This window comes from Rattus norvegicus, chromosome Y, assembly GCF_021556685.1.
Source record: "Rattus norvegicus strain SHRSP/BbbUtx chromosome Y, alternate assembly SHRSP_T2T, whole genome shotgun sequence".
Taxonomy (NCBI): domain Eukaryota; kingdom Metazoa; phylum Chordata; class Mammalia; order Rodentia; family Muridae; genus Rattus; species Rattus norvegicus.
The window spans coordinates 1,060,320-1,131,885 of NC_141555.1; the positions used below are offsets into that span (position 1 = coordinate 1,060,320).

The window sequence follows — 71,566 nt, forward strand, 5'->3', positions numbered from 1 at the left end:
ATTATTTGCTGGGTTGTAGAAGAAAGATCCCACAGTACAGGCAAGTGACTTAAGAGCTTTAACGTTCAAAGCATGTTCTATGTTGCGTTCGCCTGCCACTCTCTATTACCAGCCTGTATTGTAAGCATTTCCCAGCAGATTTTGCTGTGGTTTCATTCTTCCAGGGGGCGCAATGATCATTTCTGTGAGGCGCTACATAGTCTCAGAAAACTGAGGCTCCCAGCACCGCATTAAAGCTCTGCCCTCCTCTTGAATATTCATTTCTGCAGGCTCAGTACGTCATAAATGATTCATGAGGAACGTGGATCAAGCTCCTCCCTTCCGTTTCCGGCCGGGCCAGCGCCATCTTGTTCCTCGTGTGAGGACGCGGACGCGCCTTTTGTGGAAGGAGTTTCTGAAAAAACTGGTCAGGGACCTGAAGGTGGAGGCTGCATCATTCTGCGACCAGGTCTTCGAGGAAGAGAAAGTACAAAGAGAGCGACAGGGAGCGCAAACAGGCACCAGCATTGGTAACAATCTGGGGCTCTGTGGTGGGGGCCTCGGGAGCCGTTGGGCCGTGACGCCAGGGCTTGTTGGTAGGGGCGGCCTGGCAGGGACAGTACAGTGAAGGGATTCCTATCAGGTTAAGGAACTCCGTTTAATGCCCTTATCCTAGATTCAGGGGCAACAGGCAGGTAGGCAGAATGGGGTCCGGAGAGGTGGGGGTGGCGGTGGGGGTGGGGGTGGCGGTGGGGGTGGCGGTGGGGGTGGCGGTGGGGGGTGGCGGTGGGGGTGGGGGTGGGGGAATCGACATGCTTGGGGATCTCCAGTCTTGGGTCAACCTCTCTAACCGCAGCCATCCCTCCTTTTCCTCGTTTTTTATAAAGCGTTTTCCTCGATTTTTAATACGTCAGCAACATAGGTTCCTCTAAAATCATTTTGGTGTGTGGAAGGGGATTGTGAGTTGGTTATCATGGCATATAGGCAATAAGATATGGGGTGTTATTAATTTGTGCAGTTAATATAATTAAGATAAAAGTAGACGAAAAGGACAAATTGCTGTCTTGTTTCTTTGTTGTTTGGGGATTTGTTTTGTTTTTGTTGTTTTTATTTGGTTTTATTTTGTTTGGTTATCATTTTTCATTTTCCTAGAGAAAGACACTGGGATTTAGGACATAAAGTTAGGAGTGATTCACCTAGGCTTGACATCTTTGTCATGGATTTGCCTGTTCCTCTGGTCCAGCACAGACATAATGTTTTACATGAGATCTGTCTTGTGAGATGGATTTCACGTCAGAGTAGTAGTGCCCACATACCACCCTGAAAAGACTTCTTAGAGCCAGTCTGTAGACATTTTGTGTGAGTGTACTTAGACTTGTCTGCCTTTGTGGTATAGTCTCCACCTTCCATAATCCCTTGACTCTCTCAGCAGATTAACTTTAGTTATGTGAAGAACTTCCCAAAGGACTAGACTGGAATTTTTGGAGGGTATAGTCCATCTGCTGTCACTCTCCCAGTCTGATTTGTCAGGGCCTCTGTAATTCTTATCCTTTCACTGGCCCTTCCTTCCCTACCTCTCTGGCAGCATATAATGTGGGATTCTGTTTTATTGTTTAGAGACACCCAGTTTTGGTTTGGTATCTTATCAGTGTCTGCTCACTGATTCTTTTGGATGTAAAGTGTTAAACTTCTGATATACCCTTTGTAGCATCCTTGCAGGCTTTACAGCAAGTAAACCATCAGGATGAGCTATGAATGAAACTGGGATCAGCCTGATGTTGGAACTGGTGCTTGGGCCAAGATTTCGGAGCCTGTCCTTGTCCTTGAGCTCACAGAGCACAATTTTGGAGATACGCGTTCTAATAATAATAATTCAGTCCCAAGTACACAACAAATTTAAGACACTGAGATTCTTTACAAAGTACACCCTGACTTTTTTTTTTCCACAAGGATGGGACTTATTGATTAGAATAGTGCCAGAGATCTAGGGCCATTGACCTGGCCCTGAGGTAGCATAGGAACCACTGAGGCTGTTGATAAGTACAGTCACATCACTCATAAGAATGGCTTTTATGGCCTAGAAGCAATGTGCAGGATTTAGAGAGAAAGGTTCTGGAATGGGTAAAACAATTTCTGGGTTACGGGTGGCTCATCAGCAAAATGTCACCATGGTGTAAACTACACCTATTCCTAGCATTCCAGGAGGAAGACAGGTAAACATCTCTTTCCTTTGAAGGATGCCTGTATGCTTGTTTAACTTTCCTGGTTTCTCTAGTGCTTATCTCTGTGCACAAACACTTTTTGCCCTCTACACTGACTATGAAGAGCTACATTAGTTTGACTTATGTCAGATATACAGATTCAGTGCTTTTTCTCTCACAGAAGGGTAGCGAGGCACGCTCGCACGCACGCAGACAAAACTTTTGTGAAGAGAATGTTTCTGCCACAGGGCGTCAGCTGTGATGTTCCCTATTTTTTTCAGATGTCCAGCTCGGTCCTGTCCAAGAAACGCAGAGTGTCCGGACCTGACTCTAAGGTGGATTCTAGTTGGTCTTCTACCCATTCTGTGATGTTTGGCGTACCCCCAGGGCCAAACAGCGTGAGTATGGCTTTTGTCAAGATGGAAACTCTCAGTGGAGGTGGTGAAGTACCTCTTGTTTCTCCAAATGTCTAAGTCTCATTACTGTTTTATCTCCCCTGGAACTCTGTGCTCATCTTTAGGGAATGTCAAAAAACAAGGAAATGGATATAGATGAAAGCCTTTACTCCCGCCAGCTGTGAGTGGTACCCAGGATGGGAGGTGGAGATTGGGAAGAAGTACCTAGTGGGGCAGACCCTAACCTAGAGTTCTTTGCTGACAGGTATGTACTAGGTCATGAGGCAATGAAACATCTCCAGACGTCCAGTGTACTGATATCAGGCCTGCAGGGTCTGGGTGTGGAAATTGCCAAGAATATCATCCTTGGTGGGGTCAAGGCTGTCACTCTCCATGACCAGGGCACTGCCCAGTGGGCTGATCTGTCTTCCCAGGTATCTCTCTTTGGCTTCCCTTTGCCTAGGCTCCAGCATGGGCACTGCTTATGTTGCAGTCTTATCTTCCTATCCCATTCTTACAGTTCTACCTGCATGAGGAAGATATTGGCAAAAATCGAGCTGAGGTATCCCAACCACGCCTTGCTGAACTCAACAGTTATGTTCCTGTGCACACTTACACTGGACCTCTAGTTGACGACTTCCTTAGTGGTTTTCAGGTATCCTGGTACTAGTATATCCCCATTCTTGCTGCCTTATTCTTTCAGCTTTGTTGTCATTTAGGCTGGCACCTTCTGACAGGTTTAGTTTTGGAAAATTAGGAGATGTAGGTGGCCCCAGAGGGGCAGATTCTTCTCAAAAGGGTGTTGTGTTTATAGTGAGATCTGGAGCCCAGCACCTGCATGTATAATTCTCAGACTGTCGTATGAGCAGGTGTGATGAGAGCAAACCCAGGTTGACTGGGTAATTGTTGTTGAATATAACCTGGCTGTAGGTAGCCAAGCTGTCTTATTTTCACCAGATAAATGAACTTAGCTGGTATCAGACCTTGTTTGTCCAGCAGTGCTATTATTCTTGCTGTAGTTGGTAGTGTTTTTTAAAGCTGTTCTCTGACCCTTATTATGTCTGATACCCATTGAGACTCACTCGAGTGTCCATGTGACAAAAGGCTGAGCCAGCAGATCCTGGAGATTGGATTCTTCCCCCTTCTCCTTCACCTCTGTCAGCTTTTTTATTCTCTCGCTCCACCCTAAACCTGAGCCTGTTGGTCTTTACAGGTGGTGGTTCTTACCAACACTCCTTTGGAATATCAGCTGCAGGTGGGTGAATTCTGCCATAGCCATGGAATCAAGCTGGTAGTAGCAGACACTCGGGGCCTAGTTGGGTGAGTGCTTACTTGCTTCTTTCTTCTCTAACTTCTACCAAACATAGGCCAAGAGTCTCCCAAGCCTTCATGTCCTCCCCCACCAACCAGATTTGAAATGATTTTTCATTTTTTCCTGTGTGTTTTGAGCATGACCTGATCTGCTCGTACCTTGAGTGTCAGAAGGTCCTGTACTTGGTCCAAATCACCACGCCCATTGCCTCCTTCCTTAGACAACTCTTCTGTGACTTTGGAGAGGAAATGATTCTCACTGATGCAAATGGAGAACAGCCACTCAGTGCTATGGTTTCAATGATCACTAAGGTAAGGAGACTAGCCCCTTAGGTCCTCCTGCAAAGAAAGGCAGTTACTTTTTTTTTTTCCTTTCCTTTTCCTTTTCTCTCACCCTCCTTTTTCCACCCTCTCTCCTCTCCTTCCTTTCTCACCTATTTTTGTCTTGAGAATTCCTCTCCCTTTCTTTTCCCATTCCCTCTCATTTTTTTTTAAAGATTTATTTATTTATTATATATAAGTACACTGTAGCTGTCTTCAGATACACCAGAAGAGGGCATCAGATCTCTTTACAGATGGTTGTGAGCCACCATGTGGTTGCTGGGAATTGAACTCATGACCTCTGGAAGAGCAGTCGGGTGCTCTTAACTGCTGAGCCATCTCTCCAGCCCTCCCTCTCATTTTTTTATTCTTTTCCCGTTCCCCTTCTCCTTCCTTCCCCTGTCCTCACCTAACAATTGAACTTGGGATCTACCACTAAATAGGTGAGTAGCCTGTCACTGAGGTAAATTAAAACTCCTTAGTGGCTGTCAGCCTGCCCTTGACTGAAAATCCTGGGTGGTTTTTCACTTGTTTGTTCTTGGGTGATTTTAAGGCTAGGGTGAACCTTCTGCCTCAGTTTCCACAGTGGTGGGACTATAAGCATGCCACACTGTACGTACATAGCTTAACTCTCAATCTTTTTCTTTTTCTTTTTCCTTTTCTCCCTAACCAGGAGAATCCAGGGATTGTCACCTGCTTGGAGGAAACCCGGCATGGATTTGAAAGTGGTGACTTTGTCTCTTTCACAGAAGTTCAAGGCATGAGTGAACTGAATGGCATTGGTCCTATGGAGATCAAAGTTCTGGGTATGGCAAGCCTGGGGAAGGAGGGTGAGAAGTGGTGGCAGAGGACAAAGGGAAGGTTGGCCCTGTGATGTGGGCTTGTCTCAGAAGCTAAGAGGTCACTCTAGAACTTTCCCAGCAGACTGAGCTGATCTCAAACCCAGAGTCCTCTTGCCTGAGTGCTGATTCCTGAGTGCTGGCATTAAAGCCACATGCCGGGATAAAACACTGCCTAACTTGTGTTTCCCACCTCCACTGTGGGAGAGTGACACAGGACTGATTCTTGCTTATTGGTCAAGACAGCCCACTTATTCCTTGGTTTCTTATTCCCTTTTGACTTTCCCCCTTTTTGGTTTATTTTAGACAATTAAATCTTCTCTTTTAAGCTATAAAAAGTCTTAAGAGACTAGGTCCTTTCTAGTGTGTGTGATTACTAAGCTAGGTTCTGGTAGACTAATGGCTGGAAAGTTGTGATCTCATCACAACTGTAATGAGATCTCATGCCCTCGCATGGTCTGTCTGAAGACAACTACAGTGTACTTATATAGAATAAGTAAATAAATTTTGTAGTTTTTTTCTTTTTAAAGAAAAAAAAAAAGGAAAATTGGGTGTCACTGTGGATGATGTCGTTCACCTGTAGCCTGGCACTCAGGAGGTGGTGGATGCAGGAGTATTAGAAGTTCAAGCCCAGTTCAAGAGCAAGAGGCCAGCCTGGGCCATTTGAATCCCTGTCTCCGAATGAACAAGCACATGGAAAAGAATTGCTTTGTCTTGAACAAGTACAGGGTTTTTGGTTTTTTTTTTTTTTTTCTTCTCTTTAGTCACTAGATGTTAGTAAAGTACTGGACATTAATATAGCAAATCAGTCGGTAAAGTTCTTGCTGTGGTCTCACAAGTGCTTGAGTTTCAGCCCCAGAAACTGTGTAAGAAGAATTAGGTCCTATGGCTTGTATCTTTACAGAGCTTGTGCGTAGCGCCTGGGAGATGGAGACAAGTAGATTTCTTTTTGTCTTGTTTTAAATTTATTCTATTTTTGCATGTGTGTATATATGTTTTTGGGGTATGTCTGAGACATACAGACACTTGTGAGTGGCCCAGAGAGCAGGAAGCACTCACTCTCAGCCTCTGAATCAGATCATAGACAGAGGAGACATCTGTTCCCTCCCCCTTCTTGTTTTTCTGCATTGAAACAAAAGCCAGATGTGTCAGTTCCCCAGCACCCTGGAGTCTGAAGCTGTATGAGTGAGATTGTGGCCATTCTGTTTGGTATGGGTAGCCCTCAGCTAGCTTTGAACTCTGAATCGCCCTGAGTTGCTGGGGTGATAGTTGTGTACTCCCATGCCTTTGATGGATGTGTATCGCTTTGCTGATGGATGTGTATCGCTTTGCTTTTTTTGCTTGCTTGTGTGCTTGCTCACTTGTCCCTATCTGAGTAGAGTTTGCAGTTTTTAAAAACCTGGTGTGTCTTAAGACTTGGACTATGAGTTTTTTGTACTTGACGTTCAGAGGGTGGCAAGGGCACGATTGGACTGGAAGTGTTCTCCATCTTGTTGATCTTTCAGGTCCCTATTCCTTTAGTATCTGTGATACCTCCAGCTTCTCTGAGTACACCCGTGGAGGCATTGTCAGTCAAGTGAAAGTATCTCAGAAGATCAGTTTTGTGAGTTGGTGGTGGGGGGCTGTGAATGGAAGGACTCCTGCTTTTGAGATTCATACGTTGTTCATATCTGGTTTTGATGCTTCGTTATCCACAGAAATCCCTAGTTGCCTCGCTGGCAGAGCCAGAGTTTGTGATAACAGATTTTGCTAAGTGCTGTCGCCCTGCTCAGCTCCACATTGGCTTCCAGGCCCTGCATCAGTTCTGTACTCAGCACAGCAGGCCTCCTCGGCCCCATAATGAGGTAAATGAGTGGGAAGCCAGCCCGGGACCTCTGGTATGTCTGTTTCTTGTACCTGTTCTTCCTGCAGTAGGACCTGATAGACTGTTATCTTGGTTCGTTTTGACCAACCAGGAGGATGCTGCAGAAATGGTGACCTTAGCACAGGCTGTGAATGCTCAATCTTTGCCAGCAGTCCAGCAGGATTGCCTAGATATAGACCTCATCCGGAAGTTGGCCTATGTAGCAGCTGGGGATCTGGCACCCATGAGTGCTTTCATTGGTGGTTTGGCTGCCCAGGAGGTCATGAAGGTCAGCAGTAGTGGGAAAGGGTGGTGGACTGCTGTGTGCTTCTGGTTCCCTCACTGCCTTTTAGTCCCTGTCACTTCCAGTTTGGCTGCTGACAACACTCTTTCTCCAGGCTTGTTCTGGAAAGTTTATGCCTATTAGGCAGTGGCTGTACTTTGATGCCCTCGAATGTCTCCCGGAGCACAGAGTGGCCTTCATGGAAGATAAGTGCCTGCCGGTAGGTCTGTGGGAACACTAGGGACGTTTGGGAACATCTTGAAGGAAGTGTCTCTAACCTGTCTGTACTCATTCACGTAAATCCAGCGCCAGAACCGTTACGATGGGCAAGTGGCGGTATTTGGATCAGACCTACAAGAGAAGCTTGGCAAGCAGAAGTACTTCCTGGTGATTGACACTAGCAATAGGCTCTGCCCACTCTTTATAAGATCTCTTCCCTAATCCTTTGGGGAGGGATCTTTTGGTTTTCATGTCCTGATCACATCACCTATTCTGTTTTGTGGTTGGTTGAGGAAAGGCTTTGTGTATCTCTCTCTCTCTTTTTTTTTTTCTTCCCCTCTGCCTCAGTCACCCATAGGAATATCTGTCATCCCTTTGAATTGAATGTTTGTTACTACACAATCTTGTGTTCTGTTGGTGTTTTCTTTTGGGAGTAAGGAATTGTGGGTTAGCATATGCCATCACTATTCCCTCTGATCAGAGGGTTTACCAAACTTCCAGGTAGGTGCAGGTGCCATTGGTTGTGAGCTGCTCAAGAACTTTGCCATGATTGGCCTTGGCTGTGGAGAGGGTGGAGAAATCACAGTTACAGACATGGACACCATTGAGAAGTCAAACCTGAACAGACAGTTTCTCTTTCGCCCCTGGGATGTCACAGTGAGTAGGATGGCTTCTGTTTGATTGCAATCTAAATGGCTTAGATGTTTTTGCTTTCCTCTCCTCTTCTTTATTTCCCTCCTATTTTTCAGGCATTCAGATGTAAGGTCAGTAGACATAATTACCTGTCACGTTTTTTCATTTGCCTTGTTCTCCCTCCCCACCTAAGCTCGAATGCTTGTGCATTGCAGATGTGACATTGTAAGATGGGTAATAGAGTCATTACTGGGTATTCCCTATAGGTCAGTGTTACCTTGATTGACTCGCTGATAATCCATCTTTGCTTTGCTTTGCTTTGTTTTTACCCTAAGCATCCTAGCCTCTAGATTTACAAGGTAACGAAAGAAATGTTCCTGTTCCTCTCTAAGATTGGGAAGATTGGAGCAAGTGAGAATCTTCCTGAGTGCATTTTGGTATCCTCCTGTAACACTGAGTCTGCCAGACTCAGTAATAACTTAAATGGTATTAAATACTGTTTATCTTTCCTCACCCAGATTGCTCTAACAGTGGAAAGGACAAATTTCTTCCATACTTTTAGAAAGACAGGTCAGGGAAGCTGGGATGCTGTTTTCCCGTATAACTAGGATGTGATGGCCAAAAACATAGAAGGGGAGGAGGGGGAGAGGGAAATGGAAGAAGAGGAGGTGGGGGGGGAGGAGGAGGAGGAAAGAAAGAAAGAAAGCTACGTACTATATGTGTTCTAGTACTACTAGTACACTAGTATTCCACTAGTTCATGCATGTACTATGTATGTATATATGCATATGTATATATGCATATGTGAGAGGTGTGTGTGTGTATCCCCATGTGTGTATACGTGTGTACATACATACGTTCATACATACAAAAGTACATACATATGGACACAGCTGTTGTAAGAGAGTATGTAACCTAAAACATTTATAAAATGTGAGTATGGTATGAGTCCTCAGGGATGTTCTGTACTGGAAGTATTTTTCAAGATAAATAACTTATGCTTATCTCGTATGACATACTGTGGTAAGTGGACTAGTGCTTTTAAATATTCTGCTTAAAAATCTAACATGGGAAATTGTGGTGCTTATGACCTATACCCCCAAAAGCTGTTGGGAGACTGTTCTTCAGCATCTTTGCCTATGTTGTACTAAGTGGTATATGGTTAAATGAAGGAATGAGGAACAAAGAGGCAGCAATTGGGAATGCCAGGAGAGTGCTGGTTTTCACTGCTTATGAAGACTTTGTCCTAAGGGAATTGACGTAGAAGGGTAAAACAAGGTATGTGAGCAAACAGTTGACCATGCAAAAGTAGTAGAAGCCTGAGGAAAGATAAGACATTGGGGCTACAGAGAGAGGGGCTAAGAACAGAGGAGGCTACAACCCCTTTTATACCACAAGTGAAAGTAGAAACCGAGGAGGTTATTGAGAAGTGGAACATGACTCAGTCTGTCTGTGGTTTTATTTGGGTTACTCTAGATGTCATTAATTGAAAAGAGAGTAGCTGTCGGGTCATTCTGTTTTAGTACTCACAGTATCCTGTGGGGCCAGATTTTGTTTATAATCCTTAAAGCAAAAAGACAACAGAATTTTATGAATAATGTAAATGTAGCTGTCATAAAAGAGCAGTCTGTGGTCCGTAATCTCTTTTATAATATCTGTTGTTGGTAGCCAGGTGGTTTTGACATCGGATACATTTTGAGGTACCTCTCTGGAGTTTCGTTGCATCGGTGTGTGGGAAACAGCTCTATTTTTCATATTCCCATCTAGAAATTAAAGTCTGAGACTGCTGCTGCAGCAGTACGTGACATAAATCCACACATCAGGGTGTGCAGCCACCAGAATCGAGTAGGCCCTGAGACAGAACACGTCTATGATGATGACTTCTTCCAAAACCTGGATGGTGTGGCCAATGCTCTAGACAATGTGGATGCTCGTAAGTTTGGAGTTGAGTGAGGAGGGCAAGGGCAGGGTAGTGTGTATGGATGAGGTTCTTGTGTTCCTGTCTTGTCTTGGGTTTTGGAGACAGGGTTTCTCTGTAGCCTTGGCTGTCCTGGAACCAATTCGGAAGACCAAGCTGACCCGTGTTCCTGTTTTATCTAAGCATGCCTACTACTCATCTGCCATTTCTTCCCATCTCCCTGAAGGATTATACATGGACCGCCGTTGTGTTTACTATCGTAAGCCTCTGCTGGAATCCGGCACATTGGGCACCAAGGGCAACGTGCAAGTGGTTGTTCCCTTCTTGACAGAATCTTACAGCTCTAGCCAGGACCCACCTGAGAAATCCATCCCCATCTGCACACTGAAGAACTTCCCCAATGCCATTGAGCATACCCTGCAGGTGATCAACCTTGGGAGGAATTGGAGGTGGAAGGGTTAGGTCATCAAGCCTTTGCCAGTCTCATGCTACAGATTCTAAGTTTCCTGCTCTCGTCTTTATACCACTATCCAGAGTACCTGCTATTGGGTCCCTTCTTTCACAAAGAACTTTGACCTTTGGGTACACCTTGTGTGTGCTGTCACAAGTCTCTGAGATCATATGTGTATCAACCCACATGTGTATCTATCAGATATGTGTGGTTTCTTTGGAGTCATCCACTTCTGGTGACAGCACTCATAAAATTGTATAAGTTCAAACCAAGCAAAGTCCCAACACAAAGACGGGGAGGTCCGCACAATGTTCCAGCTCAGAATGTATCAAACGTGCTCAGAAAAGGGAAAACCATTGTCTACAATGGAATGTTACCGTATCTAGCAACCACATTTCAGGGTGGATGCCATGCCTAGAAGTACGTGGCCAGATGGACTTCAGGTTTTTTGTTTCTGTTTTTGTTTTTGTTTTGCGCACTTCTTTCTGTTTTGGTATTTCTTGTCTTGCTGCTGGGTTTTTATTTATTTCTTTTGGGTTTTACTTTTCCTCGGGAGATGGCACACGGGTTAAGCAGCTAGGGAGTTGAGGAGGTCCTGGGAGGGTCTGGCAGAAAGAAAAAACATCCAAACTCTAGTGTATGAAAGATACCTTAAGTAGAGTAATTAACGTTAACCTTTTAATTTGGAAAGACTTAAAGAGAACATCACGGGACATGTGCCTGAACAGTGAGGATGGTCTGTAAATGATGCTTTTTGCTGCACAAATCGGCTAATGTTGTTTCTGCTGACTTTCTAAATTAACCTGTAATAGTGAGTGCGTTTTTGGTTTGTTAAACTCTTACCCAAAGTGAGTTAGACGGCTGGTTTTTAAGTGCGGCTTCTGTCTGTGTAGTCAAGTACATAATCTTGTGTACCCTCTGGCTGGAGAAATTGAATGCTGCACTGGAAACTAAAACCAGAGCCTAGTCCTGCTTATGTTCTTCCAGTCCAACAGTGCCTGGGGCAGGGGGGTTGTTTGGTTTCTGTTTGCTCGTAGGCTCATAGTGTCAGTACATCGAGGCCATGCTAAGCAGTTGGAGATAAGGAAGGACTAGACTGGAGAGTTCCAACCACATTACCTTGCCCTGTTTCTTGTTCAAGGTTATAAAATGGTTCTCTGTGTCTGTGCAGCAGACAGAGAAGTGCAAAAGGTTTTACAGTGTTCAGTAGCTTTGTAGGAGCCATGTCTGGTCCTCAGATTCCTTATCTGCAAAATGAGCATTGAAGTGAGATTTTGTAAAGCACTTAAGCACTGGATATGGGCTGCTCATATACTTTGGTAAAGTTCTTAGCTGTGGGTTTGTAGTTGACACCATTCTCAATCTTGTGGTATGAATGTACTCATTCACTAACAGTGATGAGTGTAAATGCTAGCTATATCAGAGACTTAAACAGGGATGTTTATTCTTCTGCAACAGGTCATAAAAGCAGGTTAGTATGTGTGAGAGTGAAAATTTAGAAGCTGTATGTCTAGTGTCTGTATAGATGCCCCAGACCATTTCAGCAGTGACCTCCTAGTTCTCAGAAACCGGGTTGAAAACAAATAAACAAACAAACAAAAGACCAAGAAACAAAGGAGGAGTTCCTATTGAGACCTGGGTGACTTCTTCCTCTCTGTGTCTCTTTGTTATAAACCAGACACCTCACACCCATATTGCCATTCAGTTTCTCACAAGATACATAATTGGCTGCCAAGTACAACCACTGGTCTGGAACACGTGGGTGCCCTCATTGTCCAGGTTGAATGTGGTCTTTACCCAGAACAAGCATTACTAATATGTACAGAGACCTGTTTTGTTGACATGCATTTGTTTGCTCTGTCTGTAGTGGGCTCGGGATGAGTTTGAAGGACTGTTCAAGCAGTCAGCCGAAAATGTTAACCAATACCTCATGTAAGTAACAGACAAACCAAACAGCAGACAGACGCCAACCAACAAAGGCATCCTTGTCTGCTCTCCTCAGGCACATCCTTGGTGGATGAGTTGGGTAATGGGAAATGGTCCGGGTTGACTTTTTCCATAGAGAAAGAAGGCTTGTCTAGAAACTTTACTTCTAGGCCTCTGAAGTAATCCAGGTCTTTGCATTGGATAGGGACCCCAAGTTCATGGAGCGGACACTGCAGCTAGCTGGCACCCAGCCTTTGGAAGTACTGGAGGCTATACAGTGCAGCCTGGTCCTGCAGAGGCCACAGACTTGGGCCGACTGTGTGACTTGGGCCTACCAGCACTGGCACACCCAGTATTCTCACAACATCCAGCAGTTGCTGCACAACTTCCCTCCAGACCAGGTATTATATACTCAGTGGGTATATTTGGCCCAAACACATTTCCAGGAAATGGGATGCTTACTGTCCTCTGTCTGGACCTGGCTTCTTCCAGGTAGCCTAAGTGCCACAAGCACCCCACGGCAAGGATTAGGCTAGTTCTCCGTGTAAGCATTTGCGTTTTCCTCCTCCTGCCCACCAAGCAAGGGGCTTAGTTTCCTTTCCAGCTGCACTTGTGGGCTGAGTCATATCTGAGTTCCCTCGGAGGGTTGCAGTTTTAAGTGAGAAATATGATAGTTAAATATACAGCGGTCTATGGGTTCATGGGTCTATGGGTCTGTGGCTGTGTTTGACAGTGGGGTCATGTCAAGCCTAATGATGTCTTGGCAAGCCATATCTGTGAAGTAGGTATGATAATGGCTTGTGGGCCATTATTTAGAAAGGAGTAATTTGCATTTCTTAGTATTGCATTGGTTTAGCCTAAGCCTCATACAAATTGGTAAGTTGAACTTGCTGTGTGTTTTTGGCTCATCATGGGTCCAAGAATGGTGAACTTAGGCTTCTTAGTCTGAGACTTGCCTGAGAGTGCTTCTCCTTCAGTCCTCTTCATACCTTTGCATTCTTCTAGCTTACAAGCTCTGGGGTACTTTTTTGGTCAGGACCTAAACGCTGTCCACATCCACTCACCTTTGACACAAACAATGTAAGTGTCCTTGGGATCTCCCAGGTGGTTGGGTGGGGGTGGTGGAGTCTCTACTCTTACCCTGTGGTTGTTAAGCTAACTTTTCTTTGCCATACCTTTCTTTCAGCCCCTACATCTGGATTATGTTATGGCTGCTGCCAACCTGTTTGCTCAGACATACGGACTAGAAGGGTCCCAGGACTGTGCTGCTGTGACCACACTCCTGCAGTCTCTGCCAGCCCCCAAGTTTGCTCCCAAGTCTGGCATCAGGATCCATGTTTCTGAACAGGAGCTGCAGAGTACCAGTGCCACAGTCGGTGAGAATGCTTCACCATTAGTTCAGGGATCATCTGTTTGTCTTCTGTCCCTCTCAGCCTTCCCTCTGGTATTTGCCACTGGCCATGATTTTCTTCTGAGATTTACCTAGTCTGTGCTTAGAGGTGGATGGGTGGAAAAACAAAGTTCTCTATCATTTCTCTGCAATACAGGCTTATGGAAATGGTTCATTCCCTTCCTGGTGTAATTAACTTTACAGAATTCTCCTGCTTGTTTCTTCTTGATCTATTTTCATGCAAAAAGAACCTGAGTGCTCCCTGTCCTGTGGGCATCTTGATACTTTTGCTACAGGTCACCTCTATTTTGCCACCCATGTATCTACCTCTGTGTTTCTGTCCTCTCTGTATCTGCTTAAAGCACACCTCGCTTTCTGCACTCCTGTGTCCCGCTCTGTTTCCTCTTCTGATCTCTGTGCAGAATCTCTTCTCTTGTAAGGTTTCCCAAGTTGATAGGGTTCCTCGATTTCCCTTCCAGAGTAGTTGTCTCCTCATGATATTTGTCTCTCCCCTGTACCATTGCTTGCCATTTCTTCCCATTAACTAATTTCTATCTTTCTGTGAACTTAATCTGAATCACTTTTCCCCAGCTCTGTCTTCATCTTCTAAAACTAAACCCCTATGCCCATTGAACAACTTCTCCCACCCTCTACCATCCCCGAAAACCTTTTTGTTTCAATCTTTTTGACCACTAGCTATATCATATTAGTGGAACCACAGAGAAACGAAATCATACCAGATTTTTCTTCCTGTGTCCTTTCCATTCTATCTAGTGTAATGGCTGTACATTAATATGCTCCTGCGATTTTCTCCCCCTTTTTACAGTCTATTAACTTATTGATGGGTAATTGAGTTCATCATCTTTCATCTTGTATGCATGTGCTGCTTCTTTGTGTGAGGTGTTCATTTTTGTTACTCATGACCTCCAGGTCTTCATGTGTTTGTATTCCTCATCCCTGCGTCCCTGTACTCTTTGGGCAGGGAAGTGTTTTCTCTCTTCGCCTTTCCTTCCCTTACACCTTCCAGGATGCCTCTCTTTTTCAATTCTTCCACATAAACACCACCCTCCTCCCAGTCCTGATTTCACCCTGGGCAGTGCAGTGGGCTCACTTTGCTTTCTGCAGATGACAGCCACCTAGAGGAACTCAAGACTTCACTACCTACTCCAGACAAGATGCTTGGATTCAAGATGCATCCCATTGATTTCGAGAAGGTATTTGATGCGGGGTAGCTGGGATGGTTTGGATGGTGGGCACAGATGCCTAGCAGTAGACTTTTGTCAAGATTGTGGACCTACAGAGGTCTCCTGTTTAAAAGAGAAGTTTCTTTGATGAAGAGTGAGAGCTACATCTGTGGGTATATGTGAGTTGAAACATAGAATGCAGTTAGGAACTAGGCTGGCTTAGTAAAGTGGTCCGAAGAGCTTCTTCAAGATCCATTGGTTCACTAGTCCTGGGACAACGGTCAGTCAGTATTCAGTATGTCCAGTGGATACATCTGCAACACAAGTGCACCTAAGAAATGGGAAGAGAAGGTAGAAAAAAATGTAAAAGCAAGGGGATTTAAAAAAAGAAGAAAAAACCCAAAAAACTGGTATCTCCTAGAAATGACAGAAAGAAGACGTGAACAAAGACAACACCAGAAGAATATTTTTACTATTTATTTTTCAACTTAAGTGTACTTTGAGCATATTCTTCTACTTCCCCAAGTCCTTCTAGATCCTCTTTCCCTCTCTACCTACCAAACTTTTAAGTTCTTTCTCAGAACCAAACAAAACTTAGTACAACAACAAGACTTCCCAAAGCCCAGAAAACAAAATGTCACCCAAAGAGAGGACAACAGCAAAACCCACCAACTTCTTTTTCTTGGTTATTTTACTTATTTACATTTCAAATGTCCCCCTTTCTGGTTTCCCCACCTATTCCCCGCACCCCAATTTTATCCCTGTTTCCCATGCCTCCACGAGGGTGCTCCCCCGCCCATCTACCCACCCTAGCATCATCCCCCTACACGTGGGGTATTGAGCCTCCTCTCCCACTGATGTCACCTAAGGCCATCCTCTACATATGCAGCTGGAGCCATGAGTCCCCCTCATGTGTACTCTTTGGTGGGTGGTTTAGTCCCTCGAAGCTCTGTGTGTGTGTGTGGGGGGGGGGGGCGTTGATTAGTTGGTAGTGGTGTTTTTCCTATGGATTTGCAGATCCCTTCAGCTCCTTCAGTCAGTCCTTCCTCTGACTCCTCCATTGGGGTTGCCATGCTCAGTCCAATGTTTGGCTGAGAGCATCTATGTCTGTATTGGTCAGGCACTGGGAGAGACTATCATGACACCGCTGTACCAGGCTCCTGTCAGCAAGCGCTTCTTGGCATCAGTATTAGTGTCTAGGTTTGGTGTCTGCAGTTGGGATGGATCCCTAGGTGGGGCAGTGTGTGGATGGCCTTTCCCTCAGTCTCTGCTCCACTCTTGTGACAGGAACCATTCTTGGTTAAAATTTTTGAGATGGGTAGGTGAGCCCATCCTTCAACCTATCCACTGGATATGGTCTCTATAGGTTCTATCTCTCCTTTGTTGGGTATTGCGCCTAATGTCATCTCTCCTGGGTCCTGGGAAAACCCCTTGTTTCCCTGTCATCTGGGACTTTCTAGTGGTTATCCCCAATTTCCCACCCCCTGCTGCTACACTCCTCCCTTCACTTGCCTGCCATTTCAGCAGGACTCCTTTCCTCACACCACCCTGACCACAATAGACCTGTGCTCTGTCCGGGCTCAAAAGCAGCTTTCCTACTTTAGCTAGGTAGCTGGGGCTTTGCTGTGTCAAGTAGTGAGTGACCTCTCCCAACCTCTCTCTTTCCAGATAATTCAGATAATTTGATTTTTTTCCCCTCCCCTACATCTTTTGTACAGGCTTCCACTTCCCTGCTGTGGACCAGAGTAGTCAAATAAGTCTGAGTGTTAAAGAGCTTTAGGGAGGTAGCTACCTCATACAAGGTATGTCACCTTGTTCAAGCTATTTTTTGCTTTGTCTTCTACAAAAGCCCTAATTGGAGCTTGGGTCCTCTGTCCAGAGACTATTTGCTGTTGGTTACAAATGTTTTTAAGTCAGTGTTTTATGTTGCCGAGGGTGACTTGAACTTGAGGTCATTCTGTCTCTACCTCCTGCATGCTGAGATTACAAGCATGCAGTACTGTGACTCCTGTGGGCTTCATAAGATGATTGATAGATTTATTTTTAGAGGGAGATTTGGTGAGCAGCACCATCAGTTTTCCAGGTAGGTCATGGTAATGGGATTAGATTTGCCTTGGTGACATTGCCCAAGCTGCTAGTGCAGCCTGTGGTGCCGTGTTACCTGTCATTGCTGATCGTCATCAGGAGCTTCTTGGGCAAACCCTTTAACAAAAGCATCATCCACACAAAAAAAGCAGTCTATCTCATTACGTATTGACCAACTGCTCCAAATTGTAGAGGTTAGTCCTGGTTCTTCCCCCCCCCCCCCCAGTCCCATGCTCCCTTAAATAAGGCTCAGACAGACTCAACATATATTTGCAGATACTTTGACCATATAGCTAGGCTCTTCTCTGACTAGACTGTAAGTTTTTATAATCCATTTGCTTTGATCTACGTTCTGCCACAGGGCTGGTTACCTGTATTCAGGTTCCATGTGTCTATTTTGTAACATCTTCCCAGGATGAATCTCCTGTGCCTGGCTCTACCTCAGAATTCTTTCTGCCTCCAGGATGGCCCACCTTCTATTCTACCCTTTCCTACATAGGCCATTGGGTTTTTAATTGACAGGTATATCCTGCTTCACTTTTTGAGTTCATAGGAGCTTTGCCCAGTTGTTTTTAGAGGGCCTTGTTCTCCTGGTGTCCTCCATTCCTTCTGGTGCTCTCCACTCATATGCTTACACTCATGCACACTCGCTGTCTGTCTGTCTGTCTCTGTCTCTCTGTCTCTGTGTGTGTGTCTGTGTGTGTGCAGCTGCACATGTGAGCTCAAACTTTAAAGTTTCTACTTTATTAGGTTTCTGCAAACCCCTCACATCACCATAATTTTAAGTGCCTCTCCCCTTATTCTCTCTTATTCCCTGCACTAGCCCAGTCTAGAGGACCTACATCCCTAGCCCAAGTGGGATGAAGCCCACTTGATCATGGTGGATGATCTTTTTGAAATGTTCTTGGATTATGTTTGCAAGTACTTCGCTGAGTATTTTTGCATCTGTGTTCTAAGGGAAATTGGTCTGCAATTCTCTGTTTTTTCAGTCTTTATGTGGTTTGATTATCAGGGTAAGCTGTGTTCTCAAGGAGTACTGCTCTGTTTCCATTTTGTAGAGTGATTTTAAGAGTATTAGCATTAACTTTTTTGAAAGTGGTAAAATTCTGTGCTAAGATTATCTGGCTCTGGATCTTATTTGGCTGGGAGACTTTTAAAGACTTTTTAGAATTGAATTTTCATTCAGTTGTAGAAAGTGTTGTATTTCACAAGTTTGTGTCTGGACGCATTTTTTTCATTCAGTAGAAGATTGTTCAGTTTCCTTGATTTGTAAGAGTTCTATTGTTTGTGTTGTTGATCTCCATGGTGATCAGAAAGGATGCAGGGTGTTATTTCAGTCTTCTTGTATGTGTTAAGACTTTGTGTCTGAGCACATGGTCAATAATTTTAAGGAAGTTCCATGGGGTCTTAGAAGAAGGCATGTTCCTTTGTGTTTGGGTGAAATGTTCTGTAAATACCTGTTAACTTCCATTGGTTGCACCATATCTCTGTTTAGTTTTTGTATGGATGACTTGTCCATTGGTGAGATTGGGGTATTGAAGACTCCCACAATGAGTGTGTGAGGGTCAGTATATGATTTACAAACTTGGGTGCCCTGGTGTTTGGGGCATAGAAGTTTAGACTTGAAATGTCCTCTTGTGTGAATTTCTTTTGATGAGTACATACTGTCCTTTCCTATCTCTTTTGATTAGTTTTAGTTTGAGACTTATTTGTTAAGTATTAAAATGGCCACACGAGCTTGTTCCTTGGGCATATATTTTTTTTCTGTCTTTTTATGCTGAGCCGATTGGTGTCTATCCTTTAGTGTTGAACTGTACTTCTTACATGAAGCCAAAACATAAGATTGTATTTCCCCGTCCATTCTGTTAGTGTTTGCCTTTTATGTGAGGGTTTGAGACTGTTGATTTTGATAGATACCAATGGTCAGTGACTGTTGATACATGTAACTTTGTTGTTGTTGGTGAAGTAAGTACGTCAGAGGGATGTGTATGTGTGTGTCCACGTCCATCTGTCTGTCCGTCCGTCTGTCCATTCATGCCCCTCCCTTCTTTTGATGTGCTAGTCTGGGATTATATAGTTCCTGTGTTGTCTTTGGTGTAACTAACCTACTTAGGTTGAAGTTTTCTTTCTAGCCCCTTTTTACAGCTGAGTTTGTAAACAGATACTGCTTAAATGTGGGTGGGTTTCTTCCTTCCTCCCTTCCTTCCTCCCTTCCTTCCTCCCTTCCTTCCTTCCTTCCTTCCTTTCTTTCTTTCTTTCTTTCTTTCTTTCTTTCTTTCTTTCTTTCTTTCGGAATGTCTTATTTTCTTCATCTACAGTGATCAAAAGTTTTGCTGGGTGTGGTGTTCTGACCATCGTCTAGAACATCATCTCACCAGGCTTTTAAGGCTTTGAAGGTCTCTCTCTAGGTCAGGTTTAATTCTAATAGGTCTGTCTGCCTTTATTTGTTACTTGGTCCTTTTCCCTTTAATCTTCTTTCATTGTTGTGTATGTTTAGTGTTTTGATTATTACATGGCAAGAGGTCTTTCTTTTATGATCCAAATCTACTTGGTGCTCTGTATGCTTCTTTATACCTTGATAGGCATTTATTTCTTTAGGGCAGGGAGTTTTTCTTCTATGATTTTGTCGAAAATCCTTCCTGGGTCTTGATACTTGGGGATTCTCCTTTTTTCTTGATCCCCATTTTTCTTAGGTTTGGTCTTTTCATGGTGCCTCAGATTTTCTCTGATGGATGGCTTCATTTTTTCCATGGTATCTTCAACACCTGAGAATCTCTTCCATCTCCTGAATTCTGATGGTGAAGCTTGCCTCCGTAGTTCCTGTCCAAGTTCCTATGCTTTTCACTTCCAGTTTCCCCCAGTTTGAGTTTTCGTTTTTGAATCCGTTTTCACTTTCAGGTGGTGTTCTCATAGATTACTCTAGGAGATTTACTGATTTCCTCTTTAAGGACCTTTATCAAATCCACAAAAGCTGTTTTTATGTTTAAGCCTTTTTACTTGTGCCTCAGATATGTTGGTCCTGAGGAGTGTGGGGTCCAGATAGGTGTGGGGACTGGGTTTTCCAGGTGTAAAATGTGTTTCTTAGTATTGGGACCTGAGACTTGGGAACGGGAATGGGCTTGGGGTTATGACAGGGCTTTACGAGAGAGGGAAAGTAGGATGTTTGACCAGGAGCTGATGAATCATTGCCATGGTTATAGGGTCAGAGAGTTAGGAGAGACCATGGCAGAAGGTCTACCAAAGAGCTGGGGATGAGACTGGATCTTGAACTTGGAGGAATTGAGGCAGAAGTGATGGCATGCAGTTAGCTTCTGTGCTTCTGGTTTTCCGGGGAAGACTTGCTGAAATTGGGGAATGGAACAAAGCAATTAGGAGAGTTAGGAGGGGAAGATCTGTGGGATCTTTAGAGATAAGTGGGCTGGGTAGCGGCCACAGATAGTCTGCCCAAAGAGCTAGAGATGAGACTTGTAGGTTTGATTTGAAGGAACTGAGAGGGAGATGAAGATCTGGTTAAAGTTAGCCTACCTGCTTTCTGTACCAGAGCGGCCTGTAGTTTCCTAGAGAGGGCCTCGTGTAGTTCAGATCTGGGACAAAGCAAGGAATGTGTGGATGGAGGGAAGGAGGGAAAGATCTGCAGGGACCACTAGAAATGAGCGGAAAGACTGCTATAGCTATTCTTCTGCAGAGTTGGGGATGATATGGGGGGTGGGCAGGATTAGACTTGGAGGATCAGAAGGAGAAGTGAAGGTCTACAGTTGGCCTACCTGCTTCACTAAGTGGCCTATGAATTTGCAGAGAGTCCCCTTAGGGCACTTACTATGGAGGAAAGTGGGAGGGGTATTATTGGAAACCATACCCTCCCCCCCGACCCCTCATACACAGAGAACTCCAGGCAACTAAGGAAGTCTGAGGGCAGGAAAAATGTCTTCTGATGGTTTATTCATTACCAAGATGTTATCCCTGAAATCGTGGCATAAAAGTAGTGCTCACAGACTGAGTAGGTTCTGTTTTGCTGTTATATTTAAATATAAGCAAGACAGGGCCATGGCTTTTTAAAGAGAAAACAGGGAAAAGTACAGTAGTTGGGAGGGATTTGAACGAGGGAATTGTATAATTATATTTGACTTCAACAAAAGCGACAAAATCAAAGACACCTGTACTACAGTATCCATTTACATCATGTGGTTATTAGAATTAACAGTACATAGTTGGGAGAGACAGTGGTATCCTGAGTAGACATTCACTCTCTTAAAGGATGATGACAGCAACTTTCACATGGATTTCATTGTGGCAGCATCCAACCTCCGGGCAGAAAACTATGACATTCCCCCTGCAGACCGGCATAAGGTAATGGGAGTCTGTGATGTACCAGTGACCCTTGCCCGAGCTGATTTTTCTTCATTTGGGCCTTCTGTGGTCCCCCACTTCCTCCTAAACAGTAATCCCTGGTGCCCACTGTCTGTCTTACAGAGCAAACTGATTGCAGGGAAGATCATCCCAGCTATTGCAACCACTACATCAGCTGTAGTTGGCCTCGTGTGTCTGGAGCTGTATAAGGTGGTTCAGGGTCACCAACAACTGGATTCTTTTAAAAACAGTTTTATCAACTTGGCTCTGCCTTTCTTCAGCTTCTCTGCACCTCTAGCTCCAGGGTATCACCAGGTATGGGACCTACAAGCATAGGAAATATTGATATTACCATTCAGGAAATCTGAGTACACCAGTATACACAAACACACACGCACGCACACACACGCTCTCTCTTTCTCTTTCTCTCTGTGCGTGTGTGTGCGTGTGTGTGTGTGTGTGTGTGTGTGTGTGTGTGTGTGTGTGTGTGTGTTAGTGTTGGGATGGGGAATGGGGACTTCACAGCGGATAAGGGGTCATTTCCCTGAGATATAATTTGAATACCTCTGTTCATCCATCAAACACATGGACAACATAAACTGTAGTGCGGGCCAGGTATTGCTAGAGTGTGAGATTCTGTCTCAAGAAAGCAGAAAATCAGCCAGAAGGGTGCTGACAAAACATTTCATGGAGAGCTACAGGGGATGTTAAATGAGAGAAGGAGAAAGTAGGGTCTTAGTGGTGTGTGTCCTTTTCCTTACAAAGATTCAAGCTGCCTAATCATGGTTAGGTAATGCCACAAGTGTATTTTTGACAATAGAGCTGCAGTTGTAACAATGTTAAGAACACTCTTATCTCTTATCTTTGTCCTCTAGTACTATGATAAAAAGTGGACATTGTGGGATCGTTTTGATGTGCAGGGACTGCAACCTAGTGGTGAAGAGATGACCCTCAAGCAGTTTCTAGACTACTTTAAGGTAGGGCTCCTTCTGTGAACTCCCCCTTCGTGGGGACTTGTATATTTGATTTAGTACAGTCACCACTGCTATCTCTTCTAACCTCTGCAGACAGAGCACAAGCTGGAAATCACCATGCTGTCCCAGGGTGTGTCCATGCTCTATTCCTTCTTTATGCCAGCCACCAAACTCCAGGAACGGTTGGATCAGCCGTGAGTTAGCCTCCGGGCTGGTGGGAGTGGAAACCTTGTATGGGATTCTCAACCACCCAGGGTGCCCCTCATGGTTCCCCATTCTTTTTCTGCAATCTGCTACCACCTTTCCTTCTGTGTTTGTTTTCTTCTTTCTTAAGTCTCGTGTTCCTTGATTTCAGGATGACAGAGATTGTGAGCCGTGTGTCAAAGCGGAAACTGGGCCAGCACGTGAAGTCCCTTGTGTTTGAGCTGTGCTGCAACAATGAGAGTGGAGACGACATTGAAGTTCCTTATGTACGATACATCATCGGCTGATCTCTTACTGACTCCATTCTTTCAGTTCTGTCAGTTTGTACCAAAACCTTTCTAGTTGTGATAAAACCTGATTTCAGACTTCCTTGTTCCTAAGACCTTTGTTTAGTGCTGTTTTTATTTACAATGCTTAGAACTGAAATTCGTAATAATACATTTTCAGCCAGTAAGTAGTGTGTCTTCCTCTCCTTTTAAGGGCGGGTGTGCTGATGTCCCTAGGAAGAAATGGGAGTCCTTATACTAACCTGCAACTCTTTTTTTTTTTTTTCTTTTTCTTTTTTTCGGAGCTGGGGACCGAACCCAGGGCCTTGCGTATGCTAGGCAAGCGCTCTACCACTGAGCTAAATCCCCAACCCCTAACCTGCAGCTGTTAAAAGGTGACATTCAGAGTCCAGCGGCACAGAAGCAGCATGGACATTTATCCAGTATTCAGATAGAGTACTGAAGATGAAACTTAAGCTGTTCTCATTCCTCTTGCTATTTCTGCTTAGGGAGAAATGAAGCCTGTGGCAGCAAGGCCATAATGAGGCGGTCAGCCCTTGCCTAAAATTAATACCCTTTCTTTTCTCTTGCCACATACCAGTCCTAGTGATGATCAGGTGAAGCAGAGACTCATAGTCTGGCTAGGCTGGGCTGGGATCCTGTGTCTTACTTTATCTTGTTTCCTGATTGTTTTTTCCCTGCCAGTTGCTCATCTGAGATAAGAGGATAAAAAGTTGTTGTTAGAAATAAGGGCCTTAAAATTAGTTGCCGCTTAACTTGTGTCTTATTGAATATGGCGGTTTTGCGTAGGCTTTCATGTAATCTGTCTCCTTTACTTTGGGCAGCTCTTTTGGGTCACGTGTATTTGACTTCGAAATGTCTCCTGTATTTGCATGTGCACACATTTCCCTGATTTTGGGGAGTTGGGGGCTGTGCTTCCATTGAACTTTTATTCACTTAATTTTGGTCTCCTTTGTTTCTAGCTCCTTGTTCTATATTATGGATTTTTTTTTAAATTGAGTTCATGTTCATTTCATATGTATGAAGTATGTACATGAATGACCCAATACCTCTCTTCGTTTCTACAGACCTCTGTATCATTCTTACACACATGGCTTCGTTTCTTTTTATCCAGTTGTCTGTTTTAGTTAACATTCCAAATGCCCCCTGCTCCCTGCTCCCCACCCTGCCTTCCTCCTCCCAGAGTTCTTCGCCACATGCCCCTTCCTTTTGCTTGAGAGGGTGCTACCTCACCTACCCACACACACCTCACCACCAGCCTCCCGCTCCCCTGGGGCATCAAGTTTGTATAGGGTTAAGCACATCCTCTCCCACTGAGGCCAGACAAGGCAGTCTGCTGCTACATATGAGCCCCTGTATGCTCCTTGATGGTGGGTTAGTCTCTGGGAGCCGTGAGGGATCCAGGGCCTTCCTACAGGGTTGGGAACCCTTCAGTTCATTTAGTCTTTTTCCTAATTCTTCCATAGGGGCCCCTGACCTCAATCCAATGGTAGGCTGTAAGTATCTGTATCTGTTTCAGTCAGCACCTTAGAGCCTCTCAGAGGACACCGCTGCTAGACTCCTGTGTTCAAGCACGGCAGAACATGAGTAATAAGTGTCAGGGTTTTGTACCTGCCCATAGGATGGATCCCAAGTTGGGCCCAGTCACTGGAAGTCCTATCCTTTAGTCTCTTCTCCCTTTCTGTCCCTGCATTTCCTTTAGAAATGTTTAGGAACAATTCTGGGTCAAAAAATTTGAAGGTGGGTGGGTGACCCCAGGCCTCAGCTGGGGGCCATGTCTGTGCTGGATGTGGTTTCTTCAGGTTCCATCTCTCTACTGTTGGGCATTTTGGCTAAAATTATTCCCATCCAGTCCTGGGAACCTCTCACCTCTCTGGGGGTTCCCCCTGCCCCCACCCCACACTGCTTCATATTGCCATTCTCCTGGCCCTCTGGCCTCTTCCCTTGTCTCCCGCCATACTTCATTCTGCCCCGCTCCCCGCCCCCTTTCCTTCCCCTCTCCTGTCCAAACTCACTCTTGCCTCTGGTGATTATTTTGTTTCACGATCTAAGTGGGTTTGAAATAACCACACTTGGGCCTGCCTTCTTGTTAAGCTTCCCACAGTCTGTGAGTTGTATCTTGGGTATTCTGAACTTTTTGGCTAATTCCCACTTACAGTGAGTACATACAAGGCATGTCCTTTTGGTTCTGGGTTTCCTGACTTAGGATATTTTCTAGTTTGAATGTGCAAATGAACCACTTTTTCTGTATCTAGGTTGTTTCCAGCTATTGGGTATTATCGATAAGACTGCTATAAATATGGTGGATGGAGCACATGTCCTTGAGATATGGTGGAGCATCTTGGGTATATGCCCAGGAGAGGTATAGCTGGGTCCTCCGGTAGTTCAATGTCCAATTTTCTGAGGAACCTCCAGACTGATTTCCAGAATGGTTGTACCAGTCTGCAATCCCACCAACAATGGAGGAGTTAAGGATGTTGAGCATTTCTTTAGGTGCTTCTCAGCCACTCAATATTCCTCAGCTGAAAATTCTCTTACATGGATTCTTAAATGCTCTCTAAGCATGATCATGTCCCAAAGTTGTAGGAATGCTTGTTTATTTTTTCTGTGTGGGTATCCCCAGCCCATCTTCAGTCTGACAGTTCTTTTCTTTCTGGTTGATTTAGTTTAGCGATGATGCTTACCCCTGTGTTTGACCTCTTCACTTTTCCTGTTCTGAGGTTTCTGTTGTTCCACAGGAGCTTAATGTTTCTGGGATAATTTTCTCAACTGTTTTCATCAAGATTTTTTTTATACTGATGTTTATTACTTTGATGAGTCCTCTTGTGTTCATTGATAATTTTAGAAACTAACTTGAATTCTTTGGCTTTTCAACCATTGTCTAATTTGACTGATGAAGTGTTTTAGACATCTTGTACAGTAGGCTCAAAATGAGACCAATTTTCCCCATTGCAACATGTTGTGAAGGGGAAAGCAAAATAATAGGGAAAAAAGGCTAGAAAGAGGGTTGAGTTCGTGAAATGTTTGCATGCTTCATCAAGTGAAGAAAGTTCAGCTCCCCAGCACTCACAGAAATACCTGTCACCTAATCCCAGCATCTGGAAGTTGCACATTAGGGAATCCTTGGAGCAAGTCGACTAGCTAGATAGGCTCAATCTGCCAGACCCCATGGGACACTCGGCCCCATGTTTGAAAGTAAATAACAAACGAGGAAGATACCAGCTGACAGACTCTTGGGAGTTTCCCTCCTAGCACCTTCTGTAGGACTCGTTTTGTATATACATATTGTTTAAATGTAGTCATAGCAGTTGAATGTCTTATTTTCTCTACAAGTTATGATTGAACGTTTTGCCAGGTATGTAGTAGGCTGGACTGGCAATCCATGGTCTCTTACAATCTGTAGAACAGATTCTGTGTAGACTCTTCTGGGTTTCAGGTCTCCATTGAGAATTCAGGAATAATTCTGATAGGTCTGCCTTTATTTCTTACTTGGTGTTCTTCCCTTGCAGATTTAATCAGTTTTTCTTTGATCTGTATGTTTAGTCCTTTGGTTATTATGTGCTGCAGGAACTTTGCTTTCTGGTCCAAATTATGTAGTGTTGTGTATGCTCCTTGTACTATTACAAGCATCTCCTTCTTTAGCTTCAAAGTTTTTCTTCTGTGCTTTTGTTGAAAACATTTTGTGGGCCTTTGAGTAAGGCATCTTAGTTGGGAGTTTTCATAGTGCCCCAGTTGTCTGTCCATGGTTGTTTTGTGAGAGGAAATTTTTACATTTAATGTTTTGTTTTGAAAGATGTATCCATTTTTCTGTCATATTTTTAAGGTCAGAGATTCTTTCCTCCATCTCCTGTATTTTCTTGGTAAAGCTTGCCTCTGTAGTTCTTGTTCCAGCTCCAAATTTTTCACTTCCAGGATTCCCGAGGTTTGGGATTGATTTATTGATTCTGTTTCCACTTTCAAGTCTAGAATGGATTTGTTCATTTCTTCCAACTGTCTGTGTCTTGCTAGATTTCCTTAATACGTTTATTTAATTCCACACATTCTTTGTGTTTCCCAGATTTACTTACGGGCTTTATTAATTTACCCTTTAAGGAGCTTCTTTTTCATACGCTTTATCTCTCTTGAACTATTTGGGGCCTACTGTGGTAGGATATCTGGCTGTAGGGATAGATGCATTTCCCTGCTATTATTCTGTTCTGACCCTGGGATTGAAGGATCTGGGTTTAGAAAGTGATTACAGATCTTGCTGCTGATTTCTAGTTTGTCTTTTTTGGGTACCTAGCTGCTTTGTTCCTTGGTTTCTGTTTCCTCTCTGGATTGTAGACAGTGTGAAACTTGAGGATCGTGGCCTTGGAAGTACCAAGTAAATTGGTTTCTGCGTACTGGGACCGTCCATTAAGGAATGCTCATAGGCTAGGGACACTTCATCGCCTGGGTAAACCGCTCATGCCTACTAAGTGCTAAGGAAGTAGAATCACTGAATGTAAATTAAGTCCTGGTCCTGTGTTTTTCTCTGGCCACAGCTTGCCAGTCCTCCAGATACAAGCACCTGGAGTTGTCCTTCTCCCACTAGGGGGTATCTCAGGACTCCCTGCTGCCTGTAGACACCTACAGTGATATGAATGAATCACCTAGGACCTGGCCATGGTTGCTTCTTGCTTGCTGCCTGTTCTATGGACAGCCTCTGCTTTCTATAATTTTGCTCACAGGACCACCCCAAAAGAATATGCTATGGCTTTCTTCTGTCTTTTCTCAAGGATAGGAGAGGAACCCTTTGCACCTCGCACCAGGCTACTAAGGCAAAGACACCATTTCCACGATTGGCATCATGCCATATTATATTGTACACTAAACTGCAGGCCTGCTCCACCTGTACTTCCCTCCTCTGGGTAACAGCTCATGCCTACAAAATGCTAAGGTTTAGAGTAGAGTCACTGAATGGCATTCCAATCCTAGTTCTGTATCTTTTCTCCAGCCACATCTTGCCAGTACCCAGATCCAAGCGTCTGGCTTAATAGATCCAGTCTCTTGGGAACTTTTGGTTCTCTGGCATTCTCAACTACTTTCCAATAATATGTCTCTATGCTGGGAATAGGAGCGGGGACCTTTGCATCTCCCACCAGTTTACCAAGACCAACTTATTTACTGTATTGCCAGTATCAGAACACATCACATAGGATAAGGGAAATGACGGGGGCATCACCACCCACACTGAAGCTTGAACCCTGAGGTAAAGAGCACTGTTCTGATGCTGTTGTTGACCTGGACAGTCCCAGCTGGCCACTGGCAGGTCTGCCTCAAGGGCCTCAAGAGCAAAGTGGACAAACGCAGGGGAGGAGAACACAACATGCCCAGCCAAAGAACCCTTCATCAGGGACACTCCTGTCTCAACCATTTGTTCCTGCAGATGCAATGGAGAAGGCCAGGCCACGGGAAATGATCCAGCCTTCCCAGGGAAATCCACAAACAACATGAAAAATAAAACCAGTAGCTACCCTCCCTGACTCCTCCTCACTCTTATACCTGATTCACAGGGTGTCCATACCTAAGCCGCTGCCACAGTGGGTGCACCCATATATACTATGTGAAGACAGTGAACAACACACTCTTCTGGGGGCTATTAGGGACCTTGTGTCTTTGTAAGCTGGACTTTAACTAGCTTGTTTCTCTGAGAATCCCCTGTATCTTAAGCCTTTGGAGCTCCTGTCTTCTATCCTTGCTAACTGCCTTGCTGCATGGTGGGTAGTCAAGGAACATTTGCAAGAGGCACTGGGAAGCATCTTTCAGTATGTTCCCTTGGAACCTTTTCTTAGCACAAAACAGAAGTGGTGAGGTCAAATACCACATTCAAATAAAAAGCTTCTCTAGGAGAAGGAAGTTCATGTCTGCTGTGCACACCCACAGGTAAGTGGAAAAAGATCCACATACACTCACACTCGAGTGCACATTCACAAGAACACACAGCAGACAACTCAGACACATAGGCAGTCTCCAAGTACATTAACATAAGCACCTAGGGTCTGTAGCCACCTAACTACCCAGCAAACTTGTCAACAACTGTTACACACCAACATTTCCACATACAGGTTCCTTGCTGCTGTTGTAGATAACCTTCTAACTAAAGTTTGTAAGTTCACACTCAAATGGTAAGATACAAGTGGGGGTTGGAAAGAAAGTCTGCCAGGAGAGCCAGGTGCTTTTATCTGCTGAAATGTAGATAGGAGAATATGCAGTAAATATTCATGTAAAAGCCAAGGCTGCCCCAGTGCTAAGCAAGCAGCAGAAGGACACAAGTATGCTGCCCATGGATTATAAGGGCCACAGACTGGAATGGAGGCAGGGAACCTGCAGTAAGACCATGAAACCCTGGAATCCTGCTAGGCCACCACGGGTTTAGATCAGGTGCTGGAGAGAAAGGCACATTAAGAGGGTTTCTATACCATGTCTGATGGCTAGATCTTTGAGGTCCCCCACAAATTCTGAGTGAAAGCAGGGTGCTACTCTGCATCTGTGCCGGGATTGCAGAAGGGTTTTTAAGCTCAGTGTTTCAAAATGGTCCCTGAACTACAGGAAGCCAACTCTTCCTTGAATGAGCTTGCACAGAAGAAAGACCCTGGTCCACACTGGTAAGAAAAGCCTCTGGTTTCACAGACGCTCAGGGAAGTGTTGTCTGGAAGACCCTGTGCTCCTCAGAGTTTTAAGCAAAAACCGAGCGTCCGTCACTGATAGAACACAGTGTGCTGAATGGAAATCCATTGCCATGGAAGACTGTCAGGAGCCTGAAGTGGAGGGTCGGACCCGGCAACAGAGTTGACTTCTGACCTGGTTGTCATATTCTGAGCATTGCCCACCATTCCTGAAGGCAACCATGCTTGGAGCTGAAGCCGTTGGCTTGGAGGCACATCAGCAACAGGTGGCAACACTTGGGCGATTTGAAGCAGCCCTAGGAAAGTGGCCTTACTGCTGCTGCTGGAAGTCCAGAGCTGGCAGAGGTGGACACCATAGTGCAGGCAGAACAGACGGGGATGAGGCCAGAGACAAAGTTCAGGAAGGTCTGTGGGAATGGGCAGGGAATGGTCCAGCAAAACACCATTTCCCTGTGGAGGAACTGGAGCTGCTGTAGTCCCTAATAGGCTCAGTCAATGCCCAAGCAGGAACTGGAGCTGCTGCAGTCCCTAATAGGTTCAGTCAATGCCCAAGCCAACAGGATCCAGGAGAGCCTCAAGAGATATGTAGCTCAGAACAGGTCCCACCTGGAAAGCAGGCAGGCTGTGATTGAGGGCATCCAAGGCTTCTGAGTCACGCATTATCTTTAGTGATGATCACACTTCGGGGGGGTGAGCAAATATGGAAGAAGATATTGGTAGGGCATCAGTGAAAATAGAAGGTCACTGTATGGTTGCTCTATGCTGTGGAAGGAGTGAGACCAGTTAACTTGACATGAACAGCAGTTTTACTGCATCCTTGTCTGGCCTTGGATATGGTAGAAATGCCTGAAGCAATGGTCTTTCTGTGCATTTTTGTGTCTCTGTCTGTCTGTCAGGTATGTTTTTATGCTTTACATTCCCACAGCATATGCAGCTACTTCTCAGAATAACAGTCCCTGCCCCGAGGGGACTATAGAGACCCTTGGGAGATTGAGGTAGAAGAGTTTCATATTGATGCCATCCATGTAGGTGTGGAATGGAGGTCATTGACATCAACTTGAGTAGCTACTCTCGGGTAAGCACTTCCCATCAACACAATCTCTCACTATCTCCCAGATGGTGTTCTGACCTGGTCCTCACGTTAGACAGAGAAAGCCTAGATGTGTTCAGTGAGTGGGATTCCCTGTTAATACTGAAGTTGGAGTGTCCCAAAGACACAAGTGTCCACAGGACCCTGTTGTACTTTTTACGCGAGTGACAGTTTTGCTCTCTGACCACGGGCCATCTAGCTTTAGACATGGGTAGATGTCAAGGGGCAACCACCAAGTCACAAGATACCCTCCTGTGTCTAGACAAAGTGGTCCTGAGTTCCTGTCAGGCAACAGAAGAGAGTTCTTGAGGAAGAGGGAGTGCCATACATACTTCCAGGGACTCTGACAGCGTTGGGGCTGATACTGCTTTCTTCTGGTTGCAGGGTCACCGTTTTACAGTCAGCAGGACTCCATGACAAAAAGTAGATGAGGAACCAGGCCAATATCTTAGTTATGCTCAGTGAGCAAGATGAAGACTTGCTGAGGTACATGTTGAAAGACCATTGCTTCCCAGGGAATGGTGTCTGAACTCAGCAGTGGGGAGTGTTAATGAAAAGTACTCTTTGAGCTCCTGTGGGGGACGGGGTAGTGTTGCCTCCCTTCAAGCAGGCCCCTCTGTGTTGGCTCTGGTAGACACAGTTTCCTCTTAATTGTGCCGTGCTCTGACAGGTGGGGGAGGTAAACAGGGCCAGGAGGCTGAGCAGGTTCACCTTTCTCCTTGGCATCAACCCTTCCTTCCACAAGAGAGTGATGATAGTTAAGGAGTCACAGGCTCAGCCTCTCTGGTAATAGGCCTGTCCATAAACAGACAGACACAGGCCATCCATGTTGGTACTTCTTCAGAAGGAAGGAGAGAGAGTGTTGTACCCAGACCTCATACACTCTCTTTATCACATCTCCGATGACATGATGAGTCCTGGTCCAGCACTCTGTAGCTGTTTACTATCCCTGGCCCTGTTTCATATAGCTACTGGTAGGAAACTTGGAGCCTGAGTTTTCCAGGAGTGCATGTGTGCTCACAACTGAGCAGGAGGTAAGAGGCTGGTCATGCTGGAGTATTGCTGGCCCCACTACTCCCAAAATAAGTTTCTGTGACCTCGAAATTCCTTACCAGTGTAAGGGACCCCCATCCAGAAGCTAGAGACATTTGCCTCAGGTCACTGCAGAAGACATCTGTCTGGATCTCCAGAAGTACTTCTCTCTCTGACAGAGAAGGCTGGAGGGAGAACACATGCAATCCTGGCTGAGCTGCCTGGTATATGAGAGTTCACAGAGCTGCTGACCTATCTGGATTTGACCACATTGTCCAGAAGATAAGCAGTGTGTACAAGGGATGGTAGGGGGACTCTTAGCACAGGCAGAGACACTTCACAGAGTGCCAGACAAACCATCTCTTAGTTCAGTGGACGGTAGATGGCCTACCAGAGGAGCCAATGTCGGTAAGTAGAGTAATGTGGGGAGGCAGAAGATGCAGACCTCCAGGTCAGGGAAAAGCCATTTGCTAGAGGTCCCTCCTGTGAGGCAATAGGACAGGTATTTCTCAACATCCACAGCCAAGCCTATGTCTCTCCCAGTTTGCTTCGAGGACCTACCACATATGTCTGCTTTGCCCAAGAAGGACCTACCACATATGTGTGCTTGGCCCAAGAAGGACCTACCACATATGTCTGCTTGGCCCAAGAAGGACCTACCACATATGTCTGCTTGGCCCAAGAAGGACCTACCACATATGTGTGCTTGGCCCAAGAAGGACCTACCACATATGTGTGCTTGGCCCAAGAAGGACCTACCACATATGTCTGCTTGGCCCAAGAAGGCACAGAAAGTTTTGTCAGCTCTTGGGCAGGAAGGTTTTGTCGGGTGTTCGGGAAATGCTGAGGCAAAGTCCTTTCAGGCAGAGAGTCTGAATGCCAGCTCAATTCAAGTAAGAGTAAAGGAAACACTGTGAGTAATGCCCAGCCAGCCTTCCTCAATTGTGTGCTGGCATTTCATATTCTGTGTATATTCATGCCGGATAGGTCTTGGCCAGACCTTGAAGAAGTAGACCTTGAAGTAGGAAGGGGCCACATCTTCTTGAGAATCAGCAAGGGAAGATCTGGAGAAGCCCCCATGATCCTCAGACTCATCAATCCCTGCTCTGCAGCTGCTGTGTCAATATAAGTCAAGGTGGAGGGGCACCAGACACCCTCGTGAGGCCTAGCAGTTTTCCTGTGTTGTGGACACAATAACAGGAAAAGCTGATACTTGTGGAGAAAGTCAGTTTGAGGGCACTGATGGGATGGAAGCTGGGGAGTTCCATAACCGTGCTGACAATGAAGCTGCACCTTTCCTAACACTGCGGGGATGGGCTTTCTGGGTTACTCTCAGAAACCCAGACTTTACTCTTGAATCCTGTGTCTGAGTCAGTGTGTCTAGTGAGGTCACATCCCAACATTGAGAACTGCACTGGAGGGTGGCACAGGGAATTCTGTCAAGGCCAACATTCTGTGATTTCCCACATGAGGCAGGAGCAATTAGTGTGTCCTCCAGGACTCTGAAGCAGGAGTTAAAGTGCCCCAAATGCCTTGTCTGGTAGCCTGTTATTGCCTGGTTGCTCTTGATGGAGGCATTGATGATCTGTGTGCTGTCTTCCTAAGAGAGTGCATGTAACCTATTAGGAGGAGGAAATACCTTTCTCTCTGACTTCCTCACTCAGCTCCAGAAAGGACCCCTGTCCATTCTGCCAAGCCACTGCCCTTGGCTTTGGCTCTCCATCCACTGGCAAAGGCATGTTTTGGCATCTTGCCACTTTGTATCCTCAAGTACAGCCCTTCTCTACCCCTATTTCCTCACGTGGATAACACCTCATGACTACCAGTTGCTGAGGGAGTAGTGTCACTGAATGGCATGTCAGTCCCAGTCCTGTCTCATTTCTCCAAGCACATGCTGCCAGCCATCCAGATCATAGCATCCAGAGTCCCTTTTCTCCCATCAAGGGCATCAGAGGACTCCCTACCTGAGACTGCCTTCTAACTTTCCTAGCAGAGACCTAAGGTAATGTGTACAGGCTGCACTTGGCCATGGATTCTTTTTGCCTGCTATTTATTCCATGGATAGCCTCTGCCTTTATAATTCTCCTCATGGGACTACCCCAAAACAATATGATAATGGCTTAGAGAACCAGGTCCTTGAGTACTTTTGTTCTTCCAGCCTTCTCCAGGTGCTTTCCAATAATGTTTCTTTGTCAGGGTTAGGAGAGGGGCCCTGTCTATTTCCCCCAAGTTTACCAAGTCAAATGTAGTTATCTATTGCTTGTGTCAAACCCATCACACAGGGCAAGAGCACTGGGGGTCCTATCATCATCCACAGTCTAGCTTGAAACCTGAGTAGAATGGCCCTACTCCGACCCTGTCTTGTTGACCTGTGTGGTCCTTGGGGTCAGTGACAGGTCTGACATAGAATGTCCCTCAAGGACCAAAACTGTTTCAATTCTTCAGAACAAAGAGGACAAACAAGGGCTGGGGAAGCCAATACAACAACCAAAGGACCTCAAGTGTTTGAGACACTCTATCCTGCATTGACATTCCTGAAGTTGCAGTGACTAAGGCTAGGCGGCCAAGGGAAAAGATCCAGCATTCCACGGAAATCCACACACAGCAAATAGCCAAAATATGTACTAGCCTCTCTTCCAAACCCTTGATTATTCTGGCCTGGAACCCTCTCTGTCCTGACATTAGAAGCACCTCTCCTTTTCCTGCCCAACTGCCTTCTTGGTATGGACATCAGCTATAGCTCATCTCCGAATGTACTGAGAAGCACCCTCTGAATGTCTCCTAACACTTCAGGAACAGCACTGCTGGTGTCAGATGCCACTCTCAAATAAATATCTACCTGTTGATGAGCATATCTCTCATTGTTCTTTACACTCAAATGACATATATGTATATAGAAGAAAGTCAACATTATTCACATATGTGCTAACACACACACACAAGAAAAAGAGGTAGAGAGAGTGGTCTATAGATAGATAGATAGATAGATAGATAGATAGATAGATAGATAGATAGATATAGATATAGATATAGATATAGAGAGACAGACAGAGAAAGACAGACAGAGACAGACTGAGAGAGAGGAACACAGAGAGAAAAGCAGGGAGAGAGAGAGGTTGAGAGAGAGGGAAACAAACACACACAAACACATACAAAGAAAAACAGGAAGAGAGAGACAGAGACAGAGAGAGACAGGGAGATGGAGAGAGACAGAGAGTGAGAGGGAGATAGAAAAACACACATTTGGGATGATGTCACAGGTGAGGCAGGTACAGGATAGAAGGAGGTCTGTGTTTGAATGAGAAGGAAGGACAGGCAGGAGAAAAGTTTGAAGGAAGATGAGAAGATTGGAACGGAAAAGAAGAAACAGGAGGGGGAGGGACAGAAGCCGTGACAGAACAATATGACAGGGGATGTTAAGATTCCATGCTGTACCTTTACAGGTTGTTATGGATGTTTTTAAGGGATGGATATGTATTGGGCTTTGTATGTTTAGGTGGGCGATTGTATCTTATTAATTGGGCCAAAGGTTATTGTGTTGTGTGTTCTTTCATGTAGTGATTTTAGTGTAAGAAAGTGTGCACTGGCTGTCTGGCCACCACAGAGTTGGGATGTGTGTTTCTGGCATGGAAACCTGCCTTGGGAACTAAATAGGAAGAAAGATTGCTGATGGCTCACAGAGAGGCCTTCGGTAGTGTGATATGGGTTGGAGCAGAGCAAGTGAGAGGCTTTGCTGACTGACAGTTAAGATATCCAGCAGATATCTTGGGACACTGTGGAATAGACCTAAAGTGGTGATAAATGACCACCATACTTTTTTATTTTTTATATTTTGACAACAACAACAGACACACACACACACACACACACACACACACACACACACACACACACCCCAATAGTCACCTACGTAGGCTGTATATCCATCAAATACTTTACCTTCCTTATCATCAACAACTACTCCACATCACATGTCCTGCTTGTAGTCCCAATGTCACCTTCTATCCCATATTTGTAGGTACACACTCAGAACTGTAAGATACAGGGTGCCCTGCCAGGAATGACTCCTAAGGTGCTTCTAGGTATTGCAATGCTTATAGGAACATTCATGTAGGTGTCGAGGCTCCCCACCAGTGCCAAGCTAGCAACGGGATCAGACAAGTATGCTAGCCATTTGGTTATAATCATCATAGGAAGGAATTAGGCAAAAGGACCCACCACAGTCCCAGGAAACCATTCACTCTTGCTGGCGCCTAAGGGTATAGAGACTAGGGCCTGACCAGGAAGGTATATGAAGAAGGTATCCATTTCCATGTCATTGCCACATCTTTGAGATCCTCATAAATTCTGAGTGACACATAGATTCATAAATTCTGTGTCTGTGACAGAATATGAAGGAGGTCATGTTAGACATTCTTGCAGGCCACTGGAGTCAGGAAATTGACATGGCCCTGACTCTGTAGGAAGCTGACTAGACAATTTCTGCTTGGTCCTAGGACTTTGGCTGAAGGACTCTAAGAAACACCTCTCAGCTGACAGGAGCCTCCTAAGGAGCTGTCTCCTAAGAGGCTCTGCCAGAGCTTGACAAATGCAGAGGCAGATGCTTTCAGCCAACCATTGAACTGAGAATGGGATCCCCAATGGAGGAGATAGAGAAAAGACTGAAGGAGCTGAAGGGGTTTACAACCCCATAAGAACAACAACAGTATCAGCCAATAGCCCCCTGAGGGCTCCCAGGGACTAAACCAATGTCCCAGGAGTACATAGGGATGGCTCCAGTTGCATATGTAGCAGAGGATGGCTTTGTTGGCCATCAACAGTAAGAGAGGCCCTTGTTTCAAAGCTTGATGTCCCAGTGTAGGTCAATGTTGGGTGGCAGAGGTGGGACGGAGTGGGGGTGTGGGTGAAGGAGCACCCTCATAGAAGCTGAGGGAGGATGGGATAGCAGGTTTCTGGAGAAAAAACTGGGAAAGCAGAAAACATTTAGAGTGTAAATAATATAATCCAATAACAAGTATTTATATATAAAAAAAACCCTCTCATCCCCAGAGTGACTATTTTGTTCGTCAGCATGAATTGATTTCCCCTAATGTTCTAATTTTTTTAATAGTTCTCATTTTTGACTTTGTTGAAATTATATCTGATAATTGAGCTAAATCTGCATAATTGAATTAGTAAAGTATGTATAATGTCTAACCTACAAAGAAAAATAGACTGTCACTTCACTCAGTTAAGGAAGAAAATATAAACAACAGGAGATAAGGTTGTTTTATTATGGAAGGTAGGTAGATGGGAAGTAGAAAGTTAGGAAGTTCTTCCTCGTATCCTCCCTTTTTTGTTTGTCTTTCTTTTTCTCCTCCTTAACCCAGGTTCTCTCCATCTGCCCTCTTGTCTCTCCTTGCAAAACCACCAAACAATGTATGTGTGTAGAGACATTATATTCTTAAAACCAGCGAAAAGGAAAACTATATTGTATCTTGTGTCTAAGCATGCTCATACATATGACGAATAAAGGGGGCTTCAGCTCAGAGTCTCTTAATCATTGTTCCAGTACCATAGTTTTAACTGGGTTCCCACAGCTAAATTCTTTTAGATGATGTGAACATAAATGTAATGATGACTCTGATACAAGCCGAACAAAACTAAAAGACTACATGCTATATAAGTCATAAAGACTGGGTTATGCCTTCTACAAGGATTGCCTGGGTGCTTGCAAGCCTAAAGGTTTTGCAGGTTGTACACAGTTAATATTAATTTGCTTCATTACACTCTGTGTGGAAAGGGATTCAGTCTTCTCTTAATAAGGAGATGTGGCAAAATGTCTTGATAAATTCTGTCTTCAGAACTCTAGTGAGACTGCCTAAAACACAGCTGGACTTGTTAACTGTTCTTATTCCTTCCAAAGGGAGGAGACAGGCAAGATCACTGGGCTTTCAACCGTGTATCTTGTCAATCCTCCCACCTGGTTGTATGAGATTAGGCTCTAGTTATATGAGACCGCAAGGTTTTCTGGGTATACAGGCTAAAAACTCGAAATAGGGAGGATCCCTTCAAAGAAGATATACTGAAGAAAGGCTTCAAATATTGCCTAACATTTCCCCTTGAAAATTTTCTTATACCAAATGATGTCTCTGCCTACTATTTTATATCTCATGGTAGTTTAGATGTTGTATTCAATGTCGTATATACATTAAAATCACATAAATATCTCTCTCTCTCTCTCTCTCTCTCACACACACACACACACACACATACACACACATTGAAGAGTATTTTCAAATGCATAAAAATAATTATGGGTGTCTACCACTCTGTCTACTGCCTCCACCTTCTTAGTTCTTGTTAACCTAGCACCTATGACAAAAACTTAATACTTAAATATCCATATAAGGTAATCTTCTCTTGTACAATATGCCATGCATACATTTCCATAATTATCATAGTCAACACATGTTAACAAAATATAACTGAAAGATGTATGTCTAATCCCTTATATCTTTGTTAACTTTGTTAAGCTTTATCTATTTAGAGTCCCTGAGTCACATAAAAAGCCTTGGTGGTTTGTAGAAGGATTCATAGAAAGAAATGGGGTTCCTACTCTCTCTCTATACTGTAATCGATAGTCCAAAGTTCATTTTCATTGTAAAAGAGCTTCAATTCAAAATGATAATTTCTAAGACTCATTAAGATAAAATTATAAAAATCTAGTGTCCTGAACATTAGTTATTGTAAGCTCTTAAAGATATTTAAGCCATACAAATTAATGGTCAGTCTCCTTATAAACGATCACGTTCTTTCATGTACTCAGAACTGTGATTGTAGTCAAGCTAATGCAGATCTATTTCTTTTACCGAGACTAGCTTGGCAGGATGGACAAACTACATCTCCCATCTGTATATGTTGTCAAAGTTAAGTCCGAATCAAGTATCTCGAAGCAAGTAAACTTACTCTCTTTAATGTAAAATAATATTCAAAATTGGAATACTAGAAGCAAACACAAAACTATTTTTATGAAAAAATAAATGCTTGGGTAAAATAGCAGGATTTCCGTAGGCCTAAGTAGGTCCATTGTATGGAAGACAAGAGTAAGCCCCAGGCTAGCTTTGTTGCAGGAGAAATATGCATAGGAAAATAGGATGTCAAAAGGCTGATGGTGCTGTCTTTGTCTGTTCAGGCCTGACCAGCTCTGACTGTTGTAGACCTGACCAGCTCCTGCCTCATGGAGGATCTTCCAGTCTCACAAGCTTCCTTTATTTCCCAAAGAACAGAGAGTGAAAAATCAACTACTCTGGCCTCACTGTCTCCTACACTGACATGTGAGGATGCTATAAACAGTGGAACCTGGAAAGTAAGCCTATCACTGGACTGGTATGGGACCTGCGTGCTAGTTCAATTGACCATGCCCTCTGCTATGCCTTTCAAGTCTTCATTTTAACAGGAGCTAATTTCATGGTCCACACACTAACCACAAATGATCCATGACTAAAGGGGGCTGCCAAGTTCTCTGCCATCAAACTCATAGTTTAGGGCAATGATTCTGTGTACTGAAGTGGTGCCTTTGGAAACTTAGCTAGACAATTTTATAAACATAACTCAGAATGGGGTTCTATTTGTCTTGTAAATTGCCGATTAGATGCCGAATTTTATGGAGTTTTTTAAAAAAACCGCTTCCAGGTGGTCTTTCTTTATCTGGGAGTCCTGATGTAGCACACTGCTATTACAGTTGTTTTTTCCTACAAAACTCTGGTACATCCTCCAGCCAGTTGTACAATGGCATTTGAGGTTACTAAACAAAAGTTATTTTGGACTGTCTCTTAATGTTCCCTACAAAGTTGTACAGTTATTACCTCCTGACATTTGTCCTGGATCTTTGCCATCTGTTGAGTTTTATCGTGACCCCTTGGATGGACCCTGTCACCATTGTCTCCTGCTATTCTTCTTGTTGGACCTGACAACCTAGGACCTGAAAGAATGTGATTGACTATGCTGTAATAGTGTACGCACCCTTACTTTAGTTTCTGTGTACTTGTATACATGAAGGTACTTTTGTACACGGATGTGACAAAGAAAGCAATGACCCAAGGACAGTTGTTTGAACTGAGAAAAGCATGTAAATAAACACCAGTAAGAACATACGAAATATTAACAAGAGCAGCAATTTCCCAGATCTCGGTCTGGACAGACCAAAGTTAAACACAACTGCCTGGCATGTACTGTAGATTATATCTGGGAAAGCATGAAAGCAAAGCAGAAGGCCAAGTCTAGATTCAAGTACACTGACCAGATTGGAACCTATAGCTGTGGACTGACATCCAACAAGAATAAAACATGCCTTATGAATTGAATGAAAATGTTTGTCACAGGAGGCACAAAATCACATCCAACAACAATCTAGGGGACAAAATGGACATGAGGGGGAAAAATAAGGTCCTCTGCCCTTTTCCGATATCATCTCTCACAGTCCCCAAGGCATTGCTCACATTGGACCATTCTTTCAATGTTTCAGCAGACACTATTTTAGTGTGCAACAGCTGCTGCCCTTTCTACACAGTCCCTTTTGCCAGCTCAAAAAGGAATCTGCATGCTAAACTCCTAAAGGCAATTCTGGCAACCTCTGACGCCTGGATCCACCTCTTCACTCTTTTGGCCACACTGAACACTGTTTTCAGGTCTCAGAGCTAAAACGGGTGAACTATATCCTTTTAATGTCTCTGCTTCACCAGTTCTCAAAAACCTTAGAGAAGTTTCTAGCCCTTCAGAACCATGGCTGCTGCAATATCTACCCCAAGACTAGATCTGACTACTGCTAAAGAGAGGATCGGTGCCCTCTTCATCCAACAATGCTGCTCATGCACCAACAAACCCTAACTGGTTTGAAAGGTGGTTGAAACACACAAGGACAGACAAAAATACAACCACAAGCCTCCTTTTATGCATGGGCCATGAGTTCTCTCTCAGTCTGTCTCTTTCCCTGGATCACTCCTTTCCTCATTATCATCTGCATTTTCACACTTTTGCACGGTCTTCACCCTACTGAAATTCACCTCATACCCAAAGAAACCCTCCATGTAAGCAGCTCTCCCAGTGGATCTCACCAGCACGAGGCATTAAGAGGCACCTACGTACGAGCAATTGAGCTCCAAGCGGTACAAGACAGCCAAAGGAAGACCTGACTTTGGTACAGCAAAGTATAGTCACCTTACTGAACCAAATAGATTGCCTGGCTGCAGTGTTCCTCCCAAAATGCAATGCATTACATGTAATGATTGCCGAAAAGGAAGGTGTCTCTGCCTTGCTAGAGGAAGGATGCTGGCTTTCTGTGACCGATCTGGCCAAGTACCAGAGAAAGCTAAGCCATCACTGAACAGAATTAAAAACAGAAAAGGGGCAGACAGCATTTACCTGACTGCCAAGTGATGGTTTTGCTTCCTAGTCAGGTACTAACATTATGATTTGTGCTAACTTCACTCTTTGTTTCCGGTCTTTCTGCTGTCTCACCGAGTTTCTCCAATGTAGACTACAAGCTTGCACTGCTCAGAGGGTCACAGAGTCCTTTATGGTCCAAACCTCACAGTCCCTGCCTATCCTACCTGGAAGGGTCTCAGCATGCTCCTTCCACCATTCAGAACATAACCATCTCCTTGACTCCTCTAGATGGATGATGTCCCATCCCCACTTGCCACCTGGCCTTCCCACTCACATGAAACTATGGCCCCTCTCCCATCTTCTTTTTACCCTTCCAGAATTGGGTTATGTTGGATAATGATAATAGCCTCAGGTCATGAGGAATCAAGTCAAGATGTAAGGGTCAACAACCCTCAGTCAAAAAGAGTGACTTAGGTCCATCCTGCCTGGTCATTTCTGTCCACCTGCAGAAACAATATGTCTGGGCCTCAAAAGCAAACTACACAGATTCCACTCAAATCACACACACACACACACACACACACACACACACACACACACAGAGTACACACAAGCTGGAAGTTCCTGGTAGCTACCCAAGTATGTGTTTATGTATAAAAATATTTTCCTTCACGCCACTAAGTGCACTCAACGTTCATCCCAGGAAAAGGTTGACGCCACTCACTATTGCAACAAAACAGTCTCAGCCTGTTGAGATGGAGTCATTCTGCCTCTCTGCCTTACTTTTCTTACACTCAGGATGGTACAACAAGCACCCTTAAATGTATCTCTGAGTCCCATCTGTCCAGTTCTTCTCCCCATTAAGCCATCAAAATACAAAAGTACACAGGGTAACAATGTTGTGCTCTCTCCCATGTGCACTTAATCTCTGTTGGGAATAAAACAGTAACAAATTCAGAGACTGATGAAAGAAAAAGTCATTCTCAGCACCGAGTTCTGCAGAAAGGGAATGTGTACACACTGTCATGGAGACCAGGGGCAAAAACGTCTCTGGAACATTGGTTTAGGGGCAAGAGAGTGGGTTTTACAGTCCTCCCATGGGGAGAAATGTCTGCCCCCTCTCTCTGTCTGTATGGTGGAACCAAACTTCACATCTCATTGGCCAAGTACACATGCCTCATCCAATAAACAATCTTGGGCTAGAGGTTGCTTCCCCCTTTCCTGATATTCCCCTGTAAAATGTGTAACAGAGTGCTGAGTCCAACATGTACCAGACACCAGCTAAGAGAGAGAAGAGGAGGCCTAGCATCTCCTGTAAACCCAGTGAGGCCTATGAGCACCAGTGAGGCAAGTTCTCACTATGCACTGTAGGCTGGCCTCAGACTCACTGTGTGACTCATACTGGCCACAATCAGTATGAGTTTTAGGCGATTGTGGGGTCAATGTTAGGAAAGAAGCTGTGTTTCCTGTGCAGAGATTGGAATGTGACAGGTCCAGACGCTACTTACCTTACCTTGGGCTACATCTAGTTTACTGAAAGAACCATTCCTTGCCTCTCTGTGTACCCATACCTCCAGGAGTCTTCAGGGAGCCAGTGAATTAAAACTTGATAACTACTATTTGGCCTGAACAGAAGGGAAAACTAGGTTTGGATTCCAAGTGTGACACTGAAGCAATAGATGACCATGGACGTTAACCCAAGAGGTACTTAAACTTGGACACCAACTATGTACGCTGTGCAAGCTCTTCACTTTATAAAAAGAATATAAAACCATGTGATTTCACACTACTTATCAAGGGCCTGTTTGTTTGAATTGGAGGCAGGGTCTTGCTATGAATTCCAGGCTAGTCTTAGCCTTCCTCCCCTCCTCTGCCTCACAAGGGCGTGATAAACATTGGTGTGGATGCCAGTTCTGTGGTGAAAGTGTAGTGAGGTGCTCAAAATCCATAACTAGCTTTTGTTATATGGTTATGCAGCACACATTTGCTTTTCTAAAATCATTCATTTGTCCCCTGTCACAATGGCAGGGGGTCAGCCTGTCTAAACAAAGGATATCAGATGTCACTTGACATTCAAAAGAAAAAATCATTCATTTGGGCTCAGCCATTGCAGTTGAAAAACCTGGAGAATAGCTCTTTGCGCCCGTTGGTTTGGTGTTTTATAGCTTGTTTGCTTTTTGACTTTGTGTGTTTTGCTTCTCTATGCAAGTCCATGATATACTTTGGGGACTGTTGTCACCTGCTGCCAGTGTTATAATCACAAACCTAAGTTCATTTACTCCTTGTCAGCTAGAAAGGGCAAACAGCCAGGGCAGTTGTTGGAGAAAGAAAAAGTTTTATTTAGAAGACTACTAAGAAGGCAGAGAGGCAGACAGTATCACAACAAAGACTGTGTTCTTTTAGAGTAGCAGGACTTTTTAAAAACCTTTAGTCAAGTGCTTAATTGCCTGGCTGTGCATGGTTGGGGCATATGTCTTAGGTGCCAGCATAAGCCAGCAGAGAGTGTTGGGTCCCCTGGAGCTGGAATTCCTACAGGCATTTGTATGCCAAACTCCTGTGTCAGAACACAAATCACTCTTAACCACGAAGCCATCTCTCAAGTCTCTTAACCCATTAGGTGGCTTTTGTCAGACTCACCAGTTGCAGCAAAGCCAGTGGAAAACTTCTAGACTGCACTCTGCCTTCCAAGGATCAGAGATCCATTGTGGAATGGTAGGGGTGGAAAAGACAGAATATGAGAGCCAGAGGATGTGGATGGCTACAGGTCAATGGTATTCCTTCTCATACAGCAGGGCAGCTGCACATATGAACTCACAGAGGTTCTGAAGTCATGCAGAAGACTATTGCAATAGTTACAAGTACGCATGTGACATCTGAAGCCACACTAAATTCCAGTGTCTTTCTTATCCTTGTATTGTCATGAAGTACCCCATGAACAAGGTACCTCAAGAAGCTAAGATTGATTCACTGGGAGCTCACAGTACCAGAGGGCTGGCGTCCTTGACTATGATGGAGATAGGCTGGCAGGCAGGCACACAGAATTGTGCTCAGAGCATTTAGCAACCATCCAGAGCCAAGTGCAGCTGGCCGTCTCTGACTATTGTCAGGGTCCAGCCTCAATTCTGAATGACAGTTCTCAACTGGAAGCAGGGGAAAAAGTATAAAAGACTACTTTGGAGTACAAACCGACAGGCAATTTTTCAATGCTTAAAGTTTCTTCAATTCTTCTTCTTTGTTGTCTTTATCATCTTCCTCCTCCTCCCTCCCTCTTCTTCCTCTTCTTCCTTTCATTCTTCTTCTCCTCCTCCATCTCTCTCTCTCCCTCTCTGTCTCTCTGTCTCTGTCTGTCTGTCTGTCTGTCTCTCTCATACACACACAAACAAACACACACACACACACACACACACACAAACACACAAACACACATACACCTGCAGCTTGAGGCTGCACACTCTGCACTTTCTTGTATGCTCTTCTTTTCTCCTCTGTACTTTTCTTTTCTCAAACTCACACACACATACACAGATGTCTTAATTCCTCTTTCACTCTCACACACACTCATCATACACACCTCACACATATCTCACACACATCACATGCACTTTCCTTTCACTCACACACACATTCTTCATACACACCTCACATTCTCTCTTCATTCACTCTTCACACTCTCTCTTCACTCACGCTTAGCTTCACATGCTCCTCTCGTTCTCTCTCGCCTCTTTCTTACCCCACTATTTTAATGTTACTCCAAAAGCAGGTTTAAAGAAAAGACATTGCACAATCATTGCCAAATCAAATTCAAAAGAATAACCACATTGCACAAAGAATTAAGAATTACAGTTGTTACCCAAAGTTTCAAGCTTTCCCTATTCTCAGGCCTGTGACCAAAATAATAACAATTGCAAACTTATCATTAGTTAAACTCTAACTTTCGACCTACTATACTTCAGAGCTCAGAGCTCCGAGCTCAGCTTGTTGCATTTTCCTGGGAAGCTCTAATGATAAATGACAGACAAAACTGCCAGGCAGTAGTCAGAAAGAATCAAGTTAACCCTTAACTCAATAGTTCTGCTAGCTTTCTGCTCCTTTATATTGCACATAAACACTCTCCTAAGAATTCCACTATTTTGACTTAGTTTTACTAGTATGTAATTTTACGTATTTTATACTTCCTTATCTAGGATCCACTGTTAAATGTTATATAAAACGTTTTTTGTTACTTCAATAACTTTTTTTCCTTTCTTGGAGTCCCAATGTTGTCTCTAATTCATTTTCTAATAAATCCTTTAAAGTTTCTGTGCAAGTCAAGCATTAATCTGGACTATTATTGTGCAGTTACTACATTGATTCCAAGATGAGCACACACAGCATGCACCTGGGCCATTAGGACTGTGCTGTGCTGTGCCCTTATCTCTCAATTTCCAATTGTTTAAGAATCATTGCATCAGGGAACATCTAGTTACACAGAATTCACCAGAGCAGAAGGAGAAAGAAGTAGGAAGGTCAGCTGTTATGGAATAATTATGCACACCAAGGCCAACTGCAAAACAGCCACGTACAAATGAAAGCTACACAGCTGTTGTGCAGGACTAAGTTTAGGAGAAATGGGAACAACTGGTTTTTTATAAAGAGCTGCTTCAGGTTACTGAGATGTCTCCATCCCAGCCTACTGCAGGCAGCCTCTTATTTCAGATGGTCAGGCCCCTGGAGTGATGTGTGTCCTGCTTCTCAGGGTCTCAGATGCCACCTTTTTTAAGTGGCGGTCATTGTCATGGTATGCTGTGAAAAAATGTCATACATAGAGAGCTGTTCAGAACAAACAAAACCTAACTGTCCAGCACCACCATATCATCTGCATGCAAACTCAGGCTGTCACCGGTCTAATCACCAGAGCATCCAAAGTCTCACTGTGGAAAGACTAGAGCTTCAGACAGTCCAAACCTCCTATCACCCATGTAAAAGTCCACACAAGTGACTGTTAAGACTTGTTACTGTCCCCCCAACCCCACACATTTAGAAGAGCAGGGGAGTAGGATTAGGGTAGGGAGTGACCTGGTGAAGGGAAGTGATGGAAAGTGAATGAGTAAAAAGTAATCAAAAAAAAAAAAAAAAGCTCATACCCAGGTCTAGCTCTGCAGAGGACCCATCTGTAGAGTTTCTGGTTCCCACAGCTTTAGACTTCACAGTGCCTATAATGCCCAGTCCTCACAGCTTCTGACTATGTAAGACAGTGAATGAAACTCCACAGACTTGAAAGCAAATGACTGGCCAGAGACCACAGAGTCTGTCAATTCTAAATCCACCACTATTAACTGTCTCAGTTCACAACTTCCACCTCCCTCACAAGTGCAGTCCTTCATCTTCCAGTCTCACAGCTTGTCACTGTTGAGAGACCACAGCATTTAACTGCCCAAAGCCCATAGCTTCCAAGTATACAGAACCCCTCACTCTCTTACTATGCAAGGTCAACAGCTTCTACCTTTATAGACAGTCTGTGTGACTTTAGGTCCCAGAGTATCTGACTGCCCACTGTCCACAGGATCTAGCTTCCAGGAATATGCATGGTCAACGGCCCAGCATGAGCAATGATTTCTGACAGTGTATAACCCACAGCCTTTGGCCAGCTAGAATTAATATGTGCATACAGTCTGCTGTCCAATTTTCAGAACCCCAAGGGTCTGACAGCCCACAGCCCTAATCTTATGACTGTCCGTAATCTGGACCTTCTGATAGCCACCAGCACAAAGTGACTAAATGATGTCCATTCCTCACATCGTCCGTATGTCAGGCATCATGTCACGGTCAGAGCCAACCTGGTGTGACTGCCCACAAGCCTACAGATTAGGACTTTGCAGGGGGAAAAGGCAATCATTGTCCAGATCTCTCGATGACTGACAACCCCAAATTTCTAAATCTACATTGTCCAGAACCTTCAGTAACTGACGTTCCCGAGGATCCTGAACAGTTGTGGGACATTCCATCCTGCAGGGAAGCAGAGTGAGAAGACAACTCTATTCCAGCTCGCAGGGAAGCTCCATAGGCAGAGATAAAGCCACTCAAAAGAGCTCAGCAAGCATCTGAAACTGACTAGATTCAGTAGGCCCCTCCCCCCAGTGCAAAGAAGCCAAGCCTCAAAGAAAACTCTTGAGACAAGACCAGTTGCCCAGAAGAAGCAAACACAAGTTGAGTCACCTGGAAGAGGTTTAGACCAGCAATCTCTTGAAAAGGACATTCTCTACCCTGCAGTCTGTGCTCCATGTTCCCAGCTTCGTGAACGGTCACCCACACTGGGGGGTTGGTTTGAATGGAAGCTGTCTTTGAGTCACTTCTGCTCCCGTAAGTAACCCCAATTAAACTCACTGGTCCACCAAGTCGGACTGTCCTAATATGTGCACTTTGGTCTGTCATGAACTCCCAACCTGGGGTGCTCAAACCTGTGTTCCCTGACCCCACGAGAAGTCTTGTCACACAACAGGAGCACAGGCAAGAGACAGCTCTTTGAAACTAGCAGTCCTCATGGAGTATCCACTATCGAAGCTCTCAGCTTCTGGATGACTCTTGTCCTCCAGAGTCCACGGAATCTGACAAAGAAGTGTTCACAGCAGTTGATTATCCAGTTCCCACAGCATTGATCAGAATCTCATAGAAGGAGACTGTGCTGGGCACACATTGTTCAACTGTTGAGAAGTCTCTACACCCTGCATGTAGTGCCTAGAGCATTCAATTCTATATGACTCAGGGCACCGAAGTGTCCAGAAGACATGATGCATGGATTTGCATGGTGCATACATCAGCAGGCGGTGACATTCTATACTTCAGGCTCTGTAGAACACAGAGCACCTCTATATTCAGATACAACAATATTTGACATCTACAGAATGAACTGGCTGGCTGTTTAGGCCCGCTCCTTTGGGCTGTAATCAATCCTCAGCATCCAGAGGTACATAGCCCATGTTATCCAATTAACCAGAGATGAAGGACACAAACTGATTCTAGGAGGGTCACAATAGCAGCCTGCCCAGAGCTAACATAGCCTAACATTAATCTGTCATTAAAACAACATCCTCACTTTCTCATGCCTACACCTGACTTCAGAGTCCAGCTGCTGTGTGTTCAGTGCATGTTCAAGAAGAATACCTTTCTAAAGTCCATAGCCCATGACCCACTCTCCAGATTGCATCCTATACTGATATAAAGAGTTACAGTATTAAACTGTGCAGGAGGAGGAAGTAAGTGGCCAAATAAGGAAATAGTCCCTTGGTGGCTTGCTTTGGGAATGTAACCTAGTTGATTTGTAGCAAGGCAGAGGGAATGGTGAGTAGGGTAAGCCTGGCCAGATTCCCTTCAGTATCTGTCTCCAAGAACTATGGCTTTAAACTGTCCAGGGCACATAGCTTCAAACTTCCCAGGTACTTACACTCTGTCTAGGACCCTCAGCACTCAACTGTCCCAACCCCACAGCATCTCTACTCAACATAGCCCACACGTTCCCCTTTCCAGAGTATAGAGTATCTGAAGGTCCAGAGCCTAGCCTCTGACATCCTAGATCCCACTACTTCTGGTTGTCCTAGGCTGACAGCATCTGGTGGTCCAGAGGAAACAGCAGCTTTCTTTCTGGAGCCCACCACGTCTAAATCAGTAAGACGGTCAGACAAGTAACAAGTTGTAACAAGTCTGAACAACTAAGTGTGAGGTCAGAGTATGTGACATTCAAGAACCCCAGCTTGCTTGTCTGCTTGTTTTTTCCCTTCCTTCCTTCCTTCCTTCCTTCCTTCTTTCCTTCCTTGCATTTCTTCTTTTCCTTCCCCCCTCTCCCTCCCTCTCTTCCCACCCTCCCTCCCACGCTCCTCTCTCCCTCTCTCTCTCTCTCTCTCTCTCTCTCTCTCTCTCTCTCTCCTAAATCTAGAGCCAGTAATGGTGGTTAAGAGCTCACAGCTTATGACTTTTAAGAGCTGACAAATGAGTTCTATAAAACACAGTGATTCTGCAGACTACATAGCTTCAGGTTTCCTGGCCTCTACCTCATCTTCCTGCTCACAGACCATTGTGTCCCACAGCTCACAGCTTCAGATATTCTGCAGGTCAGAGTTAATTACTATTTAGACTCCTCCCAGTGTCTAACAATGCTTCTCACCCCTACCTCTTATCCTCCCCTTCTCCACCCCACCACTGCACAAAGTTTGAGTACCTAGGTAGGGCCCAAAACAGATTTTCTAGCATGTACAAGTGATTACCCGAGCCAATAAAATTTCCTGGAAGGCCATCCTTCTAAAATGCACACTGGTCCAGAGCTCACATCTTGACTCTCAAGTGCACCAGAAGCATCTGACTACCAAAGAGTTTACAAGTGTTTGCAGGGGCACTGTTTACAGGGCAGTGAACGAGGAGGAAGAATTCAGATAAGAAAAGCAAAGATTTTGTTAGGATTGAGCAATGCTAGCAGAACTCTCTAGCAACAAGCTAAGCAATATAGAAAAGGCAGTGGGGATGATAAAAATTGTTCATTCTTGAAGTGATCTCAGTGTTTTGTGCCTCTGTCAACCATGACCCCTTTTCCAGGTCCCTGTGATGTCCATGTCTGCATTGGCTCTGGTAAATGTCACCCCACCTGGACCATGAAGGATGCTGGCTCATCTGCTCACAACATTCACAGTTTAGGTTTGGACTTGGGAAACACACTGACTTCTGACCTGTAAACACTGGACAACATGGGGAGTTCTTTGAAACATTCTGTCTGTCTACTTAATTATGTGTTGGGAGGTTAAGAGGAGGTAAAGATAATAAGGAAGGGTTCGATCCATGTTTAGACAATAATTTGGGCATGTGCCGTGGGTTTCAGAAGAAGGATGACAGAAAATTGGAAAAAGTGTAAAAGTGAAATAGTAACAAGGTGAAACAAATCCTGTAAAATTCCTTTGTGTATGAAATGCTGTTGTTGTTGTTGGAGAGAAATCTGAGTTGCCTTCCAGAGGCTAGCAAAGTGCTAGAGAAATTAAAATTCCTTGTCGTCCTTCAGCACCCCCTTATAAAAAGCCTTTCTTTACTTCAGATGAAAGTAACTAAGATTAAAAAAATGAAAAAGGGTATTGATCTCAAAGTCCACAGGATGGCCTGAAACAAGATAGTTCCAAGGAAAGGTTTAAAACAGACCTCTCAGGAGTGCCTAGAGATTCCAAACTATCTTTCTTACAAGAACCTTGTAAACTCACCTCGGCACACACTATGTGTGGACAGTCATGTCCCAGGCCTGGTCTTCATCGCACAATTCAGTATCTCCACCAGCACCACAGATGCAGCAACCATGTCTACCACATTCTTTGCCCACAATGCCTGACGGGTTCATCCATCCATAGCTGGAAACACAACTGTGCAGTAACTTTGGATGCAAAGATGGACACGGAGCCTGCTGGTGATACACATTCAAGAGCTGAAGGAAAGTTTACTGACTAAAATACTTTTCTTATTTCTTATTTTCTCGTTTCTTTTAATTAATTAATTTATTAATTTATTTTACACCCAGATTTATTAAATTTATGTTTCTTGGGTGTTGTATGTATTTACATTTCCAATATTATCCCCTTCCCCTCCTCACTGATACCCCATTGCCCCTCCCCCTGCTCCTGTGAGGATGCTCGCACCCCTACCTACCCACTCCCACATCAGTGTCCAACATTCCCCTACATTGGGGATATGAGCCTTCAACAGGACCAAGCGTGTTTCCTCCTATTGATGCCTGACAATGCCATCTTCTGCTTCATATGTGGCTGGAGTCATGGGCTCCTCCATGTGTACTCATTAGTCTGTGGCTTATTTCCTGGGAGCAATGGTGGGCTCTGGTCGGTTGATATTGTTGTTCTTCCTATGGGGTTGCAAACCCCTTCAGCTCCTTCAGTCTTTTCTCTATCTCCACCGTTGGGGTCCCTTGTTCAATCCAATAGTTAGCTGGAACCCTCCTCATCTGTGTCAGGAGGCCTCTGGCACAGCCTCTCAGGAGAATCCATATCTGACTCCAGTCAGCAAGCACTTCTTGGCATCAGCAATAGTGACTGCGTTTGGTGGCTGCTTTGGGATGGATGTCAAGGTGGGGCAGTCTCTGGATGACCTTTTCTTCAGTCTCTGCTCCACACTTTGTCTCCGTGTTTCCTCCCATGAGTACATTGTTCCCCCTTCTAAGGAGGATTGAAGCATCCACTCTTTGGTCTTCCTTCTTCTTAGGCTTCATATGATCTGTCAATTCTTTCTTAGGTTTTCCACACTTTTGTGGAATATAATATCCACTTAGCAGTGAGTGCATACCATGTGTTTTTATGTCTGGGCTACCTCACTCAGGATGACATTTTCTAGTGCCATCCATTTGCCTAAGAATTTCATGAAGTCATTGTTTTTGATAGCTGTGTTGTACTCCACTGTATAAATGGACCATATTTTCTGTATCCATTCCTCTGTTGAAGGACATCTGGGTTGTTTGCAGATTCTGGCTATTATGAATAAGACTGCTATGAACATAGTGGAGCACAACATCCTCTCCCTTGACAGTTCCACATTGCATACCCCTCCTGCCTGATCTCCACTCAGCCCACCAGACCTCTATACTCCCTGGGATCTCTTGAGGGTTAGGTGCCTCTTCTCCGTCTGAACCCAGGCCCACAAGTCCTCTGCTGTATACGTGTTGGAGACCTCATGAAAGCTGGTGTATGCTGCCTGGTTGGTGATCCAGTGTCTAAGACATCACAGGGGTCCAGGTTAATTGAGACTGCTGGTCCTCCTACATGGTGGCCCTCCTCCTCAGCTTCCTCCAGCTTTTCCCTAATTCAGCCAGAGGGGTCAGCAGCTTCTGTTCATTGGTTGGGTGCACATATCTGTATCTGACTCTTTCAGCTGCTTGTTGGGTCTTTTGGAGGGCAGACATGATAGGTCTCTTTTTGTGAACGCCATAGCCTGAGTAATGGTGTCAGGTCTCTGGGCCTCCTCCTGATCTGGATCCCTCTTTGGGCCTTTCCCTGGATCTTCTCCATTTCTATCCCTGCATTTCTTTCAGACAGGAAGTATTATGGGTCAGAACTTTGGCTGTGGGATGGCAACCCCAACCCTCACTTGCTGACCCGTCTTTCTGATGGAGGTAGGTTCTAAAAGTTCCCTCTCCCCACTGTATGGCCTTTCATCTACCCCTCCCCTCTCCTTGCCCCCTTTTAATCTTGTGAGTCATTCATTCTGCTGGCCCTCAGGGCTTCAGTTCTTATCCCCCACACAATGCCAGATCCTGTTCCCCCTACCCTCATCCCCTTTCCCTTCCCTGTCCCTTGTCCCTCCCCCTTTGTGGTTGCTTTCTTCTCCCCACCAAGTTGGACTGAGATCTCCTCAGTTGGGCCCTTCAGCCTGTTGCAAGTTTTCAGTTCTGTGGAATGTATCTTGGGAACTCAGTGCTTTTTTTTTTTTTTTTTGACTAGTGTCCACTTATTAGTGAAAACATACAGTGCATGCCCTTTTGGGTCTAAGTTAATGCACTCAGGATGACATTTTCTAGTTCCAATCAATTGCCTGCAAACTCATGATACCCTCGTCCATAATAGCTCAGTAGCATTCCATTGTGTAAATGAACCACATTTTTCTCTGTCTGTTTCTCTATCACGAGACATCTGGGTTGTTTGGAGATTCTGCCTATCACAAATAAGGCCACTATGAACATAGTGGATCATCTGTCCTTGTGTCATGGTGGGGCACCTTTTGAGTATATTTTCAACAGTGGTATTTCTGGGTACTCAGGTAGTTCAATGTCCAATTTTCGGAGGAACCTCCAAACTGATTTCCAGAATGGTTGTACCAGTTTGCAGTCTCACCAGCAGTGGAGGAGTGTTCCTCTTTCTCCACATCCTCACCAGCATCTGCTGTCCCCTGAGTTTCATCTTAGCCATCTGACTGATGTAAGGTGGAATCTCAGGGTCTCAGGGTTTGCATTTCTCTGATCACTAAGGAGTTTGAACATTTCTTTAGGTGCTTCTCAGCCTCAGAGATTCCTCTGTTGTGAGTTCTCTGTTTAGTTCTATACCCCAGTGTTTGATTGGGTTGTTTGGTTTTTTGTGGGTTAGCTTCTTGAGTTCTTTATATATTTTGGTTATCAGCCCTCTGTGAGATGTGGTTTTAATGAAGATTTTTTTCCCCATGTAGGATGTCGATTTGTCTTATTGAGTATGTTCTTTGCCTTACAGAAGCTTCCCATTTTCATGTAGTCGCAGTTATCAAGTCTTGATCTTAGAGCCTGAGATATTGGTGATGCTTACATCTGTAATTCCTGACCTCTTTCCTAGGTTTTCCATTACCTGGTTGGCCTCCATTTGTGTTTTCTTTGTTGTTCCTATTTCCTCTTTTAGGTCTTGGACTGCTTTATGCAATCCCTCACCTGTTTGCCTGTGTTTTCCTGTACTTCTTTCATTCAGTTATTTATATCCTCCTTAAAGGAGGATATTTACATAAGTAAGTAAACAGGTAAATGCAATTCCTTTTCTTAAAGACAAAACTGTAGGAAGGCTTTTATAGACTTTGTCAATCTTCTACATCAAGTTGTAAAAAGACAGTAAAGAGATTGCTCTCACCTTATTTCCCCCACTGCATCATGGAGATGGGAAATTGTCCATGCCTCAAGATAATTGGACATGTAAAAGTCAGTCTTTGCCTTTCCCCAGACCAACAGGTTTCCCACTGTGAGGGGTGAACTCACAAATAGGTTTCAGTGAAAAAGCAAAAACAACTACCATGCTTTTGTTATTCCTGACTACAAATTGCTGTTCATTCTTCCATCATCCTCTAATGATAAAAAGAGAAAAACAGAGGCTTGTTCTTTCAAGTAGTATTAAAGTGCTGTGTTTCATAGCGTTAAGAGAAAGGAAAACAATAAAGACATCAAGGCTTCAAAAACTGAAAAGGTTTTTAATTTTTAAAGAAAGGCTAAAATGGGGAAGGGGAGGTAAAATTAGAAAGGTTGTAAGAAGAGTTAAAATGTTTGGGTTTTGTATGGATAAAAGAAGTTAAAGGGTTTATATCGGTTGTAGCAGTTAGACAGGTAGCAAGATTGTGGGTCTGTTTTCAAACTATTTGGTTTAAAGGGATCTTGTGTGCTTTGAAAACAGTTTAGTGGGTTGTTGGTTTGCTTTTGGATCTCAAAGCAGTTTCACATTCCTGCAGGCAGCTTAGGGGAACAACTGAGGCTGTTAAAGATCACCAAATGAAGCCAAATCTGTCCCCACCTCTACATTCTGTGATTCATGCTGAGACCCATCATTCAAGCATCTTAGGCTGTTATTTGACTGATCGATCCTTTTAAACATGGGCTCTGTGTTCTTTTGAGTCTGTCTTTCTAACTAGAAATCCACTAAATGTTTCAGTGCTACTAACTCCAAAACCTAGATCTTATACCTGTCCATACTCTGCTCCTGGGTCATGTGTAAAACATATGGCTTTTTTGGAGAACATCACCCCTCCTCTGTAATGGGTGTGGCAGAAACAAAGATTCTAAAGATACACTCATATCTCTCAATCTGGTTATCAGACTTAAAAGAATGGGCCCTAATGATGGCAGAATCTCATGCTGGGAGAAGGAAATAGTACCAACTACAGAGGGACCAAGTCTTTCCGACAGAGATTTAAAATGAATCTAGCATCTTGTCTAACCACCTTACAAGATGTGAGGGGTGAAACTTGATCAGGACTGCTTCAAATGTGCATCACCTTGGTCCTCTATATGAACTTTTATCTTAGGTCAAAACTTGTAAGATAAACTTTGATGAGACAGGCTGACTCCATGACAGCCTTCAAATTGGCAGTTCAGGAAATTAAGCCTAAAAATCCAGGCTTCAGGCAGCTAGTCAGAAACTGCCCCATTCCCTGGCCTGAAGCAAGGACAATGGGTCAGCAACAGTTTCCAGCTATCTCCCACACCCCAGAATGGAATGACCTTAGAGGAAGACAAAGCCCACCTACTAGGGGATTCCCCTAAAGTGCTATAAATCAATCCTCTGAGCTCACTTTGGGGTGAGGTGGGGGTTGTCTCTCTAGTTTGGTAACTGGAGACGCCAGCATGCTGGACTTCTGTATAATAAACCATTCTTTGCCTTTATATACTACTTGAGTTTGCGGTATGGTTCATCAGCAAATCATGGACCCTTTCAGCTGGAGGTGTTTTCTGGATTTCATTATCCTATTTCCCAGTAGGAGTAAATCTCCCTTGTCTGCTTCTGCTTTATTTTAGCTCCTTTAACCTTGTCTTGAGAAGGCTAGCCAGACCTGACAATCTGTGACCCCCAACTCACCCTCTAGAAAGCAACCTGGGACATGACACAACAGCTCAACAACTACAACCACAGCAGCAACAACACAACACTTTCACTTCAGATCCTTACATAGAAAGGGAAAACTGTTAATCCTGAGATTCAGCAGAAAAATCACCTCTACCGTTTTTGAGCCAAATTTAAAGCAAACTTTATTTAATATTAGAGATCAAGAAGTAGACCTTAGTCAGGACCATTCTCTGGAATTTCTCAGTAAGGATAGCTTGGAGCTATGCATTGCAAGGGCTTACAAGCCTATAGGAGGCTGTACTTTCACAGTTATTTCCCCAGGAACTACAATTTTCAGCATTCCAGGAAGTTACTTGGTCCTTTGGCAGATAGGGCTTACAGGTTAATTTGGGCATTACATTTCCCTGCTGGAGTTGCATATCAGGTCAAATCTTTGACCCTATGTTAGGCATTTGTTAATTTTGGGATCTCGAAATTATCAGTTACTATCTAGGAGTCCTGGAAATGGAAGGGGCACCAGTCACTTATTTTATCCCAGGTCCCCTTTTGTAATATTTCTTTGAGTACCGCCAGCTTACCATCCTGAATGGTCTGTACAGAAATAATAAAGCCATATAATATCCCTTTGTTCTGTGTAAAGCAAGCCAGGTGTCTTACCATGTTGAAGAAATATTTTAGCTACTGAATCTCACCTGTTGATAAGTCTGAGCACACTTTCATGGTATGCCAATTGGTGTTGTAGGTAGCCATTCTGCCTCTTATGCCAGGGAGTTTTTTGACTTAGCATCTCAGCCTGTGTGGGGACAAGGAAGGACTTGTTCTCCTGTTGAAAGGAAAATTATACAGATTTAAGGTTTAAAAATATGAAGTTAAAAGAGTATGTTTCAAAATTCACAACCTCAGGACTAAACACTGTGAAAAGCAAGTCCAGGCAGCCCCCGCCCTGCCGCTAGAACTAACAGACCATAAAAGGAAAGGAATGCAGAACAGACCAGGAGTACCGGATCTGACTCACAGGCCACCTGGCAGGAAGAGTTAAGCCCCCAGCTCCCGACATCCAGGATGCCCCAAACCTGCCAATGTGTGTAGCTATACCTTATTACCTCATCATGTGATAGCCAATCATATGTGAACATGTCTATGTGCCTCGTTTGAATCCACCAATCCCTGTAACTATGCATCTGCTTCTGTACGCCCGCTTCTGCTTCCCCAATCCCTATAAAAGTCCCATGCTGGAGCTGCTGGGCTCGCAAGTCCTCCGATCACCGAACCTCCGAACACCGTGTGCCTGCAGGTACCTGTGTTTTCCAATAAACCCTCTTGATGATTGCATCCGAGTGGACTCGGCTTGGTCATTGGGTGCTTGGGACTCCTCCTGAGGGAACGATCCTCTCCGGGGGTCTTTCACTGTAGAACTATCTCAACTGAAACTAGGGCATCATGAGGACCCAAGAAAGCTGAAAGTCTAGTCAAAGGTTGGCCAAGTGTACCCTTGGTCAGTGGTACTTACCACAAGACACCCTCCCTCAGTGAGACACCGAGATGCAGATCAATGCAAAAGCAAGAGGTTTACTTTTGCGGCAGTCAGGATCGACCTTCCACTAAACCCTCAAGGCGACAATGATTGGCTATTACAAGCAGTTTTTATACTTCTTAGATGTACAGGTTACCTCAGCGAGGTTACAACTCAAATTTACTGGCTGAGCAAATTAACCTACAATCTATTGGCTAGTAAGCATCAGTCAGTACACTTTGAGAATTTTCTACACAACAATGTCCCTGTGGGTGTCCCTGGCCTACCAATGCCCTGAGGTGAATGGGTTTAAAGCTGGCAAAAGTCTCTAGGGTCCTTCGTTTTCCCCCTTTTTCTTGTGCAAGCTCCAATCTTGGAGGTTCCCTCAGGGGCCTCTGGAGACTAATTCATATCCTTGAGGTCCTCAGGATCTCATACTGTTTGCACAGGGTCATCAGCAGCACCTATACTATCTTTTATGAAGGGTCTAAACCTGTTCAGTAAGCAGGGTCCAAAGATCAACAATAGCAGAACAATTAGGGGTCCTAACAAGGTACTTGAGGGTGGTTGGCCAAGAGGAGCAGTTAGAGTAGCCCTGACTCTGTTCTCTCTCGCTCTCTTCTCTTTGGCTATTCCTACTCTCACCTTGACCATAATCATAATCCAATTTGTACAGCCCTAGTCCCCAAGTTTTTCCCTTTAGCCTTGCTATCGCTTCTTTGCTTTTCTGAGTGAATCTGATTGTTATTGGGTTACAGGTGGCATTTGTAGCTGTGGAATCCCAATACCCTTCAGTGCCGGCCCCAACTCCCTTGCCCCGGGTAGGGCTCCTCGTCATGTAATTTTTTCTTTTAACTGTGATCAAGTTCCAAGAGGAGAAGGGGTTCCTATAGGTGTCTCTGTAGTCTTGAATCTCGAGGCAGCACAATAAAACTGGTCTGGACCCCTGCATCAGTGGACTTCTGCCCAGCTTCTTCCAGCTCCAGTGTAAAAGTAAATGGGGGGCGGGGGTTGGGGATTTAGCTCAGTGGTAGAGTGTTTGCCTAGCAAACCAAGGCCCTGGGTTTGGTCCCCAGCTCCGAAAAAAAGAAAAGAAAAAAAAAGTAAATGGGGGTCTCCCAGAGGTGATACCTCTATGCAGGGAATGCACATCCTATCATCCCCCACATCCCAGACCAGAGCCCTCTTCCTCCCATAAGGGCAGTTGCTTCTGCTAGCACTCCCGTCACAGATGGGGATGTCTCACATATAAAGTCCTGCTGTCAGCTGGCACAGGTCTGAAGTGAGGTTGGGCCACCAGGTGTTGGGGGTCAAAGAGGTGACCTCATCTCCAGTTCCAGTGAAAACCACAGTCCAGGTTTGAAAAAGTGGCACATGGGGACAGTGGAGACTTCCGGGGAGCAGGGTGTCTACAGGTTTCACATGGGACACCTGCAACCAGGCCTCAATACCGTCCACCTCGAGGACTCTGGAAGTGATTGACAGCACCAGGAAGGGTCCCTTCTGCCGTGGTTCCAGCAACTGGGCCTGATGCCTCTGGACTCAGACCGAGTCACCAGTCTGCAAACAGAGAGGGGTCTCTGGCATTCCTCAAGCCTATAAAGGCAGTTTGGGCCAAATCTTATGTTGTATTGAATGAAAGGCTTGGAGTCTCAAGAAAAGGTTTCTATCAGTGAGTTGGAATACCTCCAAGGAGGGTCCACTGTACACCATGGGAGTTGGCAGAACCAAACAGGGCCTCAAAACGGATCAGGTTAAAATGGTAGGGGCTGTTCCGGGATCGGAAGACCGCCAGGGGAAGGAGCACCACCCACTCAGCACTAGTCTCCAAGGACAATTTAGTTAAGGTCTATTTTTAGGGTTATGTTCATTTTCTCTACCTGCCCTGAGCTCTGGGGACCGTATGCACAATGGAGCTTCTAATTAGTCCCCAATGTCTTTGCCAATCCATAACTTACCTTAGGAACAAAAACAAGACCTTTGTCTGATCCAACTACCTTGGGCACTCTGAAGATTTCTTCTAATATATTCTACCACAGTAGCTGTTTACCGCTTGGTGGGGGAAAGCCTCAACCCATCGAGAGAAAGTATCTATAAACACTAGGAGGTATTTGTAACCTCACTTAACTTCTGTGAAACTGACTTCCCAATGTACCCCTAGGCTGCTCTCCCCTATGTCTCTTGCCCTGTTTGTTCTTTGGTTACATAAGCATTTACTTGCTGACTTAACTTACACTGTTCTACTGTTTCTCTGGCTAAAACCTTAAGGTCCATTACGTATACCTTGACTGCTTGGATGAGCTTCTTATCCCCTAAAGGAGTCCATCTGTGCATTTGGTCAGGTAAGTCCTCAGCTTGTTTTCTGGGCAGTATAGTTTTTACCCTCTTGAGTGCACCATTGTTCTTTGTCCTCTAAGTAGTAGCTGGTGGGTGGCTAGCTGTTTGGGCCTTTTCTTTAGGTGTATATTGTAAGTGAGGTCATCTATTAGTCCAATTCCGTTTGGGCCTTTTCTTTAGGTGTATATTGTAAGTGAGGTCATCTATTAGTCCAATTCCATTTTGCAGTGGGTGGTTCTTGCCAGCCCATAACCAGGATATGCTCTTGCATAGCCACTGCTCCCTTCTCATGTCCTGGGCAATGAATAAAACTCACAGTTGCCAGCTTCATCAGGGCATCCCAGAAATCCAAGATTTCCTGCCTGCCTTTTATTTCTTTTCCCTCTGAAGTGAGCAGTCCTCTTTTTGTACAATCACTTAGAGTTGGGCTGTGGCAAAGACATACCTGCTATCCACGTTGGCTGTGGGAACCAGAATTGGAGTTTTCACCATACTGTTCCCTTTAACCCTCGTGTACCCCCTTGTCTCCCCAGCTACCTCTGCCCCTTAGCCTGGTTGTGAGCCACAGAGACTGGAAGAGGGAGAGTGCCATCTGCAGGGCCTCATAGATGCCACCTCGCTGGTGGGGGGAGGCCAGGGGGAGAGGGAAGACAGCCTGCAGCCTTGGGGGTCTAGGGGTCCCTTGTATCACAAAGCTAAAGCTCTTCCTAGAGCCTCAGCTGACCGGGTTGGCAATAGCTATGCTCCCCCTCTGTTGTGCTGTTGACTGTTGTGATCAACCCTGGTTTAAAAATGTTTAAACTGAAAACAAAAAAAAGGGGGGGGGATATGAAACATTTAATCAACGGGATCCAGGTTTAGATAAGGAAACAACCAATTCCATCTGTGAAGGCTTACGGCTGAACTAGTCGCTAGAAACTGAGTTTAGAGTCTGTGTTCTAGTTGTTAAGCTACAGCTACCTTAGCTGTCAATGTAGTCAGAAATCTGGGAATAGCTTATAATCTAGCAGTCATATGTTATTTAAAACATGACAGAGTGTACTACCCAACAGTTCCCTAAGGTCTCCATGGCAACTTGGGCAGACTCAGTCTGGCTTTGGAGCCCAGAAGACACAGAGCTTTTTCTCTGTGTAATGGATAGGTGTGACATGAGATTTTTGACTTACCTTAATTTAGATAAATCATTTGACTCTAAGGGTATCCAGTTTTGTACACTGTGTTTCTCAGTGGCTATCATATCACAATCCAAGCAGACTCTTGAAGCTGTGTTCATATCTTCTGAAACCTTGTGGGGCAAACTGTTAGAGATTTCAGAAGATTCTGTCTCATAAACTTAAATATATTAATAATTAGCAGATTTCTAACAAGATCGGGGGCTATATTGCCTAGTAATATCTGAATACAGCATACCATAATTTAACGGCAGTAGCAAAAATCCTATCAGACAGGATAAGAAAGTCATAATACGGAACTTTGACAGGTTTTGTAGGTAGAGAAAAGGAATAAGAAAGTTGTGCTGTGAGGGAGAGAGTGATGGAACTGAACACAGGCCAGTCTTGGTAATGGCTAGTCTGTGGAGCTAGGTAGGGACAGGAGTGGGCACACGCATGCATGCATACACGCATGCACATAGTTGAGGTAGAGGGCAGCCGAGAGGTTGGTTCTTTGGTTCTGCGGTGCACGCTCCTAGTTCCACCTGGCATGTGGGCAGAGTTTCCACCTGGCATCTGCAAGCCCCTGACCACTGTTTCAGGCCCAGCCCTGGTTGGGGTGGGGGACAAGGAGGACTCAAAGTAGCCTGTTTCCCATCCCAGCAATGAGTATGCTATTATTGCGGTGGGTGACAAACAGATTATGAAAGGGGACAGGGCGAAAGCTGTATTTTTTTTCTTTTGAGCCTGCTGCGGGCAGAGAGCAGGAGCAGAGTCCCAAACACACATACACACGCAGGACACACAGACAGAGACAGAGAGAGGGAGAGAGAGACAGAGAGGGAGACAGAAAGAGAGAGTCATGGAGAGAGACAGAGAGACTGAGAGTCAGAGAGAGAGAGACACAGAGAGAGAGAGACAGAGAAAGAGAGAGAGACAGAGAGAGAGTCAGAGGGAGACAGAGACAAAGATAGAGAGATAGAGAGAGTCAGAGAGGAGAGACAGAAGGACAGAGAGGCAGACAGAGAGAGAAAGAGAGACAGAGAGATAGACAGAGGAGAAACAGAGAAAGACAGAAAGACAGAGGCAGAGTGACAGAGAGAGACAGACAGAGAGTCAGAGAGACTGAGGAGAAAGAGAAAGACAGAGAGAGACAGAGAGACAGAGGCAGAGAGACAGAGACAGAGAGAGACAGAGGCAGGGAGACAGACAGAGACAGAGGCAGAGAGACAGACAGACAGAGAGATAGACAAACGGACAGACAGAGAGAGAAATAGAGAGATAGAGAGATAGAGAGAGTCAGAGAGGAGAGACAGATGGACAGAGAGGCAGACAGAGAGAGAAAGAGAGACAGAGAGATAGACAGAGGAGAAACAGAGAAAGACAGAAAGACAGAGGCAGAGTGACAGAGAGAGACAGACAGACAGAGAGTCAGAGAGATTAAAGAGAAAGAGAAAGACAGAGAGAGACAGAGAGACAGACGCAGAGAGACAGACAGAGACAGACAGAGAGACAGACAAACGGAGAGACAGAGAGAAATAGAGAGATAGAGAGATAGAGACAGAGAAAGAGAGAGCGAGAAAGAGAAATAGAGAAAGCAAGATAGAGACAGAGAGAATCCATGAGAGACAGAGAACGAGAGAGACACAGAGAGAGAGAATAGAGACAGACAGAGAGACAGAGAAATAGAGAGTCAAAGAAAGACAGAGAGAGAGAGACAGAGGGAGACAGAGAGAGAAAGAGAGAGATACAGAGAGAGACAGAAAGACAGAGAAAGAGAAAGACAGGGAGACAGAGACCATGAGAGACAGAGACAGAGAGAGACATAGTCAGAGAGACAGACAGACACAGAGGCAGAGAGACAGACAGATACAGACAGAGAGACAGAGAGAGAAATAGAGAGATAGAGAGATAGAGAGAGTCAGAGAGGAGAGACAGAGGGACAGAGAGGCAGACAGAGAGAGAAAGAGAGACAGAGAGATAGACAGAGGAGAAACAGAGAAAGACAGAAAGACAGAGGCAGAGTGACAGAGAGAGACAGACAGAGAGTCAGAGAGACTGAGGAGAAAGAGAAAGACAGAGAGAGACAGAGAGACAGAGGCAGAGAGACAGACAGAGACAGACAGAGAGACAGACAGAGAGACAGACAAACGGAGAGACAGAGAGAGAAATAGAGATAGAGAGATAGAGACAGAGAGAAAGAGAGAGCAAGAAAAAGAAATAGAGAAAGCAAGAGAGAGACAGAGAGAGTCCGTGAGAGACAGAGACCTAGAGAGACACACAGAGAGATAATAGAGACAGACAGAGAGACAGAGAGATAGAGAGTCAAAGAAAGATAGAGAGAGAGAGACAGAGGGAGACAGAGAGAGAAAGAGAGAGATACAGAGAGAGACAGAAAGACAGAGAAAGAGAAAGACAGAGAGACAGAGACAGAAAGAGACAGAGGCAGAGAGACAGACAGAGACAGAGGCAGAGAGACAGACAGAGACAGACAGAGAGACAGACAAACGGAAAGACAGAGAGAGAAATAGAGAGATAGAGAGAGTCAGAGAGGAGAGACAGAGGGACAGAGCGGCAGACAGAGAGAGAAAGAGAGACAGAGAGATAGACAGAGGAGAAACAGAGAAAGACAGAAAGACAGAGGCAGAGTGACAGAGAGACAGACAGACAGAGAGTCAGAGAGACTGAGGAGAAAGAGAAAAACAGAGAGAGACAGAGAGACAGAGGCAGAGAGACAGACAGAGACAGACAGAGAGACAGACAAACGGAGAGACAGAGAGAGAGATAGAGATAGAGAAATAGACAGAGAGAAAGAGAGAGAGAAAGAAAAATAGAGAAAGCAAAAAAAGTGTCTAGACGAAGTGGTCCTGAGTTCCTGTCAGGCAACAGAAGAGAGTTCTTGAGGAAGAGGGAGTGCCATACATACTTCCAGGGACTCTGACAGCGTTGGGGCTGATACTGCTTTCTTCTGGTTGCAGGGTCACCGTTTTACAGTCAGCAGGACTCCATGACAAAAGGTAGATGAGGAACCAGGCCAATATCTTAGTTATGCTCAGTGAGCAAGATGAAGACTTGCTGAGGTACATGTTGAAAGACCATTGCTTCCCAGGGAATGGTGTCTGAACTCAGCAGTGGGGAGTGTTAATGAAAAGTACTCTTTGAGCTCCTGTGGGGGACGGGGTAGTGTTGCCTCCCTTCAAGCAGGCCCCTCTGTGTTGGCTCTGGTAGACACAGTTTCCTCTTAATTGTGCCGTGCTCTGACAGGTGGGGGAGGTAAACAGGGCCAGGAGGCTGAGCAGGTTCACCTTTCTCCTTGGCATCAACCCTTCCTTCCACAAGAGAGTGATGATAGTTAAGGAGTCACAGGCTCAGCCTCTCTGGTAATAGGCCTGTCCATAAACAGACAGACACAGGCCATCCATGTTGGTACTTCTTCAGAAGGAAGGAGAGAGAGTGTTGTACCCAGACCTCATACACTCTCTTTATCACATCTCCGATGACATGATGAGTCCTGGTCCAGCACTCTGTAGCTGTTTACTATCCCTGGCCCTGTTTCATATAGCTACTGGTAGGAAACTTGGAGCCTGAGTTTTCCAGGAGTGCATGTGTGCTCACAACTGAGCAGGAGGTAAGAGGCTGGTCATGCTGGAGTATTGCTGGCCCCACTACTCCCAAAATAAGTTTCTGTGACCTCGAAATTCCTTACCAGTGTAAGGGACCCCCATCCAGAAGCTAGAGACATTTGCCTCAGGTCACTGCAGAAGACATCTGTCTGGATCTCCAGAAGTACTTCTCTCTCCGACAGAGAAGGCTGGAGGGAGAACACATGCAATCCTGGCTGAGCTGCCTGGTATATGAGAGTTCACAGAGCTGCTGACCTATCTGGATTTGACCACATTGTCCAGAAGATAAGCAGTGTGTACAAGGGATGGTAGGGGGACTCTTAGCACAGGCAGAGACACTTCACAGAGTGCCAGACAAACCATCTCTTAGTTCAGTGGACGGTAGATGGCCTACCAGAGGAGCCAATGTCGGTAAGTAGAGTAATGTGGGGAGGCAGAAGATGCAGACCTCCAGGTCAGGGAAAAGCCATTTGCTAGAGGTCCCTCCTGTGAGGCAATAGGACAGGTATTTCTCAACATCCACAGCCAAGCCTATGTCTCTCCCAGTTTGCTTCGAGGACCTACCACATATGTCTGCTTTGCCCAAGAAGGACCTACCACATATGTCTGCTTTGCCCAAGAAGGACCTACCACATATGTGTGCTTGGCCCAAGAAGGACCTACCACATATGTGTGCTTGGCCCAAGAAGGACCTACCACATATGTCTGCTTTGCCCAAGAAGGACCTACCACATATGTGTGCTTGGCCCAAGAAGGACCTACCACATATGTGTGCTTGGCCCAAGAAGGACCTACCACATATGTCTGCTTGGCCCAAGAAGGACCTACCACATATGTCTGCTTGGTCCAAGAAGGACCTACCACATATGTCTGCTTGGCCCAAGAAGGCACAGAAAGGTTTGTCAGCTCTTGGGCAGGAAGGTATTGTCGGGTGTTCGGGAAATGCTGAGGCAAAGTCCTTTCAGGCAGAGAGTCTGAATGCCAGCTCAATTCAAGTAAGAGTAAAGGAAACACTGTGAGTAATGCCCAGCCAGCCTTCCTCAATTGTGTGCTGGCATTTCATATTCTGTGTATATTCATGCCGGATAGGTCTTGGGCAGACCTTGAAGAAGTAGACCTTGAAGTAGGAAGGGGCCACATCTTCTTGAGAATCAGCAAGGGAAGATCTGGAGAAGCCCCCATGATCCTCAGACTCATCAATCCCTGCTCTGCAGCTGCTGTGTCAATATAAGTCAAGGTGGAGGGGCACCAGACACCCAGGTGAGGCCTAGCAGTTTTCCTGTGTTGTGGACACAATAACAGGAAAAGCTGATACTTGTGGAGAAAGTCAGTTTGAGGGCACTGATGGGATGGAAGTTGGGGAGTTCCATAACCGTGCTGACAATGAAGCTGCACCTTTCCTAACACTGCGGGGATGGGCTTTCTGGGTTACTCTCAGAAACCCAGACTTTACTCTTGAATCCTGTGTCTGAGTCAGTGTGTCTAGTGAGGTCACATCCCAACATTGAGAACTGCACTGGAGGGTGGCACAGGGAATTCTGTCAAGGCCAACATTCTGTGATTTCCCACATGAGGCAGGAGCAATTAGTGTGTCCTCCAGGACTCTGAAGCAGGAGTTAAAGTGCCCCAAATGCCTTGTCTGGTAGCCTGTTATTGCCTGGTTGCTCTTGATGGAGGCATTGATGATCTGTGTGCTGTCTTCCTAAGAGAGTGCATGTAACCTATTAGGAGGAGGAAATACCTTTCTCTCTGACTTCCTCACTCAGCTCCAGAAAGGACCCCTGTCCATTCTGCCAAGCCACTGCCCTTGGCTTTGGCTCTCCATCCACTGGCAAAGGCATGTTTTGGCATCTTGCCACTTTGTATCCTCAAGTACAGCCCTTCTCTACCCCTATTTCCTCACGTGGATAACACCTCATGACTACCAGTTGCTGAGGGAGTAGTGTCACTGAATGGCATGTCAGTCCCAGTCCTGTCTCATTTCTCCAAGCACACGCTGCCAGCCATCCAGATCATAACATCCAGAGTCCCTTTTCTCCCATCAAGGGCATCAGAGGACTCCCTACCTGAGACTGCCTTCTAACTTTCCTAGCAGAGACCTAAGGTAATGTGTACAGGCTGCACTTGGCCATGGATTCTTTTTGCCTGCTATTTATTCCATGGATAGCCTCTGCCTTTATAATTCTCCTCACAGGACTACCCCAAAACAATATGATAATGGCTTAGAGAACCAGGTCCTTGAGTACTTTTGTTCTTCCAGCCTTCTCCAGGTGCTTTCCAATAATGTTTCTTTGTCAGGGTTAGGAGAGGGGCCCTGTCTATTTCCCCCAAGTTTACCAAGTCAAATGTAGTTATCTATTGCTTGTGTCAAACCCATCACACAGGGCAAGAGCACTGGGGGTCCTATCATCATCCACAGTCTAGCTTGAAACCTGAGTAGAATGGCCCTACTCCGACCCTGTCTTGTTGACCTGTGTGGTCCTTGGGGTCAGTGACAGGTCTGACATAGAATGTCCCTCAAGGACCAAAACTGTTTCAATTCTTCAGAACAAAGAGGACAAACAAGGGCTGGGGAAGCCAATACAACAACCAAAGGACCTCAAGTGTTTGAGACACTCTATCCTGCATTGACATTCCTGATGTTGCAGTGACTAAGGCTAGGCGGCCAAGGGAAAAGATCCAGCATTCCACGGAAATCCACACACAGCAAATAGCCAAAATATGTACTAGCCTCTCTTCCAAACCCTTGATTATTCTGGCCTGGAACCCTCTCTGTCCTGACATTAGAAGCACCTCTCCTTTTCCTGCCCAACTGCCTTCTTGGTATGGACATCAGCTATAGCTCATCTCAGAATGTACTGAGAAGTACCCTCTGAATGTCTCCTAACACTTCAGGAACAGCACTGCTGGTGTCAGATGCCACTCTCAAATAAATATCTACCTGTTGATGAGCATATCTCTCATTGTTCTTTACACTCAAATGACATATATGTATATAGAAGAACGTCAACATTATTCACATATGTGCTAACACACACACACAAGAAAAAGAGGTAGAGAGAGGGGTCTATAGATAGATAGATAGATAGATAGATAGATAGATAGATAGATAGATAGATAGATATAGATATAGAGAGACAGACAGAGAAAGACAGACAGAGACAGACTGAGAGAGAGGAACACACAAAGAAAAGCAGGGAGAGAGAGAGGTTGAGAGAGAGAGAAACAAACACACACAAACACATACAAAGAAAAACAGGAAGAGAGAGACAGAGACAGAGAGAGACAGGGAGATGGAGAGAGACAGAGAGTGAGAGGGAGATAGAAAAACACACATTTGGGATGATGTCACAGGTGAGGCAGGTACAGGATAGAAGGAGGTCCAAGATGGACCTACCACATATGTCTGCTTGGCCCAAGAAGGACCTACCACATATGTCTGCTTGGCCCAAGAAGGACCTACCACATATGTCTGCTTGGCCCAAGAAGGCACAGAAAGGTTTGTCAGCTCTTGGGCAGGAAGGTATTGTCGGGTGTTTGGGAAATGCTGAGGCAAAGTCCTTTCAGGCAGAGAGTCTGAATGCCAGCTCAATTCAAGTAAGAATAAAGGAAACACTGTGAGTAATGCACTGTTCAGACTTGTTACAACTTGTTACTTGTCTGACCGTCTTACTGATTTAGACGTGGTGGGCTCCAGAAAGAAAGCCGCTGTTTCCTCTGGACCACCAGATGCTGTCAGCCTAGGACAACCAGAAGTAGTGGGATCTAGGATGTCAGAGGCTAGGCTCTGGACCTTCAGATACTCTATACTCTGGAAAGGGGAACGTGTAGGCTATGTTGAGTAGAGATGCTGTGGGGTTGGGACAGTTGAGTGCTGAGGGTCCTAGACAGAGTGTAAGTACCTGGGAAGTTTGAAGCTATGTGCCCTGGACAGTTTAAAGCCATAGTTCTTGGAGACAGATACTGAAGGGAATCTGGCCAGGCTTACCCTACTCACCATTCCCTCTGCCTTGCTACAAATCAACTAGGTTACATTCCCAAAGCAAGCCACCAAGGGACTATTTCCTTATTTGGCCACTTACTTCCTCCTCCTGCACAGTTTAATACTGTAACTCTTTATATCAGTATAGGATGCAATCTGGAGAGTGGGTCATGGGCTATGGACTTTAGAAAGGTATTCTTCTTGAACATGCACTGAACACACAGCAGCTGGACTCTGAAGTCAGGTGTAGGCATGAGAAAGTGAGGATGTTGTTTTAATGACAGATTAATGTTAGGCTATGTTAGCTCTGGGCAGGCTGCTATTGTGACCCTCCTAGAATCAGTTTGTGTCCTTCATCTCTGGTTAATTGGATAACATGGGCTATGTACCTCTGGATGCTGAGGATTGATTACAGCCCAAAGGAGCGGGCCTAAACAGCCAGCCAGTTCATTCTGTAGATGTCAAATATTGTTGTATCTGAATATAGAGGTGCTCTGTGTTCTACAGAGCCTGAAGTATAGAATGTCACCGCCTGCTGATGTATGCACCATGCAAATCCATGCATCATGTCTTCTGGACACTTCGGTGCCCTGAGTCATATAGAATTGAATGCTCTAGGCACTACATGCAGGGTGTAGAGACTTCTCAACAGTTGAACAATGTGTGCCCAGCACAGTCTCCTTCTATGAGATTCTGATCAATGCTGTGGGAACTGGATAATCAACTGCTGTGAACACTTCTTTGTCAGATTCCGTGGACTCTGGAGGACAAGAGTCATCCAGAAGCTGAGAGCTTCGATAGTGGATACTCCATGAGGACTGCTAGTTTCAAAGAGCTGTCTCTTGCCTGTGCTCCTGTTGTGTGACAAGACTTCTCGTGGGGTCAGGGAACACAGGTTTGAGCACCCCAGGTTGGGAGTTCATGACAGACCAAAGTGCACATATTAGGACAGTCCGACTTGGTGGACCAGTGAGTTTAATTGGGGTTACTTACGGGAGCAGAAGTGACTCAAAGACAGCTTCCATTCAAACCAACCCCCCAGTGTGGGTGACCGTTCACGAAGCTGGGAACATGGAGCACAGACTGCAGGGTAGAGAATGTCCTTTTCAAGAGATTGCTGGTCTAAACCTCTTCCAGGTGACTCAACTTGTGTTTGCTTCTTCTGGGCAACTGGTCTTGTCTCAAGAGTTTTCTTTGAGGCTTGGCTTCTTTGCACTGGGGGGAGGGGCCTACTGAATCTAGTCAGTTTCAGATGCTTGCTGAGCTCTTTTGAGTGGCTTTATCTCTGCCTATGGAGCTTCCCTGCGAGCTGGAATAGAGTTGTCTTCTCACTCTGCTTCCCTGCAGGATGGAATGTCCCACAACTGTTCAGGATCCTCGGGAACGTCAGTTACTGAAGGTTCTGGACAATGTAGATTTAGAAATTTGGGGTTGTCAGTCATCGAGAGATCTGGACAATGATTGCCTTTTCCCCCTGCAAAGTCCTAATCTGTAGGCTTGTGGGCAGTCACACCAGGTTGGCTCTGACCGTGACATGATGCCTGACATACGGACGATGTGAGGAATGGACATCATTTAGTCACTTTGTGCTGGTGGCTATCAGAAGGTCCAGATTACGGAGAGTCATAAGATTTGGGCTGTGGGCTGTCAGACCCTTGGGGTTCTGAAAACTTGGACAGCAGACTGTACGCACATATTAACTCTAGCTGGCCCAAGGCTGTGGGTAATACACTGTCAGAAATCATTGCTCATGCTGGGCCGTTGACCATGCATATTCCTGGAAGCTAGATCCTGTGGACAGTGGGCAGTCAGATACTCTGGGACCTAAAGTCACACAGACTGTCTATAAAGGTAGAAGCTGTTGATCTTGCATAGTAAGAGAGTGAGGGGTTCTGTATACTTGGAAGCTATGGGCTTTGGGCAGTTAAATGCTGTGGTCTCTCAACAGTGACAAGCTGTGAGACTGGAAGATGAAGGACTGCACTTGTGAGGGAGGTGGAAGTTGTGAACTGAGACAGTTAATAGTGGTGGATTTAGAATTGACAGACTCTGTGGTCTCTGGCCAGTCATTTGCTTTCAAGTCTGTGGAGTTTCATTCACTGTCTTACATAGTCAGAAGCTGTGAGGACTGGGCATTATAGGCACTGTGAAGTCTAAAGCTGTGGGAACCAGAAACTCTACAGATGGGTCCTCTGCAGAGCTAGACCTGGGTATGAGCTTTTTTTTTTTTTTTGATTACTTTTTACTCATTCACTTTCCATCACTACCCTTCACCAGGTCACTCCCTACCCTAATCCTACTCCCCTGCTCTTCTAAATGTGTGGGGTTGGGGGGACAGTAACAAGTCTTAACAGTCACTTGTGTGGACTTTTACATGGGTGATAGGAGGTTTGGACTGTCTGAAGCTCTAGTCTTTCCACAGTGAGACTTTGGATGCTCTGGTGATTAGACAGGTGACAGCCTGAGTTTGCATGCAGATGATATGGTGGTGCTGGACAGTTAGGTTTTGTTTGTTCTGAACAGCTCTCTATGTATGACATTTTTTCACAGCATACCATGACAATGACCGCCACTTAAAAGGGTGGCATCTGAGACCCTGAGAAGCAGGACACACATCACTCCAGGGGCCTGACCATCTGAAATAAGAGGCTGCCTGCAGTAGGCTGGGATGGAGACATCTCAGTAACCTGAAGCAGCTCTTTATAAAAAGCCAGTTGTTCCCATTTCTCCTAAACTTAGTCCTGCACAACAGCTGTGTAGCTTTCATTTGTGCGTGGCTGTTTTGCAGTTGGCCTTGGTGTGCATAATTATTCCATTACATCTGACCTTCCTACTTCTTTCTCCTTCTGCTCTGGTGAATTTTGTGTAACTAGATGTTCCCTGATGCAATGATTCTTAAACAATTGGAAATTGAGAGATAAGGGCACAGCACAGCACAGTCCTAATGGCCCAGGTGCATGCTGTGTGTGCTCATCTTGGAATCAATGTAGTAACTGCACAATAATAGTTCAGATTAATGCTTGACTTGCAAAGAAACTTTAAAGGATTTATTAGAAAATGAATTAGCACCAACATTGGGACTCCAAGAAAGGAAAAATTTATTGAAGTAACGAAAAACGTTTTATATAACACTTAACAGTGGATCCTAGATAAGGAAGTATAAAATACGTAAAATTACATACTAGTAAAACTAAGTCAAAATAGTGGAATTCTTAGGAGAGTGTTTGTGTGCAATATAAAGGAGCAGAAAGCTAGCAGAACTATTGAGTTAAGGGTTAACTTGATTCTTTCTGACTACTGCCTGGCAGTTTTGTCTGTCATTTATCATTAGAGCTTCCCAGGAAATTGCAACAGGCTGAGCTCAGAGCTCTGAGCTCTGAAGTATAGTAGGTCGAAAGTTAAAGTTTAACTAATGATAAGTTTGCAATTGTTATTATTTTGGTCACAGGCCTGAGAATTAGGGAAAGCTTGAAACCTTGGGTAACAACTGTAATTCTTAATTCTTTGTGCAATGTGGTTATTCTTTTGAATTTGATTTGGCAATGATTGTGCAATGTCTTTTCTTTAAACCTGCTTTTGGAGTAACATTAAAATAGTGGGGCAAGAAGGAGGCGAGAGAGAACGAGAGGAGCATGTGAAGCTAAGCGTGAGTGAAGAGAGAGTGTGAAGAGTGAATGAAGAGAGAATGTGAGGTGTGTATGAAGAATGTGTGTGTGAGTGAAAGGAAAGTGCATGTGATAT

General features: G+C 44.9%; 1 protein-coding gene across 1 annotated transcript; it reads left to right on the forward strand.

Moving 5' to 3' along the window:
- The first annotated feature begins 333 nt into the window (after positions 1 to 333).
- On the forward strand, positions 334 to 22,957 carry LOC134484397 (ubiquitin-like modifier-activating enzyme 1 Y). The gene is made up of 26 exons (XM_087601309.1): positions 334 to 509; positions 2,462 to 2,578; positions 2,701 to 2,756; positions 2,841 to 3,009; positions 3,096 to 3,230; positions 3,789 to 3,895; positions 4,108 to 4,198; positions 4,881 to 5,013; positions 6,552 to 6,649; positions 6,744 to 6,890; positions 7,002 to 7,178; positions 7,288 to 7,392; positions 7,479 to 7,559; positions 7,893 to 8,048; positions 9,792 to 9,957; positions 10,169 to 10,365; positions 12,261 to 12,325; positions 12,525 to 12,720; positions 13,325 to 13,399; positions 13,506 to 13,695; positions 14,835 to 14,923; positions 21,233 to 21,325; positions 21,449 to 21,640; positions 22,201 to 22,302; positions 22,393 to 22,493; positions 22,655 to 22,957. Exons 2-26 carry the CDS (start codon positions 2,462 to 2,464, stop codon positions 22,788 to 22,790), a joined length of 3,174 nt encoding a protein of 1,057 aa, XP_087457435.1. The 5' UTR covers positions 334 to 509; the 3' UTR covers positions 22,791 to 22,957.
- The last annotated feature ends 48,609 nt before the right edge of the window (positions 22,958 to 71,566 follow it).

What these genes read in the sequence shown, in the direction of transcription:
- LOC134484397 (XM_087601309.1), top strand. Translation starts at nt 2,462, where the DNA reads ATGTCCAGCTCGGTCCTGTCCAAGAAACGCAGAGTGTCCGGACCTGAC. An exon ending in CCATTGAGCATACCCTGCAG is followed by an intron (nt 10,366 to 12,260) that starts GTGATCAACCTT and finishes CTCTGTCTGTAG; the next exon opens with TGGGCTCGGGATGAGTTTGA. An exon ending in ACAACTTCCCTCCAGACCAG is followed by an intron (nt 12,721 to 13,324) that starts GTATTATATACT and finishes GCATTCTTCTAG; the next exon opens with CTTACAAGCTCTGGGGTACT.